This window comes from Heteronotia binoei, chromosome 2 (assembly GCF_032191835.1).
Source record: "Heteronotia binoei isolate CCM8104 ecotype False Entrance Well chromosome 2, APGP_CSIRO_Hbin_v1, whole genome shotgun sequence".
NCBI lineage: Eukaryota > Metazoa > Chordata > Lepidosauria > Squamata > Gekkonidae > Heteronotia > Heteronotia binoei.
In genome coordinates this window covers 80,517,492-80,568,968 of record NC_083224.1, presented here as the reverse complement: position 1 = coordinate 80,568,968, position 51,477 = coordinate 80,517,492, and the positions used below count along the sequence as shown (strand labels likewise).

At 42.3% G+C, this 51,477-nt stretch overlaps 2 protein-coding genes across 2 annotated transcripts in view; both read left to right on the top strand.

Moving 5' to 3' along the window:
- The first annotated feature begins 4,040 nt into the window (after positions 1-4,040).
- On the top strand, positions 4,041-32,011 carry LOC132566403 (acidic mammalian chitinase-like). The gene is made up of 11 exons (XM_060231412.1): positions 4,041-4,123; positions 5,698-5,727; positions 8,973-9,177; positions 13,276-13,332; positions 14,639-14,804; positions 15,795-15,913; positions 16,167-16,290; positions 16,388-16,570; positions 25,498-25,614; positions 25,897-26,032; positions 31,592-32,011. Exons 1-11 carry the CDS (start codon positions 4,099-4,101, stop codon positions 31,894-31,896), a joined length of 1,467 nt encoding a protein of 488 aa, XP_060087395.1. The 5' UTR covers positions 4,041-4,098; the 3' UTR covers positions 31,897-32,011.
- A 14,165-nt stretch (positions 32,012-46,176) lies between these two features.
- Positions 46,177-51,477, top strand: part of LOC132566400 (acidic mammalian chitinase-like) — a 25,671-nt gene continuing 20,370 nt past the window's right edge. The window contains exons 1-3 of the mRNA XM_060231406.1: positions 46,177-46,323; positions 47,412-47,441; positions 51,092-51,296. Coding sequence (XP_060087389.1) covers positions 46,299-46,323; positions 47,412-47,441; positions 51,092-51,296 — 260 coding nt within the window. The 5' untranslated portion in view covers positions 46,177-46,298. The remainder of the gene's footprint in view (positions 46,324-47,411; positions 47,442-51,091; positions 51,297-51,477) is intronic.

Genomic DNA, 51,477 nt, shown 5'->3' with positions numbered 1-51,477 from the left:
CAGATTATGCATTCCACATCTGCAACTAGACCCCGCATTTTTTGCTTAATTGTGATTAACGTCACTTGTGTGGCCTGTGTGGATTGGCATCCAATTACCAATTACTTGGCCAAGTGTGCATGCAAGGGATGGGGCACATCGGACCCTCCCCTCTCTCTCCTCCCTGCTCTCCCATTCCCTTTGGTTCACCGCTGCTGGGCTATTCCATTCATGGGCAACCCATGAAGGGATGTAAACTCAGCCATTGTCTATCTGTCTGGTCTGGTGGTGTCATAGAATCATAGAGTTGGAAGGTCCCTCCAGGGTCATCTAGTCCAACCCCCTGCACAATGCAGGAAATTGACAAATACTGCCCCCTAAATTCACAGGATCTTCATTGCTGTCAGATGGCCATCTGGCCTCTGTGTCCCAAGGGCTTTTTAAAATTCTTCCCCTCCCTGTGTCGATTTCAGTCTGTGCTGATGATGACTCCCTTTTAATTTGTTTGTTGGTTGATCACCATTCCACCCCTCACTCCTTGCACCTTCCATTTAAATCCTCCTTATTCAGTTCTGTGAATGAAACAGACACAGGGAAATGGCCATTGATTTGGCCAAACCTATGCACAAGTGATGTGGCACACCACATCCTCCCCTTCTTCTCCTTCTTGCTCCCCCACCCCCCTCAACTAACCACTGCTGGGCTACTCTAGGCCTGGGTGACCCATAGAAGGACGCAAGCTTGGAGGTTAGCTGGCCTGTCAGTCCATTTGTATTTTGACAGCATTAGTGTTCACAATGGTGGTGGTTGTGTAGTTATGGTCGGAACTGGTGGGGGCATAGTTCCTCCGAGTGGTGGGGGGAAAGAAATCTTTCCACCGGAAACACTTCCAGAGTTTTTAAACTTGCAGGAAGGAGTCACATAAAAAGTAGATGTTTCCCTCCCTTCCTCCTTCTGCATCCAACCATATGTGTGTGTTGGGGACGGGGCGGGGGGGCGGGGGAGACACAGTAGCTCCCAGCAATGGGAACTAGCATTGCTGGTGAGGAGATCCCATCTTTACAAAGGCCCCTCCAAAATCCACCCCTGCTTTCCCCTCAGAAATGAATCAAAGAAAAAAAGCAGATTTAAGCCCAACCATGCTGCTGATTGCCTCCCTGCACTGGGTGTAACCGGCAGAGGTGAGCTTAGAGCCATGGTCTTTTTACAAAATGCAGACTGCTTTTTTACTTTTGTCCCTGTGCCCACTTTGCCTCCTGTGACTGCATCTGGCAGGGCCCAGAGCTTGCAAACATGGAAGTCTTTGGAAAAGCTCTTGAGAAAAAGCCCCATTCAAAGCATGCATTGCACCCATGCAATAAGAACATAAGAGAAGCCATGTTGGATCAGGCCAATGGCCCATCCAGTCCAACACTCTGTGTCACACAGTTGCCAAAAAAACCAACAACAGGTGCCATCAGGAGGTCCATCAGAGGGGCCAAGATACCGGAAGACCTCACCCTATTGCCCTTCCCAAGCACCAAGAATGCAGAACATCATTTGCCCCAGACATAATTTCAACAATATGCTGTGGCTAGTAGCCACTGATGGACCTCTGCTCCATATACTGTATTTATCCAATCCTCTCTTGAAGCTGGCTATGCTTGTAGCTGTCGCCACCTCCTGTGGCAGTGATTTCCATGTATTAATCACCCTTTGGGTGAAGTACTTCCTTTTATCAGCATTTTCATTGAGTGCCCATGAGTTTTCGTATTGTGAGAAAGGGAGAAAAGTACTTCTTTCTCTACCTTCTCTATCCCATGCATAATCTTGTAGACCTCTATCATGTTACCCCTCAGTCAACGTTTCCCCAAGCTAAAGAGCCCCAAGTGTTTTAACCTTTCTTCATAGGGAAAGTGTTCCAACCCTTTAATCATTCTAGTTGCGCTTTTCTGCACTTTTTCCAAAGCTATAATATTTTTTTTGAGGTGCAGTGACCAGAATTGTACACAGTGCTCCAAATGAGGCTGCACCATCAGTTTATACAGGGGCATTATGATACTGGCTGATTTGTTTTCAATTCCCTTCCTAATAATTCCCAGCATAGCATTGGCCTTCTTCATTGCAGTCACACACTTTCTTGACATTTTCAGTGAATTATCTACCACAACCCCAAGATCTCTCTTTTGGTCAGTCTCCTCCAGTTCACACTTGTATTTATAGTTAGGATTTTTGGCCCCAATGTGCATTACCTTTCACTTGGCCACGTTGTACCTCATTTGCCACATTGATGCACACATGCAGAGACTGATCAAGAGAGAGATCTTGGGGTCGTGGTAGATAACTCACTGAAAATGTCAAGACAGTGTGCAATTGCAATAAAAAAGGCCAATGCCATGCTGGGAATTATTAGGAAGGGAATTGAAAACAAATCAGCCAGTATCATAATGCCCCTGTATAAATCGATGGTGCGGTCTCATTTGGAATACTGTGTGCAATTCTGGTCACCGCACCTCAAAAAGGATATTATAGCATTGGAAAAAGTGCAGAAAAGGGCAACTAGAATGATTAAAGGTTTGGAACACTTTCCCTATGAAGAAAGGTTAAAACGCTTGAAGCTCTTTAGCTTGGAGAAACGTCGACTGTGGGGTGACATGATAGCGGATTACAAGATTATGCATGGGATGGAGAAGGTAGAGAAAGAAGTACTTTTCTCCTTTTCTCACAATACAAGAACTCGTGGGCATTCAATGAAATTGCTGAGCAGTCGGGATAGAATGGATAAAAGGAGGTATTTCTTCACCCAAAGGGTGATTAACATGTGGAATTCACTGCCACAGGAGGTGGCGGCGGCTACAAGCATAGCCAGCATCGGACCCAATACTGAGCCTTGCGGCACCCCACTGCTTACCATCTTCCACTGAGAAAATTGCCCATTTATATTGTTTCCTATTAATTAGCCAGTTTTTTATCCATGAGAGGACTTGTCCTTTTACCCCATGACTCTTGAGCTTACTTAGGAGCCTTTGATGAGGAACTTTATCAAAAGCTTTCTGGAAGTCAAAGTTAACAACATCTATTGGGTCCCCTTTTGTCCACATGTTTGTTTACCCTCTCAAAGAACTCTCAGGTTAGTGGGACAAGATTTTCCCTTACAGAACCCATGCTGAGTCTTCTGCAACCATTTTTGTTCTCTCTTTAATAACGGTCTCCACTAACTTTTCTGATATTGAAGTTGACTGACTGGCCTGTAATTTCCCGGATCTCCTCTGCAACTCTTTTTAAAGATGGGGGTGAAATTAGCTACCTTCGAGTCCTCAGGAACGGAGACAGATTTTAATGAAAGATTACATATTTCACCTTTGAGTGCTTTCAGAACTCTTGGATGTATGCCATTCCCTATCCTATCTTGTCCTGAAAATCTTCATGACCGAAAACTCATGTAGCAGTATTGGAAACACTTCCGGAGGATGTGATGCAACACTGAAAGAATGCAATGTGATAATGTGATGCTACACTGAAAGAAAATACTTATCTTTCATTTGCAAGCACAACAAAGGACTCCCCAGGAGGATGCAGAAGGGTTGGTGGAGGAGTAGCTTTTGAGGGGGGCAGAAAGGAGGCAGAAGGAGAAAAACCGAGGAAATGTTTCTGCATTCAAATAACTCCCGTGTGGAAATGAGGAGGGGGGGGGGGATAAAGTTTGCGACAAAACAGCATTCAGAAAACCTGGAGAAACAGTGGAGGGAAACCAAACTGAGAGCTGAACAATGCAGAATTAAAAAGTAACCTGATAGAAATGCAAACTTTAAAAAAATACAGTGAGTTGGAAGTGTGAGGCAATGCAGAATGTAAAATATACCACAAGGCAGAACAGCTGTGAGTGCAGAGAAAAAACAGTGCAGAAAGGGCACTTTTTTGTGTGAAAGAGCACTTTTCCTTGAAAAGAGATCTAAGCAGTTGTTGTCCTTGAGTAAATGAGATTTTCAATTTGTGACACATATTTTGATCATATTTGAACAATTTGGTAGTCTATCTCACACTTCACAGGTGTCTGGATCCCACACTGATAACAGAGACTTTCCTCTCTATAAAATTGAACTTGAATGAAGAGCTTTGCAGTCACAACTGGAAGAAAAGATGGGGAAGGGTCTGCTGTGGTTTGGTAAGTGTGTCTTCCAGTTTTCTCACCTCTATCTTTAACTATCAGGTAGAATTGATCCTAGTAGCAATGGCAGGGATGTGTTACAGAAATAATTTCATAAGATCTCTTGAAAGTGGGAACAAGTGTTCAGTGTAGCATCACATCCTCTGGAAGTGTTTTAAATAATGCTACATGAGTTTTCAGTCATGAAGATTTTCAGGACAAGATAGGATAGGGAAAGTCTTTTAACTCCCCACCCACTTGCTTATGGTTTTTTCACCATGCCATCCATTGCCAACAGCATCTTTTCTTAATCTGCAATTTTGGCATTGTTTAAAACAAATTTTTTAAAAGTAAAGGTAGTCCCCTATGCAAGCACCAGTTGTTTCCGACTGGAGTGACGTTGCTCTCACGTTTTCATGGCAGACTTTTTACAGGGTGGTTTGCCATTGCCTTCCCCAGTCATCTACACTTCCCCCCCCAGCAAGCTGGGTACTCATTTTACCAACCTTGGAAGGTTGGAAGGCTGAGTCAACCTTGAGCCGGCTACCTGAACCCAGCTTCCACCAGGATCAAACTCAGGTCATGAGCAGAGTTTGGACTGCAGTACTGCAGCTTTACCACTCTGCACCACGGGGCTCTCTTAAAACAATTTAAAGACCCATACTAATATTGCTTCTTTATTAAATGATCCCAGCCAATCAGGGATCACACTGGTAACATGACAATCCTGAAGCCAACCAGATTAGGCTTTTAATAATGATGACATTATTAAACCAAACCAGAGTAGTGTCCTGATTCTGGGTATGATTTATGACACTACATAATAATCTGTTTTGGCTTTCTGATGACATCAGGTAAGAATGCAGGTAGTTCTTCCTGCTCACTTACTGAATGAGTGAACATATTCTTCATTTTGCAACTTGAAAGAAATCTTTGAAATGAAGTGAGGTGAAGAAGTACATTTTGCAGGGTGAATTGGGTCCCACAGTTTTAGATCAGCCCTACTTTTGAATGCTGGCAAAAACATGTTGGCTGTTTCTATAGGGTTGCCAAGTCCAATTCAAGAAATATCTGGGGACTTTGGGGGTGGAGCCAGGAGACTTTGGGGGGTGGAGCCAAGAGACATTGGGGGCGGAGCCAGGAGCAAGGGTGTGACAAGCATAATTGAACTCCAAGGGAGTTCTGGCCATCACATTTAAAGCGACAGCACACCTTTTAGAATGCCTTCCTTCCACAGAAAATAATGAAGAATAGCGGCACCTTCTTTTAGGGCTCATAGAATTGGACCCCCTGGTCCAATCCTTTTGAAACTTGGGAGGTATTTTGGGGAGAGGCACTAGATGCTATACAGAAAATTTGGCACCTCTACCTCAAAAAACAGCCCCCCCAGAGCCCCTAACACCCGCGGATCAATTCCCCATCATTCCCTATGGGAATCGTTCCTGGAGGTGCATAATGGCTGTGGGGGTGGAGCTTCCCCCGCTGGCCAGCTGGCTGGGGGAGGGGGGATGCCTGTAAAACCAGGGGATCTCCCGCTGGGACCTGGGGATTGGGAAGCCTATGTTTCTAACACATTCAACTTTCTCTTGCAGGTCTGGCCATTTTGCTGCAATTGCAGCTTGGTGAGAACATTTTTAAAATATATATGATAGATGGGAACAAAACATGGTAGCTACTGAGGTGAAATATTAACAATAAAAATTATTTTTGTGATTTCTCATTTATCATCTCTAATTTTTTTAACTTAATAAAGATGAGTTACATTCATGACAGGAAAAAAACAAATTACTTTCATTACAGTATACATTATTACACAAAACTGTAAGGAGGTTCCTTACAGATACTGAATGAAAGGAGCAGAATCAGCACCTTTCAACCTATTTCTGTTTCTTATGTGCTCTCTTGGACATTGTATTAATTATTATTTTTACTGGGCTCTCAGAACTCATTTCATGATGTGAAATGCAATGAATATGGAGCCAGGTAGCAACTTCATGGAGAGTAAAGCTTAAACTGAACTGGTACCATTGTTTAATGTGAGAAGTATAATATCTATAGCTATATCTCTATACAGGTATACGTAGCGTCTGCCTGCCTGTCCGCCCATCCATTCCACTTTTCCTTGTGGTTCAAGGGGACTTAGAATAATAGTTTAAAACACGTTTGGTTTAAACCAAAAACAAAATAAGAAACCCTAAATTTCTTCCCTCACCCCTTAAAAGATGCCTGCCAATTCAGACTCTCTGAAAAGCCCTGGCAAATAGGCATAACAACACCTCCTGAAGATCTCCAAGTAGGGGCCTTCCTCACCTCTTCAGGGAGGCCTTTCCACAGAGTTGTAGTCATGACAGAAAAATCTCAGGCTCTCATGGGTGCCAGACAGGCCACCCTAAGTGGTGGGATAGCCAGCAGATGGCTGCCTGATGACCATAGAAGTCTACCAAATCTAATGTTATAACGCCATGTTGTTATGTTATGTTAATTTTAATAATTTATAACTGTTTTAACCATGTTTTATAATGTAAAACCGATGTAGTGTTTATTTTGTGTTGTGAGCCGCCCTGAGCCCGCTCCGGCGGGGAGGGCGGGATAGAAATAAAAATTATTATTATTATTATTATTATTATTATTATTATTATTATTATTATTATTATTATTATTATTATTATTATTATTATTATTATTATTATTATTATTATTATTATAGTTAATGCACAGTGACATGTGGAAGGAGATGGTCCTCCAGGTATAGAGGTCCCAGATCATGAAGGGCTTTAAGAATCATAACCAGTACCTTGAATTAAAATCGGAAATAGACTGGCAGTCAATATAGCTAGGATTGCCAGGTCTCTAGCTTTTGCTGGCAGGAGTGTGGAAGGGAACTTTCTGGAGGGGGGGCAGGGCAGCATCACTGCATGCATGTGACATCCCCAATGCGATGAGATCATGCAGAAGTGATGTGGGGGACATCACACAGAGTTTTGCCTAAAATACCAGAGCATCGCCACACAACATCTCCAGCATGATGATGTAACTTCCACATGATATCATCACATTAGGGATGTCAAGCCAGGTGGTGGCTGTTGGAGACGGGACTTCCCCTACCAACTAGCTGGCAATCAGCAGGAGCCCATGAAAACTGAGGGCTGGCAACCCTAAATATAGCTGTTTCAAAATGGGCAACATATGTCCCTAGTAGCTAGTGCCTGACAATAGTCATGCTGTTGTGTTTTGCACCACTTGCAGTCCCACAATAGTGCACACTGCAGTAATCCAATCAGCATGCCCAGTTTGGCTGAGTCTAGTGAATCAGATGCAATTCATAGAAGCATTCCAGGACATCGTGCTGACCTATTTTTAAACAGCAAGGTGGATTCCATGAGCGCTCCCAAGCTACTATCCTGTTCTGAAAAAGCCATTGTCACTTCATCTAGGCCAAGTGGATTCAGTCCCTCTAGAACATTGGCCCCCAACCTTTTTGGCACCAGGAACTGGCACTAGGGCTGGCTGCCCACCGCGGCACCAGGGCTGGTAGGGTGGGGGCACCGAATTTGGCCTCCCTTGCCCCCCCACGGCACCGTGCAGCCCTGCCGCCCCGCCCCACTCACGTTTCCTCCTCCCTCCATTTTTACAATTTTAAGGCTGGGGAAAGGCCATGAAGCGCCGCCTTCCCCAGCTCTTTAAAGGCCGACCCCCCCCCGCCAATCAGCTGATCGGTGAGGGAAACCATGGCAGCAGCAGTGGGCGACCTGCTGAAAAAGCGGCGTTGCCCTTGCCTCCTTCCCACTTCCTTCCTGGGCGTGGGAAGGGAGGAGGCTAGACGGCACCGCTTTTTCAGCAGGTTGCCCGCCACTACTGCTGTGGCTTCCCCTGCTGATCAGCTGATTGGTGGGGCGGGTCAGCCTTTAAAGAGCCAGGGAAGGCAGTACTTCACTGCCCCTTCCCCGGCCTTAAAATTGTAAAAACAGAGGGAGGAGGAGGTGCCACAAGAGGCAGCAGGGCGGCCAGGCTGTGCGGCCCAGTTTCTAACAGGCCGGAGGTTGGGGACCCCTGCTTTAGAATTTCAGCCTTCCCAACCACCATTACTTTGGTCTTGTCTGGATTCAGTTTCAGTTTTTTCTGCCTTAGCCACCTGACCATAGTTCAGATGGGAGTGCATATTTATTGCTATGAAAACTGCAAGAGAGTGTTTGCTATTTACTGTTTGAGAGGCCTGCTACATGATTCTTTGTGATACAGCTTCTTTCAGCTGGTCTCTTATCTAGCTAGGTAGACTAATGGCTCAAAATGATACATTTATGAGGTGATTTTGGAAAACATTCCTTTTGATTTGCATTTGGCTTTAGAAACTTTTGTGATATTTATGGCTATCAGGACAATAGTCTCAGTAGTTCCATTCTGTTCTATCACTAGTTAATAGGTTTTGCTTTACCCATCTTTTCCATGCTTCAGTGTTTTGAGCTGCACAGGGATGATGGATACTGTCTGGGCTAGTCATGTGGATTTCATTGTATGTTGAATGAGACATGCAAAATAAAAGGCAGGTCGGATGTATAGTTCATTGAGGAAAAGGTGATAGCTAATTTGGACAATTTGGAGTCGTCATATATGTTTCTATTTAGCCTTGTCTAACTATTTAAAATCCTCGGCTGTGAAATGCAGTAACAAAAGTTTTTGTTAGAACAGTCAACAAAAAGAAAGAAACCCAATTAGTTATTGGGTGAAATGCACTAAAATTTGCTGTTGTATTTAGTGTATAACACATTAATCATTCTGTGTCTAATTCAATTGATCAAACAGGACTATTTTTTGAAAAGAAAAGTTCTCTGGTTTCTATCACTGATGGTTTCTTCCCTCTTCTTGCCAGGCTCTGCCTACAAGCTGGTATGTTATTTCACTAATTGGTCTCAGTACAGGCCAGAACCAGCCAAGTACTTTCCAAGCAACATAGATCCAAATCTTTGCACTCATTTGACCTATGCCTTTGCCACTATGAATCAAAATAAAATTGCACCATATGAATGGAATGATGAAGACAGGCTCTTCCCAGAGTTTCAAGCACTTAAGAAAAGGTTAGCAATACATCCCATGTTTCAATGTTTTCAAAAATGTATATGTTTCAGAGGGTGTATGTGTAGATGCTCACTTCTTGAAGTATGAAGATCATTTTAAAATGGTGGTTTAAGCATTTCTTACGGGATATTTATTTATTTATTTTTCGCATTTATATCCCACCCTCCCCGCCGAAGCAGGCTCAGGGCGGCTAACAACATTAAATCCACAATAAAACAATAAAACCATAAAGCAATAAAACAATTACAGTAAGATCAATTAAAATTAACAATTGCACTTTAAATATTGAACAAATTTTTAAAACAGTTTTGGTGCTAAGTTCCATACCATGATGTTAAGCAGCTCTGTACTTTAGTTGAAGGCCAGACAATAAAGTGTTGTTTTACAAGCCTTGCGGAATTGGGTAAAGTCCCGCAAGGCTCTAATATCATCAGGGAGTTGGTTCCACCAGTGGGGAGCCGCAATAGAGAAGGCTCATTCTCTGGTAGCCTTCAGTCTTGCCTCCCTCGGCCCGGGGATTTCTAATAGGTTTTCTGATCCAGATCTCAGTACCCTCTGGGGAATATATGGGGAGAGACGGTCCTTAAGGTAGACAGGACCTCAGCCATATAGGGCTTTAAAGGTAATAACCAGCACCTTGTAGCAAATACGGAATACTATTGGCAGCCAATGCAGTCTCCGCAGCCCTGGCTGCACATGATCCCAAATAGACCCAGTAACAGCCTGGCTGCAGCATTCTGCACCAGCTGCAGCTTCCAGATTCGAGACATGGGCAGCCCCATGTAGAGGGCATTACAGTAGTCTAGTCTCGAGGTGACCGCAGCATGAATCACTGTTGCTAAGTCACTGTGCCCTAGGAAGGGTGCCAGCTGTCATGCCCGCTTAAGATGGAAAAAGGCGGATCTCACAGTGGCTGCTATCTGGGCCTCCATAGCCAATGTGGGCTCCAGTAGCACCCCCAAGCTCTTGACTTTAGGTGCCGATATCAGTGGCGCCCCATCAAAGGCTGGTAAAGGGATTTCTCTTCCCAGGCCACCACGGCTCAGACAAAGGTCTTCTGTCTTCATTGGGTTCAGCTTCAGATGACTCAGCCTGAGCCACCGTGCCACAGCTTGTAATGCCGGGGCCAGTTTTTCTGGGGCAGAGGCAGGCCGGCCATCCATCAGCAGATAAAGCTGAGTGTCATCTGCATACTGATGGCAACCCAGCCTGAATCTCCTGACAATCTGGGCAAGGGGGCGCATGCAGATATTAAACAACATCGGGGAAAGCACCGCCCCCAGAAGGCACCCCACAATTAAGCGGATGCCTCTGGGACGATCGTCTCCCGATCGCCACCCTTTGTCCCTGATCACAGAGAAAGGAGGAAAGCCATTGTAAAGCTAACCCCTGAATCCCCGCATCAGCGAGGCGGTGGACCAGCAACTGATGGTCAACCATGTCGAAAGCTGCCGACAGGTCCAACAACAACAGCACTGCTGACCCGCCTCGATCCAGTTTCCAATATCTCTCTTTGAAGGGACCTGTGATAATTGCCATATATCAGGGTCCCCAATATGATGCCCAAGGGCACCATGGCACCCACTGAAACCATTCTTGCTACCCACCAAGTGCTTTTAGAAAAGGGGGTGGGGGCTAAGTTGGGCTTTTTGGGTTTTTGATGTTGATGATACAATGTTGACACTGGCTTTTTGTGATGTACTTTACTTGTACAAATAGCAGAGAGATATTCTAAAAACACAGTGGGATTTAAACAGGTCAACACAGCTGCACCTAGCTGAAACTTCTACTGAAGTCATCAGATATTTAATTGAATATGTTTTTATAATTCAGCACCAACTGTTGTTGTTAAAAGAAATAGTGCTAGGATAGGGTTGCCAAGTCTAACTCAGATAATATCTGGGGACTTCGGGGGTGGAGCCAGAAGATTTTCCCTAAAATAAACAAATAAAAATACAGCAGTGCAGTTCCCCTGAATAGTCTTCATTTCTTCCCTCAAGAAACTGCAAGTCATCTCTCTCTCCCTCTCCCCCTTTCTCTCTCTCTCACACACAAACACACACACAGAGAAAGAGAGAGAGCGCAGCAAAAACAAAACAGTTTGTAATCCCACACTGGAGTGGTTTTACTAGGAGAATTTACTCATGAGCTGCTGAGCTTCCAGGTTCTTCACAATAACACAGGGAAACCAAACGTTCAAGTTTACCCTTTACTATGCAAACGACCTCTGAAAAAATTGTACAACAAACAGAGGGTCTGGGCTGCTTTCATAGCTACTGAGAGCAGCCATGTTGTTCTGCCTGCTCACCCCACCCCCATTCAGCCTGGGTCCTACATATTTAAAGACACAGGCACATCATCCAAAAAGGAAGCCTGTCCAAACTTCTAGTACTGTTCCAAAGTGGAAAGGCACATGGTGGCTGTGAGGGCAGGGCTTCCCCTCACTGGCCAGCTGATTGGGAGCCAGAAGGAGCCTGGAAAAGTGGGAGAACCCCTGCTAGGACCTGGAGATTGGCAAGCCTATGCTAGGGTTGTCATTCTTCAAATGAGGCCTGGAGATAGGGTTGCCAATCCCCAGGTGGGGGTAGGGGAACCCCTGGTTTGGAGGCCCTCCCCCGCTTCAGGGTCATCAGAAAGCAGGGGGAGAGAAGGGAAATGTCTGCTGGGAACTCTATTATTCCCTATGGAGACTTATTCCCATAGGAAATAATGGAGAATTGATCTGCGGGTATCTGGGGCTCTGGGGGGGGGCTGTTTTTTGAGTAGAGGCACCAAAGTTTCAGTATAGCATCCAGTGTTTCTCCCCAAAATACCCCCCAAGTTTCAAAAAGATTGGACCAGGGAATCCAGTTCTATGAGCCCCAAAATGTGTTCCTATCATTTATTATTTCCTATGGAAGGCATTTAAAAAGATGTGCGGTCCCTTTAAATGTGATGGCCAGAACTCTCTTTGGAGTTCAATTATGCTTGTCACACCCTTGCTCCTGGCTCCACCCTCAAAGTCCCCAGATATTTCTTGAATTGGACTTGGCAACCCTACCTGGAGATCTTCCAGAATTACAATGGATCTCTGGCTACAGAGATCAGTTTGCCTGGAGAAAATGGCTGCATTGGAGAATAGACTGTTTGGCATTATACCCCACTGAGGTCCCTTCCCTCTGCAAACCCTGCCATCTCTAGGCTCCACCCAAAAATCTCCAGGAATTTCCTACCGCAGAGTTGGCAACTCTGAATGGTGAAGACTGAAAATGTGTGGGCTTATGAGGCAAGGGCTCATCTAAAGTGGAGAGGAAGCCACGACAAGCATTTTTTTATTTTGCATAAATGTATAAGATGCCTGCAAAATAAAGACAGATACTGCTAGAGGTGGCTAGCTCAATACGTATACTATGTGTGTGTGTATGTGTGGGTAAGGGGCCATCAAATTGTAGCAAACTTATGGAGACCCCATCAAGGGGCTTTCAAGGCAAGTGAAAAGCAGAGGTATTCTGCCAATTCTTTCCTCTGCAGAATCTTCCTTGTTGGTCTCCCTTCCAAGTATGGACCCTGCTTAGCTTCCAAGATCTGAGATCAGACTATACTATGCTGCCTTCCCTCCCTGCTTTGTGTGTTTGCAAGAAAATATCTTAAGAAGATAGCTTCAGATAGATATCTTCAGATATCTTAAAGCTTTAAAATAAATACAAAAAGCCTCAAGAATTCTAAAAAGCCTCAAGAGTTTTCTTGCCACTCCTTCATTTACACTGTCGTTCAACATTTTAAAAAAATATGTTAATTTAAAAAGGTATCCCATTAAACAGAGTTTCTGTCTGAAATGCCGAAGAACTACTATCAACATTATGAACAGTATGACCTTACTTCCTGACATTTTGTGGTTTGCTCTGTCTCCTGTGGTAGCTGTTTTGTATGTTGTGCTCACCATCCTCTGCCAGAATGCCAAACATGTCTGCATGCTCAAAAAAGGTTGAGGACCCCTGCTATATATATTAGTGAAGGATATCTGTATCTTTAAAATAAATCTCAGTATTTCAGGTATTGTATCCTGAGGTGCAAGAACAAATGTTTGCATTGATATTATTCTTTCTCATATTTTACAGCAATTCCAATCTGGTCACTCTGCTAGCTATTGGAGGCTGGAATTTTGGCACTCAGAAGTGAGTATCCTCCGTGTGCTCTAAAACAACAACTGAATAGCTTTGATGCCAGCGACTGTAATCTTGCTCCAGTGGAGTTTCTGAATTGCAAGTAGTCGAAGATCAAAGCACGAGTCATGGTTATGAACCTGATTAAAAGACCTGAAGTTACTGTTTAATAGTGTTTTGGATGTGATGATAGAGTGATAGTACTTCTGATGAAAAGGGCTTTGGTTTACAATCTACTGAAAAAGAAGGAGTTGGGCCAACTAAAGTAAAGACGGTAGACATTCTGTACAGGCAAGGCCATGTAAAAACAAACGACAATGTTGTGCCAAGCTAACCCAGTTTTGTGTCAAGAAATTTCTTTAGTGCATTTTTTCACTCTTTCCTTCCTCCAAGGTACTCAGGGTGGCATAGGTTGTTCTCCCCTTCTCCATTTTATCTGTACATCTGCCTTGTGACATAGGTTAGGCTGAGAATTACTGACGCAGGGTCACCCTGTAGTTTTCATGGAAAGTAAAGATTTAACCCAAGTTTCCCCAGTCCTAGCCCAACATTCTAAGCACTAAACCATAAATGCTGATTTTTGGGACTTGTATAAATTATGCACAGTGAATAGGCTTACACACATTTATGTCCTTTGCATAGTTTATTCTGCTAGCCAGAGGGTTCTGTGCAGGGCACAGAAATGTCCTCCTTCCCAGTCACTGGAAATCCTGCTTAGCCCTCAATCTGACTTCTGGCTGAACATAAGGCATTGCCCACACTTTCTTGGCTGCCCTTTACACAATACCTAAACAGCAGAGGAGGTGTATATCTATGAGCAAGGCTTTTTTCTGGGGGAATGTGGCAGAAAGGAGTTCTGGAACCTCTTTGTGGAAACAAAATTCAAAAAAGTTCATGAAACCACTTTTCCTGAACCTGTGTGTTTCTCTTTCATTTCCCTCTTGAGAGTTCTGGCACCTCTTTTCCAAAAAAGTTGCCACGTGGCAAGAGTAATATTTAAATGATGCAAGCAAAAGTTGATTTCACAGGTCCTGAGTCAGCATCCTGTTGGGAAAGACCCATACAATTACCCGCTTCTGCATTTCAGCATTGTCCCACCTGCATGGGTGCCATTCATGGAAAGAAAAGTGGTTTCTCTGCATCTTGAGAAATATTTATATGGTGCCTTGCAGCATGCCCATGACTTGTTATCGTTCATGTGATCACATCATACATATAGGCTTGATATTGGGGAATTTTGATACAGATGACACATGGGTCTCATATAAAGTATATGTATGGGCATGTGGGAGATTGTTTAAGGATCTCCTTATTCTAGGTTCACTGAAATGGTTTCCTCAGCTGCCAATCGTAAAATCTTCATTGATTCAGTGATTGAGTACCTCTGTAAGTTTGGGTTTGATGGGATTGACTTGGACTTTGAATACCCAGGATCCAGAGGCAGCCCTCCTGAAGACAAGCAGCGCTTCACTATCTTGATTCAGGTGAGAATCTGGTACAATAGTAAGAATGGATTGTCTGTGCTAAACCAGTGCAGCAAAGAATGGCTCCTAAAAAGATCTTCAAAGCCATTCTTTCCTAATAGGATTGCCAACCTCCAGGTGGGACCTGGAGATCTCCAAATACAGAGATTAGTTCCCCTGATGAACATGGTTGTTTTTGGAGGATGAAGTCTATGATATTATACCCTGCTGAGGTCACTCCCCAAGCAGGGGCTCAGACTCACTGTGGGTCCCATTTGTGGCACTGCAGGGAGGGTGGGGAGGGCAGTGGCAGCCGTGGTGACTCTTGCCAGGCAGAGGGGGTAGGCTGGCAACAAGCATGGGAAGCAAGGGCCCACCCTCCCCAGCGCCAGACCTATCAGGGGGATGGCAGATGGGGGTGGAGGTGCTCAGGTGCTACTTAGGGTGCCCAAACTCACCATCTTTCATCCATCCTTAAATCTTCAGGAGTTTCCCAATCTGGAACTTTCTTAGAAGCTGTCGTGTTTGCTGTTTTAAACATAAAAAAGACTAGGTGGTGAGCACTAGCACCTGGGAACTGTATGTCAAGCAATAGTGTTTCCAAAGAACAGTAATAGTTAAAATAAAAGCAACAGTACAAAAGAAGGAATACAGAACAGCAACAACTTTTTAGAAAGTCAAAGTGCAGCTTTGAGCTAAGACATATGGACTGGGGACAATCAGTAGGATGCTGGAGAGAGACCCCTGCAATTGCCACATACCTTGAGGTCCATACTCTACCACTACTCATAGATTGTTCATGATCAGAAAATTTGGACAGCCTGCTGGTGATCAAACCTGGTTTTGGAAGTCCAGTCCAGTGGCACTTTAAAGACAAATAAAATTTAAACTTGAAAGAATAGTATCAGTGCATCCACAATTAGTACTGAAATAAACTACCTTAAATGTGTATGTAGAAGATGCTCAGGAACAAGACATAAATTTGAAATGGCTCTTTATATTTCTCCACAGGAAATGCTTGCTGCTTTTGAAGCCAATAAATGTGAAGGGAGGAGGCTTTTGATCACAGCAGCTGTATCTGCTGGGAAAGGAACTATTGATGCAGGATATGAAATTGCTGAGATAGGAAAGTATGTTGAATGGAGCTCAGCTGTGGGGGGTTTGGAATTGAAGTTCATTCTTTCATGCATCATCAATTATATATTTTATCATGCAAATCGACTATAAATGCTACTGCCAGATAATCATTTGCACCCCCATTTTGCAGAGAAGTACCAGTGAAACTGGTAGATGCCTTGGGCATACTGTAGGTCACTGTTGGATTTTTCAAGATCTATGCCTTTTATCTATATGAACTCATACATTTTTTTTCATTTATGACAGAGTTCTAGATTTCATCAGTGTAATGACATATGACTTCCATGGAGGCTGGGATACTGTCACGGGACACAACAGCCCCTTGTATGTGGGATCCAAAGATGAGGGTGATTTCAAGTATTTCAACTGTGTAAGGAAATCATCCTGATCCTATAATTTCTGCATTTTTTATGGGGCTGGTGAATGAGGTGGGCACTGATTTTTTTTTCTAACTCTTACCTCCTCAGGACTTTGCTATGAAATACTGGAGGGACAATGGTGTCCCAGCTGAGAAACTTCTTATGGGATTCCCCACCTATGGACGCACCTTCAGGCTTACTTCCACAGATACCTCTGTTGGTGCTCCTGTCTCTGGGGCTGGCTCAGCTGGACCTTATACCCGTGAGGCAGGCTTCTGGGCTTACTATGAGGTAAAGAGTTTGTCAGACAAAAGCCCATAACACACACAAAATATGCAGGATACTGTAGCCACCTACCTGGCCACAATACCTTGTCAAAGTCCTGTTCTCTTCTTTCTCTGTTCCTGCCATTCTGTTTGTTGGCAAAAGTTCATTTCTTCAAAGGAATTTGAATGGAACAATACTATTGACGCATCTGAATATGTGGATTGTTTTAGGTGCTCTTATAGTACTATATAATCTCCAGTGTTGTGCTGTGGTGTTGGGAGGCCCTATGCAATCAGTCTTCACTGTATAGTTATGAAGCTCAAGTTTAGCACTTGGAGCAGCAGGATCAATTATCTATCACTTCTAATAACTGCTTACTCATGGATACAGTGCGCCAGATTTACTTCGACTTAAAGGTGTATGCATTCTCTTTAGCCGAGATTAGGGCTCTCTATACAGGAGTAGTAGGAACATCTTCAAAATATTTCTTGAAACATGTAGCAGCCCTGGTGAGACTGACCCCTTTGCAGTTTTACCTGGGATGTGGGGGCGGGCAGGGGGACTGCATCCAGATGAAGCAAGTGAATTGTGTGATGCACCACTGCCATCTGTCCTGCCCACCAGCTGGTTCACAAGAGCAAGCGTGCATCTGCTGGCACCAACATCCCTACAGCAGTGCTAGACCCTCACCCAGGTAGGAATGCCAGCCTGCAGGTGGGACCTGGAGATCTCCTGGAATTATAGCTCAACTCCAGACTACAGAGATCAGTTCCTTCCCCTGGAGACAGTGGATGCTTTGGAGGGTGGACTCTATGGCATTGCACTCCACTGAGGGCTCTGTCCTCCCCAGACTCAATCCTCAAGTCTCCAGGAGTTTCCCAACCCCTGGATCTGCATCCCTATTCCCCCAACCTCCACTGGTGGCAAGGGAGGACCTGACAATCTTACACCCAGGTCTAGCATGGGGCCAGCTGAGCTCTACCAAGAGCAGCAGCTCCATGGAGTCCATGGCTGTGAGGGTACTGGTTCTAGAGTTTCCAGCCTCTAGGTTGGGCCTGGAAATCTCCTGGAATTACAACTGATCTTCAGACCATAGAGATTGGTTCCCTGGGAGAAAATGAGGGTTGGTTGTATGGCAATATAGCGCAATAAAATCCTTCCCCTCCCCAAACCCTGCCATCCCCAGGCTCCAATTCCCCAGGAATTTCCTATGCTCAGGTTCGCCGCTCTAGCTGGTGCACTGTGGCAAGAGAAGAGAAGGGAGCCTGGGAGGGGCTTGGCTGAGAAACTGAGATGCTGGGAATAAAAGGGACAGGAAAAGGGGCTTAGGAGGAAAAGGGAAGGAGGGATGAAAACAGAGGCAGAAGTAGAGAAAGAGCTGTAGAGTAGAAAAAGGGTGAGAAAGGTAGGCGTGAATTCTGAAATTAAGGTTCAGGCACCTTCTAGCGCAGTGTATATGATGAGGGACTGTGTATGTGTATATATATATAAAAATGTTACTGAGGCTGATCCCAATGTTTCTTCATGGAAGGGTGATTTGACATACCACCAGGCAAGAGCTCATAGGACTGGAGCTCTGGAACGTCTAAATTTTATTGTGCTCTTTCTTTCTTAAACCCACCCCCCCTCCCCAAAATTCTTGCTTCTCAGCTCCATTGTTCAAACCCCCTATAAGAATTTTGCAGAACGGTAAGATTCAATGAACTTTTTAATATTTCCTTCCTCAAAAAATGGGAAAATAACCAAAACATATAAAGCAAACAGATGGAAATGGAAGTCTTCATCATGCCGCTGTGGCCATATAGGGAAAAGTCATTTTAAAAGTATGAGGGAGTAAGGTTTTATTATGACAATTATAATTCAAGAAGCATTTTACATGCTGAGCTGATATAATTTAGTACACCTTCCAATGATGTCAGGGGTGAGTGTCATATGCAAATTAATTATGCAAATGAGTTGTGCTAATGGGCTCTGGTGCCTCTTTTTCTACTAAATGACCCCTGCATGCCACTGTCCCCTGGAAGGTCACCACTACATCCTGCAGTGCCCCAGATTTCAGGCAAAGTTTATTAAGTTCTCATGGCATTGACTAGCATTTCTTAGTTTTCACTATTTTATAAAGTATGTATATCACAAAATTCTTGCTCTCCTAATCTTTGCTACTCTTTTGCTCTGCAACTTTATTCTTCTCATTCAAAACCAATTTTATTATTTTTGCAACATATTGAAAGACATCCATCAAATATAAATTTCAAAATACTGATCAATACATTACAAAGTTTCCACCTCCCCCCAGCCCTCTATTTCTTGACCTCCGCCAGTGCTTAATACAATTAAAAAGAAAAAAAAGTAAAATTCACGCTTATAGAATCTTCTCTTCCTTTTTACCTTAATATAAAATAAACCAAGACTATATATTGATTATTATTAAAATTAACCCTATATTTATCTCATAGTCTAACTTCTACTAAATTATATATCAGATCAGAAATCCATGTTACCATTTTATCTTCCCCTTAAAAGTTCAGATAATATTATCAAAAACCACTAAGTGTCTCTTGACTTTCCATTGTTTTTCAACATATTTTTGAAATTTCTTCCAATCATCCTTAAATTTTTCTGAATTGCAGTCTTTTAAGATTCTAGTAAGTTTATCCATTTCACTCCAGTGTAACACTTTTAAGATCCAGTCTCATTTCTCTGGCATTTTATCTTGCTTCCACATTTGCGCATGAAAGCAAATACCACAACAATGTCCTATCTTGCTTCGGAAAACTTTCCATTTGTAATCCCATCAGAAAGATATCTGGTGCTCTCTTGATGTCATAACCCAAGATTTTAGAGATTTCTTGTTGAATCATTTGCCAAAAGTTTTTTGCTTTATCGCAAGTCCACCACATATGGTAGAAAGAACCTTCGTGTTTTTTACATTTCCAACACCTATCTGATATTTGATTATTCATTTTTGCTAATTTCTTAGGTTTCATATACCATCTATACAACATTTTGAAAGAGTTCTCTTTTATGTTGTAACACGTCGATAATTTCATAGAGTTCTTCCATAAGTGTTCCCATGTCTCCATTTGTATTTCTTTGTTCATATTTATTGCCCATTTTATCATTTGAGTTTTCACTACTTCATCTTCTGTAGACCATTTCAATAATACAACTTATAAACCTTTGAAATCAATTTTTCATTCTCACCCAACAATACTTTTTCCAGTTCTGTTTGCTCTTGTCTTATTCCTGAATTTCTAATATCTTGCTCCACCAAACTTTTAATTTGTTGTAATTGGTACCAATTAAGTTTGTCCTGCAATTCTTCTGCCGGTTTTAATTCCATCTTGCCTCCCTGTATTTTTAGCAATTGTTTATATGTAACCATTTGTCTTCCTGTGGATCTAAGGACAACTTTATGACTTCAGTTGGCATAATCCATAATGACTTTCTCTCATCACCATATTTAGTATATTTTTTCCAAGTATTCAACAGATTTCTTCTTATATAATGGTGTGAGAAAAGTCCATCCATCTTCTCCTTCCCATAATACATATAAGCATGCCAACCAAAAACATTCCCATGGCTTTCTAATGCCAATAATTTCCTGTTAAGCAAGGTTATCCAGTCCTTAATCCATACCAAACAAATTGCATCATGGTATAATTTAAAATCAGGCAGCTGGAAACCACCCCTTTCTTTCGCATCTGTCAGAATTTTCATTTTAATTCTTGGCTTTTTCCCTGCCCATACAAATTCTGAAATCTTTTTTTTGCCAATGATTAAATTGTTTGTTATCTTTCACTACTGGAATTGTTTGAAAAAGGAACATAATTCTTGGTAGAACATTCATTTTAATTGCAGAGATCCTACCCAGCATAGACAAATTCAAGTTATTCCACTTTAACATATCTTCTTCAATTTTACGCCAAAGCTTTTCATAGTTGTTTTTGTACAAATCAATATTTTTCATCGTAATCTCTCTCTCTCTCGGCTTGGCTTCGCGAACGAAGATTCAAGAAGGGTGCAATAGTCCACGTCTGCTGCAGGCTCGCTGGTGGCTGACAAGACCAATGCGGTCTCTACACCTAAATATTTTACCTTCGAGGTAACTTCACATCCAGTTATACTCTGTAGTTCTTTCTGTTTGCTCAATGACAGATTCTTACTTAGAATTTTCAATTTTTCCTTGTTTATATGGAAGCCTGCCAGCTCGCCATACTCTTTGATTTTACTTAACAGCAAGGGCATCACTTGTAATGGGTTTTCATTAATGAACACCACATCATCTGCAAATGCCCTATATTTATAAGAAAAACCTTTCAGTTTTAGCCCCTCTATTTCTTTGTCCTCTTTGATTTGCATCAGCAAAAAATCTGACGTCATTATGAATAGCAAGGGAGATAGAGGGCAACCTTGTCTTGTTCCACTGCTAATTATCATTTTCTCTGTCAAGTCTGCATTCACACAAAGTTTCACTTGTTGTTCTGTACAGATTGCCTTGACCATTTTTATAAAATCACCTCCCAATTTCAATTTCTCCATCACTGCAAACATAGTCCCAATTAAGATTGTAAAAAGTTTTCTCTGCATCAGCAAAAAACAATGCTACCTCTTTTTCTGGATGCTTTTCATAATACTCCACAATGTCCATTACTGTTCTGATGTTATCTCTTATTTGCCTTCTGGGGAGGAAGCCTGCTTGCTCCTCTTGAATAAAGATATTTAAGTGCTGTTTGAGTCTTCTGCAAGTATCCTAGCAAAGATTTTATAGTCATTGTTAAACAATGAAATCGGTCTATAATTTTTAACACTCGTGGCATCTCTGTCTTCCTTCAGTATCAATGAAACAACTGCTTCCTTCCATGTATTTGGCACTTTCCCATCTTGTCTTTGTTCATCAATTTTTGGAGTTTCAGTACTAATACGTCTGCCAGTACTTTATAAAATTTTGCTGAAAAACTGTCAGGACCCAGTGCTTTACCTAATTTTAATGAAGTAATTGCTGCTTCTACTTCAACTTTTTGAATTGGTTCATTTAAAGTTTTTTCCATATTTTCTGTTAATGACTTTACTTTTATTTTCTGCAGGTACGCTTCTATTTTCTCTTTATCTACTTGTTGGCCTTTAAATAGTTTAGCATAGTATTTGTAGAATTCCCTTTTAATTCCTGCTTGATCCACGATATCTTTACCTCCAACTATAATTTTATTAATAAATTTGTTCTCCCTTTTTTTCTTCATTTGCCACGCCAGATATTTCCCAGGTTTGTTAGCATCCTCAAAAGATTTCTGCTGCAGTCTTTTTAATTTCCATTCCACCTCCTTATTCAATAGATGTCTCACTCGACTCTGTAATATTATAATCTCCTACAATTTGTTTTTCTTTCCTGGTCTTTTTCTCAATTCTCTTTCTTTTTTGCCAATTTCTTTTTGTAAGTCCACCATTTGTTTTTCTTTGGGGAAGGACGGTGGCTCAGTGGTAGAGCATCTGCTTGGGAAGCAGAAGGTCCCAAGTTCAATCCCTGGCATCTCCAAAAAAGGGTCCAGGCAAATAGGTGTGAAAAACCTCAGCTTGAGACCCTGGAGAGCCGCTGCCAGTCTGAGTAGACAATACTGACTTTGATGGACCAAAGGTCTGATTCAGTATAAGGCAGCTTCATATGTTCATATGTTCATGTTCTTTATCCCGTCTATCTTTGTTGTTCAGTGTAATTAAAATTCCTCTCATTACTGCTTTATATGCATCCCACACGGTTTGATATTGAACGCCCTGATTTTCATTTATTTGGAAGAATGCTTTAGTTTCTTTTTCAAGAGAGGCTACTATTTCTGTATTTTGCAGTAAATCCTCGTTTAATCTCCATCTCCTCACTTTTTTCCTGTCTTTAACCATCCACAATAATGGATTATGGTCTGCACCTATTTTTGGAAGAATCTCTATCTTATTTGTAATAAGTCCCAAATCTTTAGTAGTCCATAACATATCAATTCTTGAGAAGGAGTTGTGCCTTGCTGAAAAATAAGTATAGTCACATACATTAGGATTGAACTTTCTCCATACATCTTCCAGAGTTTCTTGTTTTATTAGTTCAAAAAATGATTTTGGCAGTTTGCCATCTGTATTTTTTTCCCCTGGACCTATCCAAAGAGTTCTTAATAGTTCCATTAAAGTCTCCCATTAACATTATTTGGTCATACGTCAGTTGGTCTACTTGTTGCATAATATCTTTGGAAAAAGCATTCTTTGCCCCATTTGGGCCATATAGTCCCAGCAACAATGTTTTTTTTTTTTTTCATTCATCGACACCTCCAATGCAACATATCTGCCTTCACTGTCCTTAAAAATCAATTTTGGCTCCAATACTTTTTAAAATATAAAACACTCCTTTTTTCTTTTCCTTAGCCAATGAAAATAATTCTTCACCCAAGGATTTGTTCCATAAAAATTTGCAATCCATTTGTTTAATATGTACTTCCTGTAAACAGATTATATTACATTTTTGTTTTTTAATCCAATGAAATGTTGCTTTTCTTTCTTTGTGGTGAATTTAGTCCATTTACATTCCAAGAAATTAATTTGTAATCCATAATGATTCTTCAATTAATCTGTATCTCCAAATTCTTTATTGTCCACAAAAAACTTTTCCATGCCTTGAGTATCTACTATTGTGATTCTCAGTCTATTATACTCAAAGCTATGGCCTTCAGGTAGAATCCATCTGTATCTTATTCCCTTCACCCTTAGCTTGTCTGTCAATTTCTTAAATTGTCTTGGATGGATGGAGCAGAGGTCCATCAGTGGCTATTAGCCACAGTGTGTGTGTGTGTGTGTGTGTATATATATATATATATATATATATATATATATATATATATATATATATATATATATATATTTGGCCGCTGTGTGGCACAGAATGTTGGACTGGATGGGCCATTGGCCTGATCTAACATGGCTTCTCTTATGTTCTTATGTCTTCTGTCACTTATGACCTTCCTTGGCAGTTCCTTCATTATTTTTACTCTGCTTTCCTCCACCACCATTGCTTTATCAAATTGCTGACTTAAGATCCTTCCCATCACATCTCTTGTAGTAAATTTTACTACCACGTCTCTTGGTAGCTTACGCTTTTTAGCAAATTCAAAGTTAACCCTGTAAACATAAACATATAAATGTCCCGTTCCCTCAGAGTCTTCTCTCATATATTCAGCAATGATTGTTGCAATGTACTTCTTTAAATCCTCTTGTTCATTCTCAGGAACACCTCTTAAATGAATCAAGTTTTCCATTAATCTGCAATCTTGAAGTGTTGCCTTCTCCTGCATCTTCTTAATAATAACATCTTGGTCTTTAACTTTAGCTTCAATCTCCTGTGTCTTTTGCGCTGTTGCTTGTGACTCTTTCCTGAGATCCTCAGTCTCTTTTTTAATTTCTTTCTTGACTTCTTCAGCACTAGAGTTAATTTCTTTAGTTAATTTCTTCTCACTTCCAGTTATCAAATCCTTCATCATCTTCCCCAATCTTGCCTCTATCGCATCCAGTTGCTCTTGAACTTGTTTTGCCATTTTTCCTTCCCCAATTAGCCTGATCTCAAATGTGTTACCGACTTTTGATCAGACATCATTGTCCTCCCATTGCATAAAATAGGCTCTGATGCTGACCTCACCAACCAGCAAACCAAGTACAGAGTTCAATAGATTAGGGCATGCCCTTTCCAACAAGCCCAAAATCACCGTCCTCCGAGCTTCCTAGCTCAAGATATTAATTTTTAAAGTTTATATAAAATCCAAAATGGCAGCCACGACTTTTCCAAGCCTCTTTTTAAAAAAAGTTTTCCTTTTTTCAATAATGCTTAAAACTTAATTTTACTCATATAATCCAAAATATTTCTCCTTTTTAAGATGATTCCTGCCGGTTTTAAAAACTTTTAGTCCCATTCTTTATTTAAGAATATAAAACCTTTGACCTTTCTTTAATGGCTGCTGGTGTTTCTCTATGGTTTTTGGCTCGAGAGATGTCTCTGGAGGCTTGAAGATTCCCCTTCTTCTAACTTCTACTTTCTGACTCTCTGGCCGTGAAGTCTCGTTCTCAATGATTTAAAATCTCACGATCGTAAAACATCACTTCCTGTTTCGTCTTGAAGAGCAGCAATTCTGTTATGTTGGGTTTTTTTTTTCAAAACCGCAGGTATGTCAAACATCAGTTATTTTTCTGCACTTTCCAGCTTATCTTAAGTCCCCAAAATTCCAAATTTACCCCCTTCTTCTTCTTAACGTTATGCTCTCATAGCCCAGATGTTAATCTTTTAATTTTAAAAAGCTTATTTCAGTCCCGGAGAGGTAGATAAGAATCTTTACCTTAATGAATATCTATTCTCCTGTGCACCGATCTCTCCCCTTTCAGATATTATTGTAATCCATAGAAAGTTGGAATTTGGATGAGCTTATGTCAAATTAATGACTCCAAAGACCCTTTGTAGATGATGGAATGCAATTCTTCACCGGAGGTTCTTCAAAGCAGAAAAGGAATCCCACTGGGGCTTCTCGTCTGCCAAAGTAAACCTCCTCAAAATTCTTCAAGCATGTCTTAGACAGTTCCCTTTCTGGAAAAAGTTGGCAGCAGGCATTGGAGTTGCCTTTTATACTCAAAACAAAGGGTCTGGTTCACTCCTCTTGAAAGAAGCGTGTCAGCTCTCCATTTTTCCAACCCTGGAAGTCTGCAAGTTTATTCTCCTGAGAATATCAGGTCACTTTTGAAACTACGTGACCTTAGAGGCCTGGAAGGATAAGAGATGAATAATACACATTTAACCAAAAGTTTGTTCAGGAATGTTTGTTTTTAGGCAGTTGAATAAGCATAAAGCAGACTTAATGGAGGCCAAGATGCATCTATATCAGCTTCTTCATGCCCTCAGAACTGTGAAAGGAACTCCCTTTTGATTTGTTTCACAGATTTGCACATTCTTAAACTCTGCCACAAAAAAATGGATCAATGACCAGAAAGTCCCATATACCTACAGTGGAAATGAATGGGTTGGATATGACAACGTTTGCAGCTACAAATATAAAGTAAGATTGTTATATTGTCCATGTTAGCATTTTCACAGTATTAGGACATGCTTGTGTTTGAATATCAGACTATGCATTTGATTAAGGGCTACATGTACACAGATAAGACTAGGACAGCAAAGTAATTCCTTTTGATTGTGTATGTTTGAGCTGAAATACTGTTTGGCACAAGTGTGATCCATTGCTTTTCAGGAAACAAATGGTTTTAGCAACAGACATGTGCTTGAATAGAGAGATGCAGAAGAATTTTTTCAATTAAATAACTTTATGAATTTTGGCTAGGTCAAGTACCTGAAAGAGAACAATTTTGGAGGTGCCATGGTTTGGGCCATTGATCTGGATGACTTTCTGGGCACTTTCTGCAATGAAGGAAAATATCCTCTCATAACTGAGCTGAAAAGACTTCTTGAAACCAATGGTAAGATGGTATACATGAGACAGGAGTCTGTGGGAACAAACCCCAAGCAGGTCTACTCAGAAGTTAATCTCATGTTATCCTATGGAGCTAACTCTCAGGAAAGTGTCTTTAGGATCACAGCTGATGTCAGCAGTGAAGTGTTCCTACTTAGGTTTGGTGGCATTGACTTTCTTGTTCAAGAACCAAAGGATAATGCACCTTTTGACTTTATAACTGACATTCTCAAAAATGATGTAAAGACTCATGACCAGCAACACTTTATTGAAAGGTCTTGTTTCAGGCACGTTGGCATAACTGATGTGTTTGCACTGTAGTCAGTGCATGTCCCTAGCACAGTTGCCCTCAATATTGTGCTAAGGCATCACTTTATGCACCAGAGGAGTTTGGATGGCATATGTGGTAGTAATGAACATTATTAATCATGATGAAAGGCATGTGCTTCTAAAGAAGTTGTGAATACATAGAATCATAGATTTGGAAAGAGCCATATAGGCCATCTGGTCCAGCCTCCTGTGCAATGATGGAGGATCAGCCTAAAACATCCCTGACAAGCATTCATTGAGTCTCTGCTTGAAGACTGCCAGTGAGACAGAGCTCTCACCACCTCTGTAGGCAGCCAATTCTACTGCTGAACTATTCTCACTGTAAAAAATCTTATATTCTAATAGCCATCTGTGGCTCCAGTCTGTAGACAGCTAATTCTGTGGCTTGAGGCCATGTGGAAGCTATCCAAGTGTGCAAAAAAACAAAACAAAAAACCCTTAAACATAAGAACATAAGAGAACACACACACACTATGGCTAATAGCCACTGATGGATCTCTGCTCCATATTTTTATCTAAACCCCTCTTGAAGGCAGCTATGCTTGTGGCCACCACCACCTCCTGTGGCAGTTAATTCCACATGTTACTCACCCTTTGGGTGAAGAAGTACTTCCTTTTATCCATTTTAACCTGTCTGCTCAGCAATTTCATCGAATGCCCACGAGTTCTTGTATTGTGAGAAAGGGAGAAAAGTACTTCTTTCTCTACTTTCTCCATCCCATGCATTATCTTGTAAACCTCTATCATGTCACCCCGCAGGCGACGTTTCTCCAAGCTAAAGAGCCCCAAGCGTTTCAACCTTTCTTCATAGGGAAAGTGTTCCAGCCCTTTAATCATTCTAGTTGCCCTTTTTCTGGACTTTCTCTAATGCTATAATATCCTTTTTGAGGTGCGGCGACCAGAACTGCACACAGTACTCCAAATGAGACCGCACCATCGATTTATACAGGGGCATTATGATACTGGCTGATTTGTTTTCAATTCCCTTCCTAATAATTCCCAGCATGGCATTGGCCTTTTTTATTGCAAACGCACACTGTCTTGACATTTTCAGTGAGTTATTTACTACGACCCCAAGATCTCTCTCTTGGTCAGTCTCTGCCAGTTCACACCCCATCAACTTGTATTTGTAGCTGGGATTCTTGGCCCCAATGTGCATTACTTTGCACTTGGCCACATTGAACCGCATCTGCCACGTTGACGCCCACTCACCCAGCCTCAACAGATCCCTTTGGAGTTCCTCACATATATATGAACATATGAAGCTGCCTTATACTGAATCAGACCCTCGGTCCATCAAAGTCAGTATTGTCTTCTCAGACTGGCAGGGCTCTCCAGGGTCTCAAGCTGAGGTTTTTAACACCTATTTGCCTGGACCCTTTTTGGAGATGCCAGGGATTGAACCTGGGACCTTCTGCTTCCCAAGCAGATGCTCTACCACTGAGCCACCATCCCTCCCCACAATCCTCTCTGGTTCTCACCACCCTGAACAATTTAGTGTCATCTGCAAACTTGGCCACTTCACTGCTCACTCCCAACTCTAAATCATTTATGAACAAGTTAAAGAGCATGGGACCCAGTACCGAGTCCTGCGGCACCCCACTGCTTACCGTCCTCCACTGCAAAGACTGCCCATTTATACTCTCTGCTTCCTATTACTCAGCCAGTTTTTGATCCACAAGAGGACCTGTCCTTTTACTCCATGACTCTCAAGCTTTCTAAGGAGCCTTTGATGAGGAACTTTATCAAAAGCTTTCTGGAAGTCAAGGTAAACAACATCTATCGGGTCTCCTTTGTCCACATGTTTGTTCACCACCTCAAAGAAATGTAACAGGTTAGTGAGGCAAGATCTTCCCTTACAGAACCCATGCTGAGTCTTCCTCAATAACCCGTGTCCATCAATGTGCCTACTCATTCTGTCCTTGATAATGCTTTCTACCAACTTTCCTGGTATTGAAGTCAGACTGACTGGCCTGTAATTTCCCGGATCTCCTCTGGAACCCTTTTTAAAGATGGAGGTGACATTTGCTACCTTCCAGTCCTCAGGAACGGAGGCAGATTTCAATGAAAGATTACAGATTTTTTGTTAGAAGATCCACAAGTTCAACTTTGAGTTCTTTCAGAACTCTAAGTTGTATGCCATCCGGACCCGGTGACTTATTAGTTTTTAATTTGTCTATCAGTTGTAGGACCTCCTCTTTTGTCACCTCAATCTGACTCAGGTCTTTCAACACCCTTTCCAAAATTAGTGATTCTGGGGCGGGCAAAAAGTTCTCATCTTCCACAGTGAAGATGGAGGCAAAAAATTCATTCAGCTTCTCAGCCATTTCCCTATCTTCCTTCAGTAATCCTTTTACCCCATGGTCATCCAAGGGCCCCACTGCCTCCCTGGCTGGTTTCCTACTTCTAATATATTTGAAGAAATTTTTATTGTTGGTCTTTATGTTTTTTGCAGTATGCTCCTCATAGTCCCTTTTTGCCTGCCTGATCACAGTCTTGCATTTGATTTGCCACAGCCTGTGTTCCCTTTTACTAATCTCACTTGGACTGATTTTCCACCGCTTAAAGGAGTCCTTCTTACCTTTTACAGCTTCCATTACTTTGTTTGTTAACCATGCAGGCCTTTTCTTATGCCTGTTTGTGTCTTTCCTAACTTGTGGTATGTATTTTATCTGAGCTCCTAGGATTATAGTTTTAAATAGTGTCCACGCTTCCCCAAGGGTTTTGACCGTATTTACCTTTCCTTTCAGTTTCCTCCTCACATGCCTCCTCATCTCAGTGAATTTACACCTTTTAAAGTTAAACGTGGTTGTGGCGGTCTTTTTGGGCAACTCCCTATTTATATTTATAAAATCACCTATTAAGACACAGTTTAAATTAACAGTTTAAATTAATAAACAGTTTAAATGTTTAAATTTCCCCTCAGATTCTCCCCATTTTTTTAAAATAAAAATTGCTCATGCACAGACAATGTACTTTACTTTTCTTCTGCAGCAGCAATTTGCTTCTACAGCTGGCCATGGTGGTGGCACATGCCAGGAGCTGTTCTAGTCTCAGCTGCAACATTGGTGCTTGGTGGTGGATAGGGGGAGCCACTCTGGGTTTAGCTGTAACATCAGCAGATGCTGGAGTTGCTTGGGGTCTAGTCATGGTGGTAGCACACAGTTCCAGGAGCCCCTCCAGGCTCATCTGTGGTGTTGGTGGATGCTGGGAGCTGCTCAGTGGCTGGCTGATGTGGCAACGCATGTTGGGAGCCATGGCTGGCTCAGCCACAGTGCAGGAAGACTCCAGGAGCCACTCCTCGTTCTCAGGTATTGCTACTGTGAGCACCAGCTCATCAATTGTAGAGGGTAGATGGGATTCCCACCCACCCCCGGTGATTTTCACAGGGTCCCCCTTGTTTTTTCCTAATATCCAGCTGGCAATTTTCCACCCATAATTTAAACCCATTATTGCAACAGGGACAGCTCCCTACAATCCTCTAAGTGACAGCCGTTAAAATACTTAAGAACAATCATGTCCCACCTAAATCTCCTCTTATCCAGGTTGAACATTCCCAAGTCCCTCAGCTTTTCCTTGTAGAGCTTGGTTTCCGGGTTCCTTATAGTCTTTGTAGCCCTCCTCTTCCCCCTTTCCATTCTGTCCGCACCTTTTTGAAGTGAGGCCTCCAAAACTGCACACAGTATTCTAGGTGCTGCCTGACCAGTGCGGTGTACACCAGAATTATAACATTGTGATTTAAATGTTATGCCTCTGTTGATACATCCCAAGACTGCATTAGCCTTCTTTGCTGCTGCATCACACTGACTGCTCATATTTAGCTTAGAGTCCACCTATACCCCAAGATTTTGTTCACTCGCACTGCTACCCTGAAGTGTGTTCTCCATCAAGTACGCCTACTTGCTTCTCATTTAGAACTCAGCACTTACCTTATTGAATTGCATCTTATTCACATATGCCCACTTTTCCAGTGTGTTCAGTGCTGAATTCAATATCTTCTGGGGTGTTCACTACTCCTTCCAATTTGGTATAATCTGCAGATTTAATGAGTAGTCCCCAATCCCCTTTTCCAGATCATTTATAAAAATATTGGAAAATACTTGGCCCAGAACCAAGTCCTATAGCACCCCACTGGATACCTCCCTCCAATCAGATGAAAAGCCATTGCCTATTGTCAGTAGGAGAGCCCACCCTTCACTTGCTCCTTTTTGTTGCAGCATTCTTGCCCATGGAATTACTCTCATCATGCCTCTGAGTTCATTAAAGTATTCCTTATTAAATCTATCACATCTGGTTACAAACTTTCTCCCCCCCCCCCCAGGAAAAGGAATTCTAGGAGGACATGGTCACTTCCCCCTAAGGTCCTCACCACCTTCACCCCATCTCTTGCCCGTTGGTGAACATTAAGTTGAATATGCCTGAGCCCCTCTACCATTTGAAAAAGGAAGTTCACCAATGACCAATACTTTGCCTTTTCCTTCCAACGCCATTGCTTCATAGCCTCATGTCCTCTTCATTCTGTCTTTCTTGTCCTTGTGCTTCTTCCTCTGCGGGTATTTCTGTCTCAGTTGTTATTGTAAAGGCTTGGTATCAGTTCCTAAATTCCAGTGGTACTGAGTACCATCTTGCTCAGTGCCTTTGGGTTTGTGCTGTAGAGCTCATAAGAGGTTTGTTAGGGATTTCAACCACTGTTTTGTCCCTTTGACCAGTCTCCACATCCCTATGCAGGGCCTCATGGCTCCTGTTAATAAAATCCTCCCCGTCTTTGGTATCATGAAGGGTAGTAATCTTTCCCTCCAAACTCCAAACCTTCTCTTCTAAGAGCCTTATCAGTTTATTCTTTTGACAAGTGAAGTCCACCTTATCCTCAGGGAGGAAAACAAACATGGCACACTCTCTGCAGGTGACTGTGAGCATTTATTGTCACCCTCTACCTTGCTAGGTAGTTGTGCCTAGCTGCAGCTCCTGTTTCTTGTTAATGCTGCTTCATGTGTTAACCAGAAGACAATGCAGTATAAAAGCAACTAATACTGCTGCTGTGTAAAGTGTGAATTGATTTTATTTGTTTATAAAAAACCTCACTAGAATTATGAATTATAAATCCTCATTGGAACTGATTAACTGGTACCTGTGCAGTATGTTGACACTCTGAAGTTTCTTTGATTTAAAGTGTTGTCGTATAGCATGATTCAGCATTAACGAGGTGATTTCACTGTACTGTTAAATATTCAAACAGGCCCCATTGTGCCAGATTGCCCTGAAGGAACTCCTACTCCTACTCCTACTCCTCCTCCTACAACTACTACTGAAACTACTACTACTACAACGGATGGCCCTACAGATAGTACAACTCCAGCTATAACTACAACTACAACTGAGGACTCACCTGATAACTTTTGTGCCAACAAAGAGGATGGTATACATGCTAAACCAGAAGACAGAACCAAATTCTATGTGTGTTTTAATAAGCAGACTTTTGTTTTCAACTGTGCACCTGGATTGGTGTTTGATGACAGCTGTAAATGCTGTAACTACCCTTAATATTAACAGATGGTTTCCGACAAAAAAGAGAAGATTGAAATAATGTAGCCCTTTGGCCCACAGCAGACCCCCCTTACGCTTTCCTTTGAAATAAAATCCAGGATGCATGACTAAATCATGTTTGTGCTGACTTCTTTTTGTATAACATATTGGCTGGTTGCCCTTTTATTTATAGCATTTTTAAAAAACATTTATTTATTTATATTTACTAAGTCGACCATTCCCTGCAAGCAGTGCTCAGGGAGGCTTATATCAGTTTGCTAAAATACCATACGTATTATTAAAATAAATTCAAACAATTAATCAAAGAACAGTACTGAACAATACTATACCCCTATGTCCCTGATGACATACTTAGGATACTATATCCTATATCCAAAATGACAGATAAGTTCATTATCCACCAGCTCCCTGGGTAGAGGGAATATGGAGAAAAAGGAGAAGGTGGGAGTATTTGTGTTACTAGGAGTGCAGCTACCTCCTTCTAAACCCATTGATTTAAATGGATATAGAAATATGTAACTCTATTTAGGATAGTGGTGTTTCTCTCCTGGCAAAATGCGGCTGAACTTTGTGACAAAAGTAGTATTAGATCACTGTGCTTGGGAGATGATCCTCAATGAGAATGAAAAAGTGCACAGTTTTGCCTGAATAATCCCTGATAATGCTAATAAATACTACATACATGACTTGAACTAATGTAGAGCAGAAGAAACTATTGCATTTTTAAGTTTCTGATGGGTTTTCCTCCAAGAAGCACCTTATCTATGCTCAGTGTGTGTGCGTTAACTGCATTTAGTTGCCTCCACATAATTCAGACCCTAGAATTAATGTTCTCCAAAATGTCCTATTGTTAAGAGCCTTGCTCAGGTCTTGCAAACTGAGGGCTGTACAACTAAACATCTTATGCCCTAATTGCTGGCTACAAGTCAAGAATAAAAGGGATAAAAGGACAAGTCATCTTGTGGATCAAAAACTGGCTAATTAATAGGAAACAGAGAATGAGTATAAATGGGCAATTTTTGTAGTGGAGGATGGTAAGCAGTGGGTTACTGCATGGCTCAATACTGGGTCTGATGCTTTTTAACTTGTTCATTAATGATGTAGAGTTGGAAGTAAGCAGTGAAGTGGATAAGTCTGCGGATGACACTAAATTGTTCAGGGTGGTGAGAACCAGAGAGGAATGTGAGGTGCTCCAAAGGGATCTATTGAGGCTGGACGAGTGGGTGTCAACATGGCAAATGAGGTTCAGCGTGACCAAGTACAAAATAATGCACATTGGGGCCAAAAATCCTAACTATAAATACAAGTTGATGGGGTGTGAACTGGTGGAGACTGACCAAAAGAGAGATCTTGGAATTGTGGTAGATAACTCACTGAAAGTGTCATGACAGTGTATAACTGCAATATAAAAAAAAGGCCAATGCTTCGCAGTTGGAGCCCATCAGGGGAGGGTGGGATATAAATATAAAATAAATAAATACAATGCTGAAAGTTATTAGGAAGGGACATGAAAACAAATCGGCCAGTATCATAATGCCCTTGTATAAATTGATGGTGTGCCCTCATTTGGAATACTGTGTCCAATTCTGGTCACCACACCTCAAAAAAGATATAGCATTGGAAAAAGTGCAGAAAAGAGCAACTAGAATGATAAAAGGGTTGGAACACTTTTCCTATGAAGAAAGGTTAAAACGCTTGGCGTTCTTTAGCCTGGAGAAACATCGACTGAGGGGTGACATGATGGAGGTTTACAAGATTAAGCATGGTATAGAGAAGGTAGAAAAAGAAGTACTTTTCTCCCTTTCTCATAATACGAGAACTCATGGACATTCAATGAAATTGCTGAGCAGTTGGGTTAGAACGGATAAAAAGAAGTACTTCTTCACCCAAAGGGTGATTAACACATGAAATTCACTGCCACAGGAGGCATAGACAGCTTCAAAAAACAACTAGATAAACATATGGAGCAGAGGTCCATCAGTGGTTATTAGTCAAAGCATATGGTTGGAACTCTCTGTCTGGGGCAATGATGTTCTGTATTCTTGATGCTTGGGGGGCGGGGCACAGTGGAGGGCTTTTAGTGTCCTGGCCCCACTGGTGGACCTCCTAATGGCTCCTGGGTTTTTTGGCCACTGTGTGTCACAGAGTGTTGGACTGGATGGGCCATTGGCCTGATCCAACATGGCTTTTCTTATTTTTTTATGTTCTTAATAACATTATCAAAGCTACATTCTAGACCTTGCTCCTCGTACTCAGTGGCGGAAGAAAACAAGTCAGCTTTCTAGATAAGGACTCGGGAGAATGTGAGCATTCTCTTGGAAGCAACCTGTTGGCCATCCTCCCAGGCACAGAGGTCAGGAGCTAACAGAACTCTAAGATGGGGTAACAAAGGCTATATACATATACAATAATACCTGAAAACTCTCACATATATACAGAAGAGTTTTCATTTTTTCACTTTAAAAATCTGCCATCATCTTAATGATACAAAAACAAAAGCCAAATTTCACAAAAGGTATCTAAATGTGGTTTTGTATTTTTCTTATCTGTGCAGTAGTCACATCTCATTGGGACAGAGGGTTGGCCATTATCGATATATGTAATTCCCAACAAGATCAAATCTGTGACTACTTAAATTCAGAAATAGGTGCCATGAACAGCAAGACAGATTTGCCTACAAACCTGAAAGCTGTCCCGTGTTTGAAGAAAAATCTGAAATCTTTAAAAAATACACTCTAGGTTAAATCCCCACCCCACGCAAAATAATAAAAGAGCACATGTAGCTTGAATCAGTGGGACACGGTGATCCCTGGATATAAGCTATATCGGAAGGATAGGGAGGGAAGGGTTGGAGGTGGGGTGGCTCTGTATGTCAGAGAGGATATAAGGTCCAATAAGACTGAGGTCAGAGAATTAGATTCCCTTTTAGAAATGCTTTGGGTTGAAATAGAGGGCCCAAAAGGAAATTTAACTATGGGAGTTTGTTATCGCCCACCAAATCAAAAGAGAGAGGACGATTATAATATGATGGAAGGATTAAAGATAGCGGCTAAACATAAAAACTGTGTCGTAATAGGTGATTTTAACTACCCGCAGATTGATTGGGTCAATATGTGTTCTGGTCGAGAGAAAGAGATTGAGTTTCTTGATGCTCTCAATGACTGTGCTATGGAGCAGATCGTCTCAGAACCTACCAGGGATGGGGCGAACCTGGATTTGGTCCTAAGTAATGCCCAAGACTTGGAGATGTAAAAGTGATTGCGCCGCTTGGGAGCAGTGACCATAATGTTATTGATTTCACCGTTTGTATAAATAGGGAGTTGCCCAAAAAGACCGCCACAACCACATTTAATTTTAAAAGGGGTAAATATACTGAGATGAGGAGGCATGTGAGGAGAAAACTGAAAGGAAAGGTAAATACGGTCAAAACCCTTGGGGAAGCTTGGTCACTATTTAAAACAATTATCCTAGAAGCTCAGATAAAATACATACCACAAGTTAGGAAAGGCACAAACAGGCATAAGAAAAGGCCTGCATGGTTAACAAACAAAGTAATGGAAGCTGTAAAAGGTAAGAAGGACTCCTTTAAGCGGTGGAAAACCAGTCCAAGTGAGATTAGTAAAAGGGAACACAGGCTTTGGCAAATCAAATGCAAGACTGTAATCAGGCAGGCAAAAAGGGACTATGAGGAGCATATTGCAAAAAACATAAAGACCAAGAATAAAAATTTCTTCAAATATATTAGAAGTAGGAAACCAGCCAGGGAAGCAGTGGGGCCCTTGGATGACCATGGGGTAAAAGGATTACTGAAGGAGGATAGGGAAATGGCTGAGAAGCTGAATGAATTTTTTGCCTCCGTCTTCACTGTGGAAGACGAGAACTTTTTGCCCGCCACAGAACCACTAATTTTGGAAGGGGTGTTGAAAGACCTGAGTCAGATTGAGGTGACAAAAGAGGAGGTCCTACAACTGATAGACAAATTAAAAACTAATAAGTCACCGGGTCCGGATGGCATACATCCGAGAGTTCTGAAAGAACTCAAAGTTGAACTTGTGGATCTTCTAACAAAAAATCTGTAATCTTTCATTGAAATCTGCCTCCGTTCCTGAGGACTGGAAGGTAGCAAATGTCACCTCCATCTTTAAAAAGGGTTCCAGAGGAGATCTGGGAAATAACAGGCCTGTCAGTCTGACTTCAATACCTGGAAAGTTGGTAGAAACCGTTATTAAGGACAGAATGAGTAGGCACATTGATGAACACGGGTTATTGAGGAAGACTCAGCATGGGTTCTTCAAGGGAAGATCTTGCCTCACTAACCTGTTACAGTTCTTTGAGGGGGTAAACAAACATGTGTCCAAAGGTGACCCAATAGATGTTGTTTACCTTGACTTCCAGAAAGCTTTTGATAAAGTTCCTCATCAAAGGCTCCTTAGAAAGCTTGAGAGTCATGGAGTAAAAGGACAGGTCCTCTTGTGGATCAAAAACTGGCTGAGTAATAGGAAGCAGAGAGTGAGTATAAATGGGCAGTCTTCGCAGTGGAGGACGGTAAGCAATGGGGTGCCGCAGGGCTCGATACTGGGTCCCATGCTCTTTAACTTGTTCATAAATGATTTAGAGTTGGAAGTGAGCAGTGAAGTGGCCAAGTTTGCGGATGACACTAAATTGTTCAGGGTGGTGAGAACCAGAGAGGATTGTGAGGAACTCCAAAGGGATCTGTTGAGGCTGGGTGAGTGGGCGTCAACGTGGCAGATGCGGTTCAATGTGGCCAAGTGCAAAGTAATGCACATTGGGGACAAGAATCCCAGCTACCAATACAAGTTGATGGGGTGTGAACTGGCAGAGACTGACCAAGAGAGAGATCTTGGGGTCGTGGTAGATAACTCACTGAAAATGTCAAGACAGTGTGCGTTTGCAATAAAAAAGGCCAACGCTACGCTGGGAATTATTAGGAAGGGAATTGAAAACAAATCAGCCAGTATCATAATGCCCCTGTATAAATCGATGGTGCGGTCTCATTTGGAGTACTATGTGCAGTTCTGGTCGCCGCACCTCAAAAAGGATATTATAGCATTAGAGAAAGTCCAGAAAGGGCAACTAGAATGACTAAAGGGCTGGAACACTTTCCCTATGAAGAAAGGTTGAAACGCTTGGGGCTCTTTAGCTTGGAGAAACGTCGCCTGCGGGGTGACATGATAGAGGTTTACAAGATAATACATGGGATGGAGAAAGTAGAGAAAGAAGTACTTTTCTCCCTTTCTCACAATACAAGAACTCGTGGGCATTCGATGAAATTGCTGAGCAGACAGGTTAAAACGGATAAAAGGAAGTACTTTTTCACCCAAAGGGTGATTAACATGTGGAATTCACTGCCACAGGAGGTGGTGGCAGCCACAAGCATAGCCACCTTCAAGAGGGGTTTAGATAAAAATATGGAGAAGATGTCCATCAGTGGCTATTAGCCGCAGTGTGTGTGTATATATAAAATTTTTTGCCACTGTGTGACACAGAGTGTTGGACTGATCCAACATGGCTTCTCTTATGTTCTTATGTTGAAGGAACGAATACCTTCACAGTGGCTGTTGGGGCTGCTAGGCAATCACGATAATAGTGTTAGCCTTCAAACTTTGATTTCTGTCAGTAAAAGATAGGAGGAGATGGTAAAGCCCTTTCCAGGGCTTTGAAAGAAGACTCATAGGGTTCAGGCCTCACAGCACCCACTGGGCTTTATAGGGTTGGCAGCCTCTAGGTGGGGCCTGGAGATCTGCTTTTACAGCTGATTTCCAGCTGGTGGTGATCAGTTTACCTGGAGAAAATGGCTGCCTTGAAGGATGGACTGTTTGGCATTGTATCATGCTGAGGTTCTTCTCTTCCTCAAATCTCATCCTCTCCCAGCTCCACCCTCAAAGTCACCAGGTATTTTTCAACACAGACCAAGCTATTTAAGGTTGCCAATCTCCAGGTGGGGCATGAAAATCTCCTGAAATTATAACTGAACTGTGGACTATAAACATCAGTTTTCCTGGAGAAAATGACTGCTTTGGATGCAGTACTTTATTGCATTATACCCTGATGAGCATCTTCCCCTCCCCAAATCCTGCCCTGCCCAATCTCTACTCTAAAACTCCAGGACCTTCTCAACATGGAATTAGCAACCCTAGGGTAATTTGAGAACATGAACTTGCATGACTCACACATGGCTGACTGCTTGCTTATGTTCAACAACAACAACCATCCCATAAAAGCCGGTATTGTGTACTGGTTAGAGTTTCAGACTAGGATATGGGATACTCAGGTTCAAATCACCATTCTCCCCTTGAGGCTCATATTGGGATATCTGGTTAATATAGCAGACTTTTGCCCAGTCATAGAAGTGTGATACTGATTGCAGTAAATAAATCTCCCAAGAAGTATATTGCAAAACAGGTAACTTTACATTTATCCAAGGAGATCCAGTTCACATTCAGGTTGCAGTCAAAATAAAAGAAAGAAGCCTAATCTAAAGAGTACTTCTCCTATTACAAACGGCCAGCTTGGCTGGTGTCATGTGTGTGGAAGTATGAGGGCACTGTATCTACAGGAGAGACCAGCAGAGACAGAGATGTGTCTCCATGGAAAGCCAGGTGTAACGGAACCGGCCCGATTCTGCCTTCAGACCTGGTCCCGTCAACTCCCTATTGAGTCGCCAACTCCTAGAGGGAGCTATTTCTCCTCTGGCCACTTGGGCTCACTGCCAGCACCTGCTCAGTCTAGGGGTTCAGATTGAGAGGAACAGGACTCCCAATCCCCCTCTCCAGCTCTGAGGCTAGGCCTCAAGGTCCTCTGCCACCCTGTCCTTGGGTATCACAGAGACCACAGCACTTCTTTGGGGAACCCCTGGAGGATTGGCACCTTATCCAACTGCATGCCTTCCCCCTTCCCCAGGGCCCCCTTCATAAAGCAGCGTGGTCTAAGCGGTTGGGGATCTATGTGGTACAGAGTTTGACGGCCAGCATTCAAAACAGTAAAAATGTTTAATAAGAAGAGAAAGAAAAAAATAAAAAACAAAAACAGTTACATGTAAAAGCTTAGCACAGCACCTGAACAGCAACAAGAAGGACAAATAAAAGGTGGATTTAGACGCATCCTCTCGTCCCTGGTGTAAACTAGCCCTACCTTGTGAATTACTGCCTGGGGGCCACTCCGCCTCTCCCACAGGCAGGAGCCCACAGACTCGCAACCTCTCTCCTTGAGCGCCAGCCGAGAACTGCCCTTTTCCCACCTAACTCAAATAAAAAGAACAAAAGAACTTCCTGCCCCTCTAGGAGGCTTTCCCTCTAGAGTTGCTGGTTTAACTCCAGAAGGGAGGAGGGAATGAGGGGAAGGCTAAAGAACTTCCTGCCCCTCTAGGAGGCTTTCCCCCTAGAGTTGCTGGTTTAACTCTGGAAGGGAGAGGGGGAGTGAAGGGAAGGCTAGGCCACAAAGCCTGCCTAGTAGTTTCATGTTCCCCTCCAACCAAGCGCCAACATTAACCAAGATGGCGTTTCTCCACACCAGGTGAAAGAGACAAAGTGAAAAACAGAGGAAAGGTCAGAGGGCAGCTTCCAGGTTAAGACAGAAATGCATCCCAAGGAGATAAGAGCTTAGGGTTGCCAAGTCCAATTCAAGAAATATCTGGGGACTTTGGGGGTGGAGCCAGGAGACTTTGGGGGTGGAGCCAGGAGACATTGGGGCGGAGCCAAGAACAAGGGTGTGACAAGCATAATTGAACTCCAAGAGAGTTCTGGCCATCACATTTAAAGGGACAGCACACTTTTTAAAATGTCTTCCTTCTATAGGAAATAACAAAGAATAGGGGCACCTTCTTTTGGGGCTCATAGAATTGGACCCCCTGGTCCAATCGTTTTGAAACTTGGAGGGTACTTTGGGGAGAGGCACTAGATACTATATTGAAAATTTGGTGCCTCTACCTCAAAAAACAGCTCCCCCAGAGCCCCCAAAACCTCCAGATTAATTCCCCATTATACCCTATGAGAATTGATCTCCACATAGGGAATAATGAAGACGTTTCCCTCTCCTCCTCCCTCCCCCCCCCCTTTCTGGCAACTGAAGCGAGGGACTGGCCTTTCTACTCACGAGTTGCTGCCAGCTTCTTTACAGCAGCAGTCACACCATCCCAAAGTGGAGCCTTGCAATCAAGCCTCCGGAGGTGCAAAGGCACATGGTCCTTTGCAGGCGGGGCTTCTCTCCTCCCCCCCCCCCCCAGCCAGCTGACTGGGCGCGGGAAGCAGCTTGCGAAAAGGAAGAACGGCTGCTGCAACGGGGCTGGGTGGGAAGGGAAGGGAGGAGGAGAAGCATCGGGCATTGGAGTCCGTCAAGACCCGCCTGCGTTCGGCAGCCACCTCCACCCGCTCGCTGGCGAGCCAGCCTCCCTTCTCAAGATTCCCTTGCCAGGCTCAGCACCTCCTCCCCGGACGACGCAAATGCTCCTTGGTGCCATTCCCCCCTCCTCCCCCCGCTTCCAGAGTTATGGAAAGCGGGAAAAGAGGCTGAAAATCCAGTATTCTCCCGCCAGGGCGGGAGGCTTGGGAAGCCTATAAGAGCTGCACACACTTAAAGTGATGTAGCCCCCCCATGCCCAGCCACAGTTACTCACTCCCTCTGGACTCTGAATGCTGTTGAGGTTCATAATATTCAAGTTGTCCTTCAGGCCTTGGCATTTGTTTCTTGGTAGTGGTTTGGTAAATATGTCCACTGTCATTTGCTCAGTGGAACAATAGTATACCTTGATAACTCCTTGTCCCTGCAGGACCCTTACAAACTGGTTCCTAACTCCAATGTGTTTTGTCCATGTGCTGTTCCTTTCTGAAAGGAAGAGGGCTGTACAACTCTGCTTATCCTCTAGTTAGTAGATGACTTGGCAAAGGTTCCTTAATACCAAAATCCTCAAGTAACATTATAAACCACTCAAATTTTCTGCATGCTTTGGATCCAGACCCGTCCCCCGTCATTCCCTTGGGAAAGAAAATCATCAGGCAGGCCGGGGCAAGGAGGGCGGTAAGCAAGTCCTGGTCCTGCTCAGCAAGAAGCCTGATTGGGGGCAGGGAGAGCCGATGCTTGGGTACCGTGCTCCTTGTAAGGAGGGCGGTAAGCAAGTCCTGGTCCTGCTCAGGCTTCTTGCTTTGCAGGAAGCCTGATTGGGGGCAGGGAGAGCAGATGCTTGGGTACCGTGCTCCTTGTAAGGAGGGCGGTAAGCAAGTCCTGGTCCTGCTCGGGCTTTTTGCTTTGCAGAAATTCTGCTTCAGTAAAATTTCTTGTTTACCACTTCCCCAACTTATAGCACCACTCTTAGAAAAATACATCACCATCAGTGGATCATAAGTCTGATCTTTTTCCAGCCTAGTCTGCATCAGCATATCCTAACTGTGGGAAATGAAAACAGCTTTCAGTCTTCTGACTGGGCTGGATGAATCTGGGGGAGGACTTTGCTTTGTGGGAGCCTCTCGTAGCTACAGGGCTGGTTGCTGGCAGTCTCAGTTTAAAGTGTGCAGTACCCAGGGCCGGTGCTAGGGATTCTGCTGCTAAAGGCAGACCCCTGGGTAGCACCCACCCGTCCCCCGTCATTCCCTTGGGAAAGAAAATCATCAGGCAGGCCGGGGCAAGGAGGGCGGTAAGCAAGTCCTGGTCCTGCTCAGCAAGAAGCCTGATTGGGGGCAGGGAGAGCCGATGCTTGGGTACCGTGCTCCTTGTAAGGAGGGCGGTAAGCAAGTCCTGGTCCTGCTCAGGCTTCTTGCTTTGCAGGAAGCCTGATTGGGGGCAGGGAGAGCAGATGCTTGGGTACCGTGCTCCTTGTAAGGAGGGCGGTAAGCAAGTCCTGGTCCTGCTCGGGCTTTTTGCTTTGCAGGAAGCCTGATTGGGGGCAGAGAGAGCAGATGCTTGCATACTGCACTCCTCATAAGGAGCACAGAATGCAAGCCCTGGGCTGGCTCATCAGGGGAGAGAGGGAGCGCTGGTGGGGGAGCGCTGGTGGGGGCCGCCTACCCCGCCTACTCCCATGCATCGGCTCTGGCAGTACCCTTTAAACACCTCATCATCATTTTAACTACTGTTCAATCTTTCACGGTGGGTGTGATAACCCTTCTGGATTACAGATGTTGCAATTTCAGGTCTTTTTGTCATTGCTAAGTATAGAGGCTTGCTTAAAGAAGCTCTGTAGTTATTGTAGTCTGGCAGAGGTTCATCAGGCACCTTTTCTTTGTAGACGCTTGATTCCATTGATGTGGGCATTGGATTAACTCCTTCTAGGCCCAGGCTTTGCAGTAGTTCCAGTATCTTCTGCTTTTGACCAACAGGAACTCATTAGCACAAAAGGCCATACCCCCTGCTGGCAGAAACTCATTAGCACATTAGCCCACACACCCTGATGTCACCAGAAGTGTGGTCATCCAGCCATGCCCACCTTGTAGAGTTTCTGGTGATTGATGTTGGCCATTCTAGAGTAAAGACATTATAGTCACTCCAGCAGACGAACAGCACACATACTTTAGCTTTAAAGCAGTCTCCAACACAACTGATAAAATTCTTCTCTTAATACTTTTTGCTTCTTATTCTGCTGTTTACCTTATTTGCTGTCAAAATGAATAAAATATTATTTTAAAAAGTTTCCAAACTTTTAATAATTAATATTTTATTTATTTTAAAAGTTTCACTAGAAGTAACATAAGCACATGTTGGAAAACTATACTAAAATGGTAAACTTAAATGCCCCCAAAGCAAACTAATTTATGCTGTATCTCACAACTTTAATGCCAGTAGCTCACGAAGTAGAATTTTTGCTCACAAGACTTCATAGCTTAGAGGGCAAATGAAAGCTACCTTATACTGAACCAGGCCATTGGTCCATCACAGTTAGTACTGTCTCCAGCTCTTCAGAGTCTCCGGCAGAGCTTGTTTACATAACCTACTGCCAGATTCTTTAACTGGGGATGCCAGGGACTGAACCTGGAACTTTCAACATGCCATGCAGATGTTCTGCCATTGTGCCTCAGCCTCTCCTTCAGTGGAGTTAACTGCAAATGGTTATAATACTTCAGCTACAATAGTCAAGCATCATTCACATTTTCTAAAAAACCCAGATTTTTGTCACTCCTTTACTAGAAGAAATTTAATTTTAAAAACATCTCACCAGTGATAGGTTCATAGCATATTTAATATAATAAGCAACTTTAAGGAGGCCAAACCCACTGTAGTTTGTGCAGTTTGATGCAAACTTTATAATGTGCAAGTAAACAAAGCAAAAAGATACGGGTGTTAATCATGCAGCCTGCGGTGAGAATCCAGTCCGCACAGGGTTCAAATCCACCCCCTGAGCAACTTCCTTCTCCTGCTTCCTTTGCCAAGTTGACTCCCTGTTGCAGGTATTTATGGGATTCATACTTTGAAACAAAGTATATTTGTTCTTGTAGGGAATTACGGATTTGTTCTTGTAGGGAATTACGGATTTATTTACCTCCGGGACCACCTTTCCCCATATAAGCCCCAGAGAGCACTATGATCAAGTTCACAAAATCTCTTGACGATCCCTCAGCCAAAAGATGTTCGGCTGTCCACCACCAGAGTGAGAGCCTTTTCGGTGGCAGCCCCTACCCTCTGGAATGCTCTCCCTGAAAACATCAGGACCCTGCAGGACTTCCCACAATTCTGCAGGGCCTGTAAGATGGAACTGTTTAAACAGGCTTTTAACATCTAATGGAAGCAATCAGTACCTCACTACCCCACAGCACTGATATCTTACCTCAATCCAAACAGAATTGAAATGCGCTAAACAACATCTAATAACAGCATAGTAAAGCACTAATCAAGAACTAATAATAATGCCATCTAGGGATAAAAACTGCATATGTTTGAGATGTTTTTAGGATTTTATTGTAATGATTTAAGTTTTTGTTATTTTAATTGCTGTTAACTGCCCAGAGCCCATCAGGGAAGGGCGGGATATAAGTGTAATAAAATAAATAAATAAAATAAACTATTTATTCCTATGTGGATTGGCCATGTGTCAATATTAAACTAAGTACATATGTTGTTATAAAGGAGTGCCTAATAATTAGTCAGAGGTATTTAATTTTTGTATTGTAATTTTTTCCATTTGACCTCATTTGTTGACTGCCCTCAATGTGTTGTATCCTTTTCCATTCCATCACTACTGCAGCCACACCATAGCTTGCTTTTCCTCCAGCTCTCTCAGAAGCTCTATGATACAATAGGAAACGCCTAGAGTGGCCACCGCACAATGTCACTTCCGGGTGACATCATTGTGTTGCGTGTGCGTGAGAGTCCCCCGCCAGAGGACGCAGGGGACTTAGCAACCATACAACAATGTTTTATTCCAGGTATAAGCTTTTATGTGCAAGGACACTTATTCAGAGGGAGGGGGGGGGTTTCTTCTAACAAACAAAATGTACATTGAAGAAATTAATTTTGGCTTATTCTGAAAAGTTTTTTTTTTTTTAAGGATTGGAACACTCTGTTCCTATCTGAATTTATTTTCTTTCAAAAAGACCCTGATTGGGAATTATAACGATTGGTCCTTATATCTTGGAAAGTGGAGTGATTTCAGATGCTAAAGGATAATAGCACACACTGGTAATGAGACAGGAAAACAAGCTCCCAGTTCAGTCCAGGAGGATGCATTGTCTTGAGCTTCGTTATCAATTGCAGTTCAGCAGTCCTCTTTCTAATCTTCCTTTAAAATTCCTTTGTAAGAGCATTGCTACTCTTAGGTCAGCAACTGAATGTTTTGGTTTCTCAGGGCATTTTTTGTCGAAAAAGCCCAACAGAAACTCATTTGCGTATTACGCCACATCCCTAATGTCACCATTGTTTCTCACAGGGCTTTTTTGTAGGAAAAAGCCCAACAGAAACCCATTTGCATATTAGGCTACACCCCTGACACCAAGCCAGCCGGAACTGTGTTCCTGTGCGTTTCTGCTAAAAAAACCCCTGTCATGTTTCTAATGTCAGACTTATGTCCATTTATTCTTTGCTTCCTCCTGGACTGAATTTTTCTGGATGGAATTGAGAACTAGGTTTCCCGTCTCATTAGCAAAGCTGGCATCTCCAAACCTACTACACCTCTGTGTATCACACCTAATTCAATCAAGCCTGCTACTGTAATTCATCTGCTATTGCCATTTGACATCTGAAATCACCTTTACAGAAGAAGTAGAAGACTGCAGATATATACCCCCACTTCTCTCTGAATCAGAGACTCAGAGCAGTTTGCAGCTTACAATCTCCTATATCTTCTCCCCCCACAACAGACACTCTGTGAGGTGGGTGGGATTGAGAGGGCTCTCACAGCAGCTGCCCTTTCAAGGACAACTCCTGCGATTGCTATGGCTAACCCAAGGCAATTCCAGCAGATGCAAGCAGAGGAGTGGGGAAATCACACTTAACCACAACACCAAACTGGCTCTCTATATTTGTGTATAAAGTTTATATTTCTGGTACTTCATATTACATTTTGTGGCAAACATGGCCCAGCCTAACAAAGTGACATTTATGTCTGATCCGGTCCTCGTAGCAAATGAGTTCAATACCTCTGATCTATTGGTTATGCCCTTCTGTATGGTAGTTAGATGCTAGGCTTTTTCAGCAGCTGTTCCTATTCTATGAAATAGCTTTTCTGAAATTGCTAGGAAGGTGACTACTTTGTTGAGAATCCACAAACTTTGGAAGTAGGAATAGTTCAAGAGGGCTTCAGAAACAGCGACCTATATTAGTGATTTTGTTAGCTTTTAGAGATTTTAGAAATTGTATATTATTTATTTTCATTGAGGCCTGTCACGTCCAATGTCCCAAAAAAGTTTGAAATGATCTAGCTAAATATTTACTTCTGAATAACTGCTGCTGTTCTAATTATCCTTTTTTTTTGCATTGCTTATAGGTTACAGCACTTTCAAAGTAAAGCTAAATAATCTTTTCAACAACTGTATCTATCTGAGAATGTGGCATGCCAAGTATTAAAATGGTGGGGTGGCAGGTGAGTTAAATATAGATAGCCTTGACTTACTAGCTAAAGCCCAATCTGTCAGGCTTTTTGAAGGTTGTCTTGATACCATGTGGAGTTACAACATTTCATGAGTCTAGTTTGATCAAATGTTTGCTCAACTCATGTCAATATTTCTCATAGATCAAGGCTAATTCAGCTATGAATGTCAAGAGGATCAAGGTTATTTGAGAAACTCTACGTCACTCATGAGGTTTAAATTATCTGTTCTATTTGACTGGGTTTATGTAATCTGGTGGTTCTATGGCTTCTCTTTTGCAGCTGTGGGGGTTCCACAGTGATAACTGGGATTTTTACCACCATATAAAGCAACATCCATCTCCTGGTCTGAACTGTAACTGCAAGTGGAAAGATGGGGAAGGTGATGGTATGGACAGGTAAGTAATCTTGGATGTTGAGCCATTCACTTAAACTAACCGTGAATGCCATCTTAACATTTGCTGGTAACAGGGCTTTTTTTTTTTTTTTAGCAGGAACTCCTTTGTATATTAGGCCACACACCCCTGATGTAGCCAGTCCTCCTGGAGTTTAGAATAGACCCTGTAAGAAAAGCCCTGTACGCTCTTGGAGGATTGGCTACATCATGGGTATGTGGCCTAATATGCAAAGGAGTTCCTGCTAAAAAAAAAAAAGCCCTAGGTACATTTGAACATTTAGGTGAACTTATTTCTTAACAGAGATGCAATCTTTTCTTAGAAAGGCTTTACAGTAGTATTCCATTTACGGGCAGATCCAGTAACTAAAGTTTTCCTTCATGATCAAGTCCTTTTTGATTACCACATTTGGAATAAGAAAGTGCCACTTATTGCTTCCCTGATGGCAAGAAGGCCAGTGGCAACACTACTGTAGTTTTCTTTGGATATGAGAGCAAGGGAGATATATCGTCCTTGTAATGCCTGTATTTATAAATGTACTCTATCAGCAGATAATATAGTCATGAATCCTGCATCAGGGTCCCAAAGAGGGCAAGTGCACACCAATGATGCTTAGCTTCAGCTAGCCTTTCAGTTTGAATTACCTATTCCAAATTGTTTCTCTATCCATCCACTTAGCAGTAGGATGACAAATACAGATGGATATAATATTCTAGGACTGGAGAGGAATTCTAAATTATTAACCATTAAGGTTATTTTGTTGAGTTCCTGACTACCTACTGAAAAAACTTTAGACAAATCCATAGAGCAAACCTTATTCACAGTAATATGGTCAAAGCCATATTTTTGCAGGGCAAATTGTCTAGTTCGATTTCTTAAAATATCTGAAGTCACCTGCTCAGCAGGTTCCCTGGGATGGCTCCTACTGGCTTTCTGATTGTGGCACGAGGTGTGCATTAAACTCAATGGGAAATCCAACCTTGAGGCTGGCAATGAGACAGGACTATCTGATCCCTTCAACTTTAAGGGTTCTGAAAGATTTTAAGTTATTTTTTCTGTGTGTTTCATTATATTCTTTTGTTTTCTTTTAGCTGTGGCAATTTTTCTGCAGTTGCAGCTGGGTGAGTATCTTGTTGATTTTATTTGTGCCTACTGCAATTAATAAAACATTGTTTTCTACTTTCAGCTAAATAATTTATCCTGTAGTGTAAAAGTAAGCTATTTTTAATCTCTACTTTCAGCTGTTTTCTACTTTCAGCTAAATAATTTATCCTGTAGTGTAAAAGTAAGCTATTTTTAATCTCAATACATCAATAGATGATTATAAACTACTGGCTATTCATTAGCATTTTTCATTCTGTTAAATAATACACAACAGGGTTCTGTTCTGACCAGCACCATGGAGAGGAAGGGCTCTCCTTAACCCAGGACATGCAACTGACTTCATAGCTTCAGACTCTGAGTAAACAGGATTCTGCACAAGGATCTGGCTGCTCTCCCATGAGGCCAAACAGTCCACCTTCTCTGTTGTGCTCTCATGCAAGAGCAGAGCACCAGAGAGCATGACATCAGCTGGCCTGGGTTGAAAATTTAAATGTCAGGGTGTTAACAATAAGTGGAAGCTTTTTTAAGAAGCCATAATTGCTTGCTTCAGCACTTTGTTTGACTTTGAATCATGGCAAGTGCTTTCCTATGGTGATAGAGCACTTGCTAGCTTATATGAAAGGTTACACTGTATGATTATGGATTTCTTTACAGCTTTCCCACACTCTCCGTTCCTTAAGAATTAATTAGTCCCTTGTGTGCATGGTTTTCCATGCTGAAAGGAAGTAAAAAAGATAAATTGGTGATGGTGTAAAATGACCCTGCTGAGTTTTCAAGGCAAGTGACAAACTCATTTGGTTTGCCATTGCTGGATTTCCATGGTGGTCTCCTATGCAAGTACTAACCAAGGCCTACCCAAGTTCGGGTGAGATCTGGGTAGCCTGGGCCATCCAGGTCAAGCCAAAGGCAAAATAAATTTCACCAAAGCCCCCCTCCCAATTTTTCCTTTTCTTCTAGATGTTGTATATCCTTAACTGTTCGTTAAATGTGCCAGTGGTATATGGACTAGGCAAATTTGTCCAGGGGATCCTAATACCTGCTTTACCACAGTTAAGGAGGGAAGGAGAAAATTTGTCCTGAGAAGGAAAGGATTGTGGGGAAGTGAGAATGATCTTGAGGCTGGTACCTGATTTCTCAATTATGGGGCCATGCAGCCACTGAAATCCTACTGAAATCAGGGCCTTTTTTGTAGCAGAAACCCCTTTGCATATTAGGCCACAAACCCCTGATGTAGCCAATCTTTCAAGATCTTACAGGGCTCTTCTTACAGGACCTACTGTAAACTCTTGGTGGATTGGCTACATCAGGGGTGTGTGGTCTAATATGCAAAGGAGTTCCTGCTACAAAAAAAGCCCTGCCCATATAGATGGTTCTTCTTTTATAGTCACACAGAGATTGTAGGGTTGTCAATCCCCAGGTGGGGGCAGGGGATCCCCCAGTTTGGAGGCCCTCTCCCGCTTCAGGGTCATCAGAAAGCGGGGGGTGGGGAGGGAAATGTCTGCTGGGCACTCCGTTATTCCCTATGGAGACTGATTCCCATAGGGTATAAGGGTGAATTGATCTGTGGGTATCTGGGGCTCGGGGGGGGGCTGTTGTTTGAGGTAGATGTACCAAATTTGCAGCATATCATTCAGTGCCTCTCTTCAAAAGATCCTCCAAGTTTCATTATGATTGGATCAGGGGGTCCAATTTTATGAGCACCCCCAAAGTTCCCAGATATTTCTTGAATTGGACTTGGCAACCATAATGTTGTGATCTTTGTTATTAGCATCACTAGATGCATGGGTTTGTTTCCAAGCTGAAGAAATTAGGTTGATAAGCTAGAGTACTTCTGTTGAGAAGCAAGAAACAGCCTGCCAGTTTTGTAGGTTTAGTGGAAGATAAAGCCAGCAAGGAGTTATCCAGGATTACAGTTTTCAGGCTTGTCTCATTTCTGGGTTCTGAAGGGCTCAGGAAACACATATTTTAAAATCCAGACAAATCCTGAACTTCTTCTCTTACAGAAGGCACTTTATTTACAACCCATGGCAGTTAGCGGTTTCAGAAGCAAGAAAGCGCCTCATATTACTAAATCTTTTCCCTGCCTGTTCTTCATTTACTCATATTCAACAGAAGTTACTCAATGGGTCTGAAATTGTTGAAGTGTAAAAATTTGAAAGGGCATGCTCTCTCTCCCCCCCCCCCCCCCTAGAATCAAGTTTAGTCAACCCTTGCACCCTCACAGTTAGGGCTGCCAGCTCCAGATTGAGAAATTCCTGGGGATTTTAGGTGTGTATTCTAGGGACAGCTGGGTTTGGGGAGGGGGTGGGAATCTCAGTAGGGTATAATGTCAAAGACTCCACCCTCCAAAGCTGCCCTGTTCTCCAGGGGAACTGATCTATCGCATCTGGGGATCAGTTGTAATTCCAGGAGATCTTCAGCCACCACATGGAGGTTCTAGTGAAAACAGAAGCACAACAGTATGGAAGATAACTCAGAAACTCAAGAACCATCTGCAATACAATTATTGATTTTAATGTCTTATTAAACTTGTGTGTGCACTTAATTGAATAAAGAGCTTGTAAATTTTTAACAACTGCAATTTTCAGCTACAAAAATTAATTTTTTGATTTTTTTAAATTTTTCTGTTTAAGATTTACTATTGTGACTTAGATCAAACACCCCCCAAGTATACTTAGTATAAGCTCTTTATTCAATCAAGTGCACAAACAAGTTTAATAAGAGATTAAAATCAATAATCATATTGCAGATGGTGCTTGAGTTTCTGAGTTACCATCTGGAGGCTGGCAGCTCTACTTCATAGAGACCTGTGGGTGGGGTTGAAATCTGCAAGTGGAATTGTCAGCACCTTGCATTCACTGAATTTTAAAGGTAACGTGAAAAATCTCTCCACAAGTTAAAATAAGAACAAAGGTTTACTAGGGAGAAAAGTCAGAAACCTAGGACTAAATTTGGGTAGCTGGAACATCTGTTACAAAGAGAGATAATGGAAGGAGAAGCATAAAAAATAGGGAAAATCTAAAGCAAGTCATTATTTAAGAACTCTTTACTTCAATTGTATAATTGCTGAAGAAAGAACATGTGAGAATAAGCCTTAGGTGCAATTTTCATGAGAAACAAAGAGACTCAATTTAAATATTGCAGTTTGCTCATGTTAGGTAGAAAACTGATTAACTGGCAAACTAAAACTCTCCTTCAGTCCTACTGGAACTAAAAACAGAAGTTTTCAGTCTAACTCCAGTTAAACAAAGCAGGAGTCAAGTTGCACCTTTAAGACCAACCAATTTTTATTTAGAATGTAAGCTTTCGTGTGCACACTTCATCAGACGAGGAATCCAGCACAGTGAGCAAAGCCATACATAGCTGAGCAGAGCCATACATAGCTGGTAGACAGTGGCCCAGAATGCAACATGGTACAGATTTAAGAACCAATGACAGTGAAGTAAAATTATCTGGTAAGCAGTGGTTATTATTATGGTAGGCAGTTAGTTATATTATCTCAATGTGAATGCCTTCTCTAACTGAAGTTTGTTTCTTTCCACTTACTAGGATTCTTAATAATGGTTTAATTCTCAGTTGTGACAATGTCTTTTCTAGAGGTATCTGCCTAGGTTAGAGAAACAGATGGTTCTGTCAGTTTAACTATGGTTTTCTGTCTTCCATCCAGGCTCTGCATATAAACTTGTGTGCTACTTCACTAACTGGTCTCAATATAGACCTGACCCAGCTAAGTACTTCCCAAACAACATTGACCCAAATCTTTGTACCCACTTGGTTTATGCTTTTGCTACTATGAAAGATAACAAAATAGCTCCTTATGAATATAATGATGAAGATGAACTCTACCCTCAATTCCAAGCACTGAAAAAGAGGTCAGACTTATAAAGATAGAATCTCTCATACTTCTTTGTAAAATACTCTGCAGTTTTCTGATATAACATTTGTTTCTTTACAGTGATAGTGATGGATTCAGTAGTGATTTTTTTTTTAAAAAATCTAACATGTAGATCAGCTTTAACTATGACAAATTGAGGTTTTCACACATAACAGTGT

Coding starts and splice junctions, on each gene's coding strand:
- LOC132566403 (XM_060231412.1), top strand. CDS start 4,099: ATGGGGAAGGGTCTGCTGTGGTTTG. Junction 5,728..8,972: donor TTTGCTGCAATTGCAGCTTG/GTGAGAACATTT, acceptor TCTTCTTGCCAG/GCTCTGCCTACAAGCTGGTA. Junction 16,291..16,387: donor ATTTCAAGTATTTCAACTGT/GTAAGGAAATCA, acceptor TTACCTCCTCAG/GACTTTGCTATGAAATACTG.